General features: G+C 37.2%; 1 protein-coding gene and 1 long non-coding RNA gene across 7 annotated transcripts; both read left to right on the top strand.

Moving 5' to 3' along the window:
• The first annotated feature begins 33 nt into the window (after positions 1 to 33).
• On the top strand, positions 34 to 1,764 carry LOC145060110 (protein FAR1-RELATED SEQUENCE 5-like). The gene is made up of 8 exons (XM_079007834.1): positions 34 to 45; positions 122 to 142; positions 292 to 312; positions 410 to 662; positions 735 to 875; positions 964 to 1,147; positions 1,251 to 1,374; positions 1,663 to 1,764. Exons 1-8 carry the CDS (start codon positions 34 to 36, stop codon positions 1,762 to 1,764), a joined length of 858 nt encoding a protein of 285 aa, XP_078863960.1.
• A 14,086-nt stretch (positions 1,765 to 15,850) lies between these two features.
• LOC145056753 (uncharacterized) lies at positions 15,851 to 17,994 on the top strand. 6 transcript variants are annotated; one of them, XR_013685908.1, is made up of 3 exons: positions 15,851 to 16,175; positions 16,253 to 17,140; positions 17,817 to 17,994. It is a non-coding gene; the product is annotated as an uncharacterized LOC145056753 (long non-coding RNA). The 6 variants fall into 6 exon arrangements; XR_013685909.1 differs by having other exon boundaries at positions 16,253 to 16,379; positions 16,561 to 17,994; XR_013685911.1 differs by having other exon boundaries at positions 16,253 to 16,379; positions 16,565 to 17,994.
• Positions 17,995 to 72,089: the final 54,095 nt, after the last annotated feature.

Below are 72,089 nucleotides of genomic sequence, written 5' to 3' on the forward strand. Positions count from 1 at the left end.
TAAGTTCTTGTTCAGTTTTGCATTCAACTATTAATGAACAATCACGTAAGTATTTTTTTCTTAATATAAATTTCACATTTTCTATGTAATGTAATAAAAAAGATGTTTTTTTCTTTTGCAGTTCATGATCAATCATCTTCAAGTATGAATATTGATCATTGAAATAACAGTAATTCTTGTTCAGATTTGCATTCAACTATTAATGAACAATCACATAGGTATTTTTTCTTAATATAAATTTCACATTTTATATGTAATGTAATAAAATATATGTTTTTATTGCTTTTGCAGTTCATGACTAATCATCTTCAAGTATGAATATTAATCATTCAAATAGTAGTAATTCTCGTTATAGTTTTGATTTTGAGCTCTACAATACTAATTCTTTAAGCTCGTTTGTTATGATAAGTTAATACATAAGAAGACTTTCAAAATATTGTTGTTTGATTCGTTGGACATTGGTCTTGACTTTTACAAGACTTATGGTCAAGAATCTAGTTTTGATGTGCATATGTCAAGTCAAAAAAGATACAATGATGGCAAAATTTGTCTTAGATATTCCACATGTAGTAGCTCTGGTTTCACGGAGTCGTTCAAGAATGAAAATATTAATGTGAAATTTTCAGATGTTAAGAGAAAGAGAACTTCTTCTAAGAAGAATGGTTGACCTTCTATTTCAAAGTTTAAGAATCTCAGATGTTCTTTAATGTTCTACATTTATGTGTTTGTTGAAGATCACAACCATGAACTTGTTACTCAAGATCAGTTGCACTTATTAAGGATTAATAGGACAATCTATTTTCTTGATGAATCTTTTATACATAAGGTTGGTACTTGTAACATTGGTGCTTCAAAAGCTTATAACTTGGTGATTCGTATGAAGGGTGGCTTTGATTCTAGGGGAGGGACTGCAGTCGACTTCAAAATTTTTCATAGAGATTTGAATTCTAATTGGTGTTAAAGATTCTCAAATGGTTGTGGATATATTCACAAATAGAAAATTGTGTTTCTCTAATTTTTCATTTGAGATCCAAAAAGATGTTGATGATCATCTTACTGGACTTTTTTGGTTTGTTGATACTTCGAAAGCCAACTATAAGGAATTTGGAGATGTATTATCTTTTGATGCTACTTCTCAAACAAACAAGTAATTTTGAATCCTTATTTGTTCTTTTTATGGTATTTTTTTCTTTTTAATAATACTTATCAAAAATATTTATGTATTCTATGAGATTTGTTCTTTTTACTAGAGTTGACTACCACAAGCGTTGTGTTACCTTTGCTGCTGGTTTACTAGCTCGTGAGACAACAGATGCATATGTGTGGTTGCTTGAAGAGTTTCATAAAGCATTTGTCAAGCCACCCATGATGATTGTAACAGATTAAGATTCATCAATGAAGAAAGTTGTTAATTTTGTTTTTCATGAATCCAAGCGTAGACTATGCATGTGGCACATCACTCAAAAACTTGAGGAAAAGGTATATTCTTTGTTTCTTGATTCCTATATATGTTTATAACCATCTAGATCATAAAGCACACTGTGAATTCACAATGTAAATTTGCATATGATGAAAGAAACAAATCTAAATCATAAATCACACTGTGAATTCACAATGTGAAAAAATGTTATGTAATGATTCTTATGTGTTTCTTTTTTTCAGATTCCTATCGATGTTTATAACCATCCAAACGTCCAAAAGACATTTTTTATATTATATGGAATCTTCAATGTTCTCCACAAAGACATCATCAATCTTTATTAGATTATCAGTCCATAACTACCCCCCCCCCAAGCTAACGACCGATTTGGCTATTGAAAAGCATGCACCGGGAAATTTATACACATAATATTTGATGGGTTTTAGCCATATGAACATTCCTATGTGAACATGCAAACCCTAATGCTTGGATCTAGGTTTCTCTAATTAAACATGCATTCAATCCAAGACTTCTAATGGCTAATAGACTATAATAACAATATGAAATCAGAATTAGAAGTTTACCTTCAATCACTAGCTTGATCTTCTTGTCCTTGGAGCATTAGAGTCACAATTGTCACTCCTCTAATGGCTTACAAACACCAACTAGCAAGAGGATGATTTGAGAGAGAGAGGAGAAGGAAGTAAAAATCGGCCAGGGTTTCTTTCTAAAGCACAAGTGCCGATTTCCCTTGACCCCTAGGGTCTATTTATACTAATGAGGCTCCTAGGGTTTCACCCTTAAACCCTAATTGGATAACTTAGGCCCTAAGCAATCCAATACCCTAATGATAAGCCTTGGACGAAATCTAAGTCTATCCAAAGCCCTAGAAATCGTCCCCCCTTATCCTTAAGGGATTTATAGCCCAAAGTACAACTATCGATTCTTAATTAATGTATGACTTATATTAATCAAATAACAATATTATTATTCCTTATATTATTCTCATAATATATTAATAATATTTCTTCTCTCATAATAATCATCCTGTCAAGTTGCTATGGTGAAGGCAACCCAAAAGGACCATGCACAACCGGGTCAAATACTTGCCTAATATAGTTGCAACCTTAGACACTATTCCAACAGTCTCCCACTTGGATAAGTCTAGCAACTATATATACAAGTATAATCCGATTAGCAATCATAGCTCTCAAAGACGCTATCAAACTCTGATCTAATCAATCTTGTCCTTTAGATAAGGGATCGTACAGTCCTCTGTTCAAATATCATGCTGACAATTCTATGGAACAATTTGTCTAGCATTTGGTTTCTCGATCTCCGATTCATTTGACATAGAACTTAATCGAACACATCAATTCAGTTCTGACTGGGCCCGGCACATAAGTCAAATCAAATCATCGAGCGGTCGAGATATCGCTTTTACCCTCTTAGGATAAAAGTAACAGATAAACTTCGACTTATATGCATTTACTTATTCATTAATCAACTATACACAACAATACATTTTATAATATCAAGTTACGGATGCGGTTTCGCATTATCAATGTACAACCAATTAACAAATAATAAACCATATATCTTGGTTTTAAGACCATATGATATTATCGTCTTGCGATCACCCTTTTATCACATTCCATAAGGTGATTCCAGCAAACGCGGGTTTGTTCCAATGCTCAAAACTAGTTCATAAGCACTCATGAACGTTGCAGCAAACTTTTGCTATGTATAATACCATTTAGACAATCTACACACCAATTCATGACAATCTTCATTCATACCTACTTCCAATATATGAACGATTGTGGAAAATTTGAATAATTTGATTATTCTTAATAAACTCAATTATTTTGGAAGTCAAGACATGCAAAGTGAAACAATAGTTAAACAATTAACATAAGATAGTAACATTACTCATAAATAATACTCTTTTATTTAATCATAAAATGTTAATTACATTTATCTATTCCACGCTTCCAATACTATCTAATCTATACTAATATCATCCTTCAGCCCAATACTCCTAGCATGCTGCAAGTGCTTAACCCTACTCAGTCCCTTCGTAAGCGGATCTGCTGGGTTATCTTCTGATGATATCCTCTTCACTACGAGTTGTCCTTCTTCTACATGATGCCTAATAAAGTGATATTTTCCGTCGATATGTCGAGATCTACCATGATCCCTCGGTTCCTTGGTCAAGGCAACCGCTCCTTCATTATCACAGAAAATCTCCATGGGCTCCTTTATGGTAGGTACAACTCCAAGATCACCGATGAAGTTCCTCAACCATATTGCCTCCTTCGACGCTTCGCTCGCTGCAATGGAATCTGATTCACACGTTGAATCAACTACGGTTTCCTTCTTGGAACTTTTCCATGTTACTGCTCCTCCATTCAGGGTAAAGACCCAGCCCGACTGCGAACGGTAGTTGTCCCTGTCGGTCTGAAAGCTGGCGTCACTATACCCTCGCATCTTCAAGTCATCACTTCCTCCGAGGACTAAGAACCATTCCTTCGTCCTCCGAAGGTACTTAAGGATATTCTTGACCGCAATCCAATGGGCTCTGCCAGGGTTCCCTTGATATATACTAACCATGCTCATAGCAAAGGCTACATCAGGGCGAGTACAATTCATAGCATACATGATTGAGCCAACTGCGGAAGCGTATGGAACTCGGCTCATTTCAGCTATTTCAGCTTCGGTACTCGGACTTTGAGTCTTATTCAACTTGGCATTACTCTGTATCGGTAATTCTCCCTTCTTCGAGTTTTCCATACTAAAACATTTCAGTACTTTATCTAAGTAAGTGTTCTGACTAAGTCCTATTAGTCTCTTACTTCGTTCTCTCACTATCCTTGTTCCCAAAATATAGGAAGCCTCTCCGAGGTCCTTCATAGCGAAGCACTTCCCGAGCCAGGACTTAACCTCCTGTAGAGTCGGGACGTCGGTTCCTATGAGTAGTATGTCATCGACATACAGAACGAGGAAGCTTACTATACTCCCACTGGCTTTGACTTATACACATGATTCATCTTCTCTTCGTACAAATCCAAACTCTATGACTTTCTCATCGAAGCAAAGATTCCATCTACGAGACGCTTGCTTAAGTTCATAAATGGACTTCTCAAGCTTACACACTCTATTTGGATGCTTCAGATCGAAAAAACCCTCTGGCTGAGCAATGTAAACATCCTTAGCCAACTTTCCATTAAGGAAAGCGGTTTTGACATCCATTTGGCTAATCTCATAATCATGAAATACGGCAATAGCAAGCATCACTCTAATAGACTTTATCTTCGCAACTGGTGAGAAGGTCTCATCATAGTCAACTCCGGGAGTTTGAGTAAAGCCCTTCGCAACCAATCGCGCCTTATATGTGTGTACGTTTCCATCCATGTCGGTCTTCTTCTTGAAGATCCATTTGCACCCAATGATCTTACGTCCAGGCACATTATCAACCAAATTCCAAACTTGGTTGTCATACATGGACTGGATCTCGCTGTCCATTGCCTCTTTCCATTTCACAGACTCTGGGCCTACCATGGCTTCCTTATAGCTATTAGGTTCATCAAGGTTTATTAGTGTACCATCACTAATAAACGTGTCCCCTTCGGTAGTAATATGAAAACGATAAAACTAGGGTTGAACTCTAACTCTTTTGGAACGTCTAAGAGGTAATGACTCGTCAATCGGTTCAACCGGAGTTTCCTCCTCGGGTTGAGTGCCAGCGGTAGAGGTTCCTTCATCTATCGACTCTTGAATTTCTTCAAGCTCAATCTGCCTCCCACTGTCTCCTTGGCTTATGAGTTCTCGCTCTCGGAAAACTCTTCTCCTCGCAACGAAGACAACATTATCCTTCGGTCTATAGAAGAGATATCCAAAGGATTTCTGCGGGTAGCCGATGAAAATACATCGCTCACTACGAGGTTCGAGCTTGTCGTGAGTATCTCGTCTTACGAAAGCCTCGCAACCCGAAACCTTGATATGTGCTAACGAGGGAGCTTTCCCTGTCCACATCTCGTGAGGTGTTTTGGCAACCTTCTTAGTAGGAACTCGATTAAGGATGTGGGCGGCAGTCTCTAAGGCATACCCCAAAAAAGTGATAGGTAGTGAAGCACGACTCATCATAGAGCGAACCATGTCCAACAAGGTTTGATTACGCCTTTCTGCCACACCATTCAACTGTGGTGTCCTAGGTGGCGTCAATTGTGAAACTATTCCACACTCCTTGAGATAGTCGTGGAATTCAAGACTTAGGTACTCTCCTCCTTGATCAGATCGAAGCATCTTGATTTTCCTGCCCAATTGATTCTCCACTTCATTCTTGAATTCTTTGAACTTTTCAAACGTTTCTGAATTTTGCTTGATTATATAGATATACCCATATCTACTATAGTTATCGGTAAAAGTCACATAGAAGCGGTTTCCATCCTTCGTGGTTGATCTAAACGGTCCACATACATCGGTATGTATGAGGTCCAATAGACCCTCACCCCTTTCACATGTGCTAGTGAAGGGTGACTTAGTCATCTTTCCAAGCAAACAAGACTCGCATGTGTCATCTTCCCTAAGGCCGAATGACTCCAACACTCCATCCTTTTGGAGTTGGGCTATGCGCTTCTTGTTGACATGTCCAAGACGACAATGCCACAAGGATGCTTTATCCATACTATTGGAAGAATCCATGCATAAAACATCATTTCCTAAGTTATCTACAATCATAACAGTTTCATAAATTCCATTACACGGTATTGCTTCAAAATATAAGACACCATTTAGATAAGCAAGAATAGAACCATTCTCATTATTAAAAGAAAATCTAAAACCTTGTCTAAACAAACCATGAAATGAAATGATGTTTCTTGCCATTTCTGGCGAATAGCAACAATTGTTCAAATCTAAATATAAACCATTCCTAAGCACTAAAGAATACACTCCAATCTTGGTCACAGGCGACGATCTTCTGTTCCCCATGATTAGATTTATTCTTCCATGCTCCACATCCCTATTTCTTCTTAGTCCCTACAATTCAAAACAAATGTGGTAACCACAACCGGTATCAAGGACCCAAGAAATAGCATGAGATGAATCGTTAGATTTAATTGTGTATATACCTGCGAAAGATGGCTTGATCTTTCCTTCCCTTATGGCTTGCAGGTAGTCTGGGCAGCTTCTCTTCCAATGCCCTATTTTATGGCAATGATGGCACTTTGCCTCTTTTGGGTTAGGGTTAGGCTTAGCGGGATCAACTTTGGTCCCACTAGTAGAGGAACCATCTCGGGACTTTCCCTTGCGGTGGCTCTTAGACGGAGCCTTCCTCTTCTTGCCTCTTCCTTGCCCAATGGCCAAACACAGGAGCAACGGGTGGATTGGGAGTGGGTGCAACAGACTTGTCCATGACCCAAATTAGGGTGACCTTTTCTTTGTTCATGTGGTAGGTCATCCTAAATTGATTGTAACATGGAGGCAAAGAGTGAAGCACCATATCGATCGCCAAGTCTTCCCCAAAGTCAACATTCAACTTGCGAAGGTGATCGACATACCTTTGCATCTTTTGTAGGTGCACGGTTAGAGATTCTCCATGACCCATTTTGGCGGAAATCATGTTAGTAAAAATCTTGTAAGGCTCCTGCCTCGCGTTCTGATGGTATCTCTCCAACAAGTCTTGGTGCATTTCGTACGGATACATGTCCTCATAGGACTTTTGGAATTCGGCGTTCATTGTGGCTATCATGATGCAATGAACCTTCGTTGCATCATGTTCATGAGTCTCAAAAGCAGTCATTTCAGCTGGAGTAGCAATTTCTGGGTTGATCTTCTCGAGCTTCTCATCGAGGACATACTCCTTATCCTCGTAGCGAGCACTCGTGCGAATGTATCTTATCCATTCGCTAAAGTTCGTCCCATCGAAAGTCACCTTTTGGCAAAGGCTCATCAACGCGAATGAACTAGCAGCAACGTTGTTCGCGTTCGACATCTACAAATAGAAAGGACAAAGATAGATTAGAATTTGAATCCCTAATTATCACCCAATAAGAAAAATTAGGGCTAGGATCCAACAATAATATTTACATATTAGAAAAGGGATGCCGTAATCTAACATGCAAACAATTTGAAGGTAAGTGAATGACAATTCACTAATTCTCCATCACGAAAAAATAACTTTAAGTTCTAAATGTATTGAGAATTCCTAGGTTTGGATGAGATTCATTGAAACCTTTCAATGGCATGTTTAAATCTCGATATGCCCCTCTCGTTTGTGACTGGGATACCGAGGATCACAAAGTGGGTGTAAATTACCATGCAAATTTACATGGTGCCTTCATTGTAACGATCACCTATTCGGTGTGCTGGTAAACCACACACGCTCCATCGAACTTTGATAAACAATGAATCACCCTTTGCCACCTTTGCTTAGAACCAATTAGTGTGCCGGTAAACCACACACGCTCCACTAACTTCTTAGCAAGTGTGCAAAGTGTAATTTCATGGGATTGCATCAATTCACTTTTCCTAAAGTAACTAGGATTGGGAAATTTTTGAAAAACATGTAGTTACTTTGTATTTCATATTATACTTTTAATGAAGAGATGAGGTTGCCCTATCCTACCCGTTCGGCTAACGACCCTCCACCGATCAAGCAAGCGGTGGCTGTGAGTGTACACCCATTAAGCGCTATTTTATAGGCAGCAACCTTATACCTACCTTATAGACCGGCTTCGTGAATGAGGCCTACTAACGGTAAGACTAGCATTTTAATTATACATATATATATATATATATATATATATATATATATATATATATATGCATATATATATATATATATATATATATATATATATATTAATCTTGTAATATTATATTAGTATAGGGTTGAATTTTAAACTTCTAAAATTCTAGGGTTTGAAATTTAAATTGTCTAAATTAAACTTTTAATCACAAAACATAAATTTCAAAACTTGAGGGCAAGTTTTAAACTTTTCAAAATATAGGGGATCAAATAACAAATAATCTAAATCAACATTTAATCAAATAATTATCCATATTTGATTTATTTAATAATTTCTTGCAAAACAATTTACCAATTTAATCAAAATAATTAATCAATTATCACATAAGGAAATAAATATTTTATTAATTGATAAATATCTTCAATTAGATCAAGAATATACTCATATATATCATAAAATCGGATTTATATTGATCTAATATGATTAAGGCAAGTGTCTCAAAGATAAACAACAAGAAATCCCGACATTTGCTCTTTCTGACGTTGGGACTCGCCGAGTACCCTAATGGACTCGCCGAGTCGAGCCTACTCGCCGATTCCACTATGGGACTCACCGAGTCCATCAGACGGAAACATAAAATTCGAATTTAACAAGCATCAAACAAGCAAACAATGCATCATTTCAATAGAAACCAATCTAGGCTCTGATACCACTGATGGGTTTTAGCCATATCAACATTCCTATGTGCACATGCAAACCCTAATGCTTGGATCTATGTTTCTCTAATTAAACATGCATTCAATCCAAGACTTCTAATGGCTAATATACTATAATAACAATATGAAATCAGAATTAGAAGTTTACCTTGAATCACTAGCTTGATCTTCTTGTCCTTGGAGCTTTAGAGTCACAATTGTCACTCCTCTAATGGCTTGCAAACACCAACTAGCAAGAGGATGATTTGAGAGAGAGGAGAAGGAAGTAAAACTCGGCCAGGGTTTCTTTCTAAAGCACAAGTGCCAATTTCCCTTGACCCCTAGGGTCTAGTTATACTAATGAGGCTCCTAGGGTTTCACCCTTAAACCCTAATTGGATAACATAGGCCCTAAGCAATCCAATACCCTAATGATAAGCCTTGGACGAAATCTAAGCCTATCCAAAGCCCTAGAAATCGTCCCCCTTATCCTGAAGGGATTTATAGCCCAAAGTACAACTATCAATCAATTGACAGTTTATGCCCCTTTATTCAATTAATCTCTTTAAGTCACCAAATTAATTCTTAATTAATTTATGACTTATATTAATCAAATAACAATATTATTATTCCTTATATTATTCTCATAATATATTAATAATATTTCTTCTCTCATAATAAATCATCCTGTCAAGTTGCTATGATGAAGGCAACCCAAAAGGACCATGGAAAACCGTGTCAAATACTTGCCTAATATAGTTGCAGCCTTAGACACTATTCCAACAATATTTTCTTGGACATTGAGAAAGGGTTATACAAATCCTTTTTTTATTGTGCTCAAGAATCTGTAGTTATTGTAGATGAAAGTGAACTTTATGTTTTGAGAGATAAGAAGAAAAAAAAAAGTTGATTGATAAAAATGTGAATGAGGATGAAGATTATTATGATTTTTATTGAAATAGTCTTCCTTCTCATTGTCCTAATACTCGTTACAAGGTATGTATCTTTGTCCTAATAGAGTTTATTAAATATAAAATATAGTAAAAAATTCACACTGTGAATGCTAGATGTTTTGCCAATTCACAGTGTGAATTCTCATAGAGTTATAAATTGGTTTGTACTTTTCATTAGATTAGTATGGAATATGTATTTTTTTGTGAATTTGATTTGAAGTACATATTTATGTTATAGTATTATGATTTCTAATTCTGATTAATAATGTGAATCAATGTTAATTTGTATAATTTTTATCGAATGGTATGACATAGAATTTCTTATTCACATATTAATTTGTTTATTAATGATAATTTTGTAGGTTGTATTTAGTATAAGGGGTGATAGCCTTAGCATTAGTTGTAGCTGCATACTTTTTGTCTAGGAAGGAGTGTTATGTCGTCATATGTTTTTCATATTAAATATGAAAGAGTATGATGAAATTCCATCAAATTTCATTTTGAGGAGATGGGAAAATATATCATAACTAATGGATTGTTGAGAAAAAAGTACTCGTATCCTCATAAATGCAGTAAAAATGCATGTTTTATTCAAGATGTGTATGCTATTCTTCGTTTGTCCATTAACAAATAATGAGGATGAGTTCATTAAATATATAAAGCAACTTCAGGAGTTTGATAGTGGTATTCCTTTATGTACCTCATCAAGGGCATCTTCGAGTAGAACGATTCACATTGAAAAGATTATTGGAGTTGTAGTACCTGATGTTATCAACATTCATTGTCCATAGGGGATCAGAAACAAGGGATGGCCCAGTGGTAAAAGAATCAAGAGAACTAGAGAAAAAGTGATTGAGACATCTAAAAAGGGTTCTAGGTTGTGCTGTTTATGTCATAAACCAAATCACAATGCTAGGAGTTGCATTTTGAGGTTAAAGAAGTATGATTTAGAATATGAGGTTATAGAAAACTGATTGTTTCTAATTTTTTTTAAGACTACTAAAATAAGATTTGATTTTTGTAATGACCATTCAATGCATAGAAATGTTAAAATATTCATGTTAATTTTGATATTCATTGTTTTAGACTTTATTTGTAATAACAGAATATATATATATATATATATATATATATATTATTTTTTTTTGGTTAAAGATATTTTTTTTAATGTTTTCTAATAAAATTTTCATGTTAATGATTTAATTTTTGTATTTTAATTATCGTTGTTTATCTCACATATGAATTTTTTATGTTAAAGATTGCCTTTATGTAATTTACTACACATCTTGATGTCAAATATTAATTGTTCTAATGATATATATGTACCGTAATTCACATTGTGAATCTCACATATAAAATTTTCACAAGGTTAATGTTACTGTATATATAAACATTTTCACAAGGTTAATGTTACTGTATATATAAACAATGTGAAATTTCTACATCTATTGTATAGTTGATTAATCACATTAACATTTAATCATTTAGACTAAAAGAAGTGGAGTAAATGCATGAAATGATAATGTACTTTCAATTCTTTATTCAAAGTAGAAATATACCCACTCCCCCCCACCCCCACCCCCCCACTCACAGACCAATAGCATATCTTTAATAAAACAGGTAATTGTATAACATACATGTAGACATTCACATGAAAAATATAACATATTTTAAGTATTAGTAAAGTTTGTTATATTTGATATAGAAATTCACATCAAACTGTAACATAACAATCATGTATATGTTCTTAAAGAAATTAAAGTGCATCTAAACTTATACCAATTATGAATAGAAAACTAAATTTTAAGTTTTACACCTCTTTTTCCAACCTTGAAGTACTATATCCTTTCACCCCCTTTTTCCCATACCTTTTTTTAGCAAATCTTGTATTTCTTCATTAGTCTTTTTTGCAGATTTAGTTGTTTCTGCAATGATTCTTGACCTGTATGTGTTTACGTCACTAAATATTATCTTTTTCAAATACTTAATGCGTAAATCGTTTAACACACTTTGTTGTTGTTTGGATTCTTTTGGCAACCCATATTTCTAATTTACTATTTTATCTCCTATATATGTCTCCATAAGACGCATGCAAAAAACTCCACAGTCAACATAATTATCCCTTATCCGCCAGTTCATGTTCACCCATTCTGGTTCAACACCCTCCAAAATTAAAGTTGATTTGTGATTGACACCCACAAAGTACCTACTAAAAAGTATTTTCTGCAAAAAAGAAATTGTCATTTTCTATCATTATTATTTATTCAAATTATCATTCTATAAATATTTATATTTAGAATGTAAATTTACTATTCTTACCAATTTATTAGGTGCATCACAATAAGCTTTTGAAAATTTTGCAACTGAATTCCTATTGTCAATAACATCAACCGCTGGTTCCTCTAAGTTTAGCCAGATGATGTAAAAATGATTTTTTTGATGAACTGGGAAAACCACCTGTTTTAATATTTTAGATTGTTAAACTTTGTTTAAAAGATGCAAGATATTCAACAAAAAGAACAATTTATTACCAAGTGGACTTTTTCAAATGTCAGAAGTTCTTTGTCCTTTTTCATTGCATCTTTGATATTTGACTCAAATTTATCAGATCTTTCAATGAAAGGGATTCTTTTGTCAAATATATACTGTCTCTACAAAAAATTTAAATATACATCAAACTTTAAAGACTGAATTGTTAAATTCACAATAAGGTACATTTTAAATTTAAAATTATTCACATTGTAAATTACAATAGAATTTAATGTGTTAATTTTATTACTTATTTAGAACTATTGAAAATTTTATTTATTATATGATCAACATTATCATGATATATATTTCTTAATTTACTTACTACCATTGATGTATCAAAGAAATACCGATTCACTATAGAATTTGATTTAAGCTTTTCTTCATAGTTCAAAACATCAGTCCAAACATCAATGACATGTGCATGTACCCATAATCTTGCCTGCATGGTTTCAATCATTCCTCTTCCAAGCACATAACCTCTCTTAATTTGAAATACCTTCTCACTTAATTTGTAATCAAATAAAACAAAAAAGCAATTAATAGAAAATTAATTTATATTTGTATTTATTTACTATTGTATTTAAAGAAAAGATAACATAAATTAACATGCTATTACCAGTTCTAGAAAAAATTCTATCTGATACTTTTACTTCATCCGAATCTACAAATTTTGATGCACAAACCTCTTTTTGATTATAAGGAGAAGATACCTTCAGTGATGGATTTTTTAATCTCTTCCCTACATCTCTTCTTCCCCCTTGATCATCTTAAATTCCCAAGATATTAATTTCACATTCTCTTTCGTCTGAATCATAACATTCTTCATCAAGTTTTTCATCTTTTCTTTCTTTCTTCTCTTGGTCATCTTCATTTCTTTCATATCCTTCCTGAAACTCTTGTGTTAGACCAAGACCAAGTCCAAGTGAAAAACTAGGCATTGATGATTTTCTAGTACTTTTTTATCATCTATTATTGTTTTTTTTATTCATTTGATCTATAAAACTTTTTACATTGACAAAATCATCATAATCGTCAAAATTTTAAATACAATGAACAGAATCAGCAATCTCATGCACTATTGGATCATTGTATAAATTTCTTGGTGTTACCATGATTGGTTGATTCTTTTTTTTGCTGGTGTAGTTCTACATCTGCATCTTTATGTATATCACCCTTATTCCCATCCACCTTATTCACATCCCTTTCTCCATCTTCAGGTATTTCATGCTCATTCAAATTCTCATCTCTTTTTTGCTTCATCTTCATTCTCGTCACTTTTTTGCATCATCTTCATTCATCACATTTGTTTCATCTTCATTTTGACTTTTATAAATGAATTCTTGTTCAAAGACTTTCTTCATATCTTTCAACTCATCTCTTTCTATGAATTTTGTTGTTGAAAACTCAATTAACTTTCCAAACTTCATTTTATCATTCACTAGTTTTTTTTATAATTCTTTTTGCTTTTAATACCAATTCCGGCAAAATGAAATAAAAAATGTCATTAACAATGAATTTTTTAAACTTTTTTCTATAATAAATTCAAGTTTCACAATATGAATGTATTGATGAGGTATCACACTTTTAATGCATTTTAATAAATTACATATTCACTATGTGAATTTATTATAGAAAAAGTAATAAAATACACCTTTATATTCACAATGTGAATCACTTTATGAATTCATTTTAACTATAATTTTATAACATATATCTATAATACAGCTTCACAATTTTTGTTAATTATATAGATTATTAACGTACACCGAGTTTCATATCTTCATTTTCATTGGTGTCGGATTCTTCATCATTCTCTATAACATCATCATTTCATTCTAAAGTTCCAAAGTTACCACTCTTTAACTCAGCTTTTCCCCTTTTCACCATCATGTCATAATCCCCAAAATGTAGTGCATGTATTTGTCTTTTTTCACTCATATCATTTCTCATAAACTCCAAATAACCTAGATGTTTATGTAAACAAAATTATGATTAATTAGTTTTGTTATAATAACATAAATAAAAGTGCTAATTATAAGAAATTTGCTTTCCAATAATAGAAGAGGTGGCCCACAATAGTAGTTTCCTCTATCAGTTTCATCCCACGTCGTCTTTGACATTTTCAAGCAATTAGTTCTAAAACTACACCAATCAATTTCTCTCATAGGTGTTTTGCCTAACAAATGTGACAATACTGTTGTTTTACAAGTTCCATGCTTATTCTATTCACATATGGTATTAACAAACTGTAATAGAAAGTTTGTTCTGAAAATAATCCGTGAATATGATGATTCTTTAATCTTCTCTTCAACATCTGATGGTCTCATAGCCTTGAAATTGTATTATTGCTTCCAATCCATTAATTCTTTTCCTTCACATTGATCAGTGTTATATATATATATATATATATATATATATATATATATATATATATCTTTTCCACTTAGAAGAATTCCAAGAAAATCATGAGCAAGAGTTGGTGATATATCTATCTTTGCATTAGGCAGATGCATTTTCATATCTAATGGATTGAATGAATTCACAACAAAACGTGTCAATTTCCCAAAAATTCCATTGGTTTCAATTATCAACAAAGATCCCAACCTCATTTCTCTACTTTTTTTTTTTTTTTTTTTTTTTTTTTTTTTTTTTTAAGATTAAACGATATCATAAAAGTTATTTTGGTTCTTTCTTGTTCTCAAAGATACCCTATTATTTGGATTTATTGGCACTTTTGCCTTTTTTTTCTTTGACTACTTCCAGAGTGTTTGTCTTGACAATCTTCATTTTTATCTCTGCTTCATTTGTTTTTCTTTTTCTTTTATCTGTTAGTCAATAATTTTCGTAAACTTCTCATACTATAACATATATTATAAAATAACTAACAATACAACAAATTCACATGTGAAATTTTTTAAAAAGTTTGTTATTAAAAAGTATCATTCACAAGGTTTTTGTTTTGCAAAAAAAAAAAGAATTAGTTTTGTCATTCACAAAGGGCTAGCGGCGCAGCTTGTTGTCCGTTTGCCTTCCATCGATATATATTGAATTATATTACTCCATTTATGTTAATTATAATATATTACATAAAATAAACATGTAAATTTGTTTATAAATTTATATATTAAACATGTAAATAGTAATAAACAATGCTGTTGATTTTTCATCGGATTCTTTCTTTACACAACTAAAAAGTAAGGTAATATCGACATAATTTTAGCGACGAAAAAAATCCATCGGAAACAAAGACGGAATACCGACAGATTTCCGACAAATTAAAAAAAGTTTATTATATGGATTTTAGTGATGACTTTGCGACGGTTTAGCAACACTCTACATTTGTGTTGGTAATCCGTTATCAACAAATTTTCATTCTGTCAAAAATCCATTAGTAAAATTTGTTTATTTTTTTTTAATTTTTAAATTGTTGGGGCAATTTTGTAAATATACAAGTGTTAAAGGGTGTTCCTAAACAAGTCTGAACTCTGAACTAAAAAAAGAACGTTGTCTACGGATTTTTCCCTACTCTCCCTTTCCCTCTTATCTGACCACTGCCTCCGTCAATGACGTCACCTCCGCCATCAGCGCCGGCATCAAAGCCCTCCAACTCCTCCAAATTCGTCGACGCAACATGCCTTCTCCCTCTCGGTCTGACCTACAACTCACTGCCCCTTAACTAAGTAAAATTTCTCCCATTTATCTCTGTATGAATGACGACCAACATCGTCTCTCTTTCGTCGCCGCCGCCATCGTCAAAATTGTTTCTGTAGCCGGTGGACCTTATCATTGGATGCGATTTCACCTTTTTTTTTCTCCATGTTTTGGTAAAAAAACCTTAACTTATTTTTTATATTAGATTCTTTATGTACATTACTCAAATAGTGTTTGTTTGTTCTCTTAGCACGAGATTTCGAATAAGCAGATAATGACTTCGTCTCCTCGGGACTAGCAACAGGTTTTCTCTATTAAGTTGTTGGGGTGTGCCGGCATCAAATTACACGTATAATTTTCTTGAAATCCACGATTTGGTAAATTTATTGGTGGATTTTTTATTCTGTCAAATTTGGTGGCTTAGCTTTTCGAGATTACAAATATATTTATCCATATCCACAATCAACTCATTAAATTTGTTGATTGCTTTTTTGTTTATGTTCAATCACTCATATTAGTTGTTCAATCACTCATATTAGCATTGTGTGCTTTGCATAGATAGATGCTCTGCAACCACATGAGGAAGAAGATGAGGACATCTCTACCTTTTGAAGTGGCACACTAGCTTCTTGTAAGGTATGGTTTTGGTAATTTTCCTTATTATAGAGCAAGAAAAACTATGATAACAAGTCTCTCAGATTCCTCAAGTCTCATATATATAGGGTGTTAATAGTTGTAAATGAAGCCCACCAAGTGTGGTCATTGATATGCCTAAGTTTTAAGATTATTAATTGTTGTTATATTACCTTTTCACCCATTAAGTTGAAATGGATTGTTTTTTACTTCTTTCCCGAAAGATGATTTGAAATCTTTGGTAAATTACTTAAGGGCTGATGGAAATGTTTCATTAATTGGCCTTTAGGGTCGATCCATGGAAGTTGTAAAAAGGTAATAACCTTTTGCCACCTGTCAAAGTCAACATAATAACCATTGAATGAATCAACTGTAATTATATGCCAATTTAATTTCATTACATGTAGAAGAAAAAATGGGTTATAAAATGTATGAAAATGGAATGAATTGCACAGAGGATTCCATTAATCAACTCCGTTCCAAAAGGCCAACGAGTAGGACTGAGGTCAGTATTTGGCTTTATTTTTCTTTCTTTTCGTTTATTGTTAAATGCAACAAATAGCAATGTACTTTCATTGATTTTTTTAATTATAGCATTCTACTTTTGTTTCTTTTTATTATAGCATTGTACATTGAAAAAATCTACACAGTTATAGTTATAAAGTGCAATTACTTAACAAGATAATGATTGATACTACAATGTTGTAACAGAAATTAATAAATGAAAGTACCTTTGTATTTCTTACATTTACAACCAAATTCTCAATGGAATGGAATCTTGAATCTTGAAAACATGCTTTACCAAAGTTCCCAATTATGGCATCATTCATTATGAAGCAACAATCTACTTTCATATAAGTTGTAATTGGGAATTATGGCAAAAGTACATTGCTATTATGAGTAAAAACATAAAATATGTTGTATAATTGTGAAAAAACTGAAAATGGTTTCTATTATGATTATTTGAAAGTATGCAACTATAATTATGAATTTCATTAAAGTATGTTGCTATTTATAATCATTAACTATTTTTTTTTCAAACTTCACGTGGAGGAATATTGTACTTAAAATCACATTTGTTTTACGCATTATCAAAATTGCTACTTGTTGATTCCCCTTTATGGTCAACATTGGAGGGAATTTATGGTATCGGACAATATATAAATATCTCTCAATGATAGGTATCGAATCCACGAGCTATTGAAGAATGATACTCTCCATCGGTTGTTGAGGTCGTGAGAATTATAGACGAAATTTTGAATTTGATGTTTTTTAAATATCAAATATGGATTAAGATTTATGGATTTAATGTATGTCGAATATGGATTTAACGGATTGAATTTTATGGATTTACTTTTATATTTGTTGGTTTTAAAATATAGATTGATGTATGATTAGAAAATTTATGTGTTTAATATGTAATTATTTTTAATTTTAAATTTTTTCATGAATTTATAATTTTTTTATAATGCCAAAATCTATCGCTAATCTGACAAAAAAATTTGTCGGTAATCCGTTAGGGAGTCATTTTGAGATTTGTTCGGTAATCCGTTACTAATTTATTCCAGATTCTGTTGGTAATCCGTTAGTAAATTGTTCTGTCGGTAATCCCTTGTAAACAAATTCAGTCGGTAATCCGTTGCAAAAAACATTATGTCAGTGTTCCGTTGTTCCGTTACTATTTCTGACGGAAAAATCTGTTGCTAAAAATTAGATGTAGCTGTTGGAAATCTGTTACAAGCAATTAGCGACAAGAATATACTGACAGATTTTGGTATGCTACAATTCTGTCGGTAAAGAGTAGTAGCGACGGATTACCAACGGTTTTGGTCGTCGGTAATGCTCTTTTTTGTAGTAGTGTTACAAGGCTATCATTTGCTTTAATAGGAGTTATAGATTTTTTGTATTAAATTATTTTAAGTCTTGGACTCTGTCTGATTTTTGTTCATATTTTAACAAAATTAATGAGAATTTATTTAATTATATCAAATTCAATTATAATTCTATAAATACTAAACTTAAGTTGTTTTCTTTTTAGGTGTCTTGAAAACAGATTTGTCTTGCTTCATTGACTTTTTCGTTTTCTTTTTTTGAAGTCTTGCACTATGTCTGATTTCTGTTCATTTAAAAAAAATCAATGATAACTGATTTTATATATAAAGGAAATTATAATTTTATAGATACTAACCTTGTGTAATATTCTTTTCAACTGTCATCACAATAGATTCGTCTTGCTACATCAATATTTTTGTTTGCTTTTTTTTTTTTTTTTTTTTTTTTTTTTTTTTTTAATATTATCACTTTCTAAAGTTTTTTTTTCAACATTTTCATCACGAGTCTTTTGATCTTCATTTTTTCTTAATTTATTAACAATTTCCACCATGGTTCTCCTTACGGTGTTTTTGGTATATTTTTTTGAACCTTCAACTACACAATGTGAAATTTTTAACATCAACATCAAAAATATAAGCAATTTTATGAAATACATGTCAAAAAATATAAAATTCAACATGTAATGATCAAATTGCAAAAACTTTGTAGAAATTCACATTGTGAATCTGTGAGAATGTGAGATATACATCGAAGATTCACAATATGAATCTTTACATTTCATACCAAAACAGGTTGAGGTTCACCAAGTGAAGTACACATACACATGGTGAATCTTTTCACTTATTTTGTGTGTAGTGAAAACAAGAGAAAGTGGTAATCAACTCGGAAAACATTTTCAAGAGATTCACATTGGGAATCTGTGAGGCTATGAGTTACATCAAAGATTCATATTGTGAATTTATGCATTTCATACCAAAACAGTTTGAGGTTCACCAAGTGATGTATATATACACATGGTGAATCTTTTCACTTATTTTGTATATAGTGAAAACAAGCGAAAGTGGTAATCAACTTGGAAAACATTTTTAAGAGATTCACATTGTGAATCTTTGAGAATGTGAGATGTACATTGCAGATTCACAATGTGAATTTATGCATTTCATACCAAAACATGTTACGGTTCCCTAAGTGATGTACATATACACATGACGAATATTTTCACTTATTTTGTTCATAGTGAAAACAAGAGAAAGTGGTAATCAACTTGGAAAACATTTTTAAGAGATCCACATTGTGAATCTGTGAGGTAATGTGTTACATCAAAGATTCACATTATGAATTTATGCATTTCATACCAAAACAATTTGAGGTTCACCAAGTGATATACACATACACATGGTGAATCTTTTCACTTATTTTGTGTATAATGAAAACAAGCAAAAGTGGTAATCAAGTTGCAATTTTTTAAGAGATTCACATTGTGAATCTGTGAGAATGTGAGATATACATCAAAGATTCACAATGTGAATAATTACATTTCATACCAAAATAGGTTGAGTTTTATCAAGTGATGTACACATACACATGGTGAATCTTTTCACTTATTTTGTGCGTAGTGAAAACAAGCGAAAGTGGTAATCAATTTGGAAAACATTTTTAAGAGATTTACATTGTGAATATTTGAGAATGTGAGATGTACATCGAAGATTAACAATGTGAATCTTTACATTTCATACCAAAACAATTTGAGGTTCACCAGGTGATGTACACATACATATTGTGAATCTTTTCACTTATTTTGTTCATAGTGAAAACTAGCGAAAGTGGTAATCAACTTGGAAAGCATTTTTAAGAGATTCACATTGTGAATGTTTGAGAATGTGAGATGTACATCGAAGATTCACAATGCGAATCTCTACATTTCATACAAAAACAGTTTGAGGTTCACCAAGTGATGTACACATACACATGGTGAATCTTTTAACTTATTTTGTGCATAGTGAAAACAAGAAAATCGTAATCAACTTGGAAAACATTTTTAAGAGATTAACATTGTGAATCTGTGAGGCTATGAGTTACATCAAAGATTCACATTGTGAATTTAAGCATTTCATACGAAAACAGGTTGAGGTTCACCAAGTGATGTACATATACACATGGTGAATCTTTTCAATTATTTTGTGCATAGTGAAAATAAACGAAAGTGGTAATCAACATGCAATTTTTTTTAAAGAGATTAACATTATGAATCTATGAGAATATAAGATATACATCGAAGATTCACATTGTGAATTTATGCATTTCATACCAAAACAGTTTGAGGTTCACAAAGTGATATACACATACACATGGTGAATCTTTTCACTTATTTTGTACATAGTGAAAACAAGCAAAAGTGGTAAGTGATGGGTTCTGAGCATTCTAACACTTCCTAAGTGTACATGCAACCCTAATAACCTTGGATCTATGTTTGTCTAATTATCATGCAAAGTTAAATTCCAAGGTTATATTCCTATCTAGCATACATGGGGAACAATTTTTAACTTGAATGAAAGATAGAATAACTTACCTTGTTGTTGCTTATGATCCTTGAAACCTTGTGAGCCTAGCCCTCTTGTTTCATATGTGTCGCCGATTTTGGTGGAGAATGGGTTTCTTATATAGTGTTGACACATCTAGGGTTACACCATGTAAACCCTAATGTGTCAGATTCTTCATTTCCATGACCCATGGGTTTGTAACTCCCATGGAGCATCCATGGAGCATCCTATGGGTGGAAGCGAAGTTGATAATCCATGGAGCCTCTTAGCCCACTATACAGGTTATGGATGATTTACATAATCAACCAATATATATTTAATTAGTTATCTTTTGATCACTTAATTAATTCTAAATTAATTCTTGATCAAACTAATTAAATAATATTATTAATATATTAGAACTTATAATATATTAATAATTCCCAAGTTTTATTTCTCTCATTTAGTCTATCCAATTGCATGGTGCCATGCAACCCAAATGGACCATGTCGGGTCGGGTCAAGTACTTACCAGAAATAGTTATGGACTTAGACACCTTATCCAACAGTAAGCAACTTGGAAAACATTTTTAAGAGATTCACATTGTGAATCTTTGAGAATGTGAGATGTACATCGAAGATTCACACTGTGAATATCTACATTTCAAACCAAAAAAGGTTGAGGTTCACCAAGTGATGTACACATACATATGGTAAAGCTTTTCACTTATTTTCTTCATAGTGAAAACAAGAAAAAGTCGTAATCAACTTGGAAAACATTTTTAAGAGATTAACATTGTGAATCTGTGAGGCTATGAGTTACATCAAAGATTCACATTGTGAATTTATGCATTTCATACCAAAACAAGTTGAGTTTCACCAAGTGATGTACACATACACATGGGGAATCTTTTCACTATAAACATAAATAAGCCTTACATACACTAATGAATTACATCTCCTTTAATCTTAGTGTAATATATCTTCCGTATAGTTACATGTGATACAACAAACCGAGTGGGTCAGGTTTGGAAACCTGGTGAGTACATAGGGTTTTCATCCCATAATAATATAATTATTGTGTTTTAATTATCAAACTATTAACCCAATTTCCTATCCCTATTATCTTCTTTATTCTTAAGGATCTACCCTAAGAATCATCTATTCTTTCGTTTTATATATTCCAAGGGACTGTCGTAAGGAATAGGCATGAAGTCCATCGAGTCCAGGGTTTATCTAATAGGCACTAAGTCCATAGATGTCGATGTTATCTATTAGGCACTAAGTTTATAGCTGCCAATGTTCATCTATATGGCACTAAATCCATAGCTACCAATGTCTATTCATAAGGTACTAAGTCCATTGCTGTCAGGGTTTTTAGAGTACATCTAGTGGACATATCATTCAGAAACACCTATAGGTTGTGAGCCTGCTAACGTTCCACTGGACTTTCTAGAATAGTCCGTGGTCGTCATCTATACTCTGCTAGATGACTGGATCATGGTTTAAGTCAAGGCTTCTCATCATCTTTCCCCTCTCATCATTTATTTAATCTTTCATCTCTCATCATCCATATCATATTTCATCTACCCATCTTTACCCAATTTATTTATAGGTATAAAAATACACATAAAGTTTAAATCACGTAAAGCATGTATAAATCATTCATTTAGCATATATATATATATATATATATATATATATATATATATATATATATATCAGGAACACAGATAATAAGCACAAATAGTATGTAATAGTATTAAATAATTATGTAACACCTAGTTCATGGTACATATTTGTTGGATAAGGTGTCTAAGTCCATAACTATATTTGGTATGTACTTGACCCAACCCGGCATGGTCCATTTGGGTTGCATGGCATCATGCATTTGGATAGATTTAATGAGAGAAATAACGCTTGTGGTTTATTAATATATTATAAGTTCAAATATATTAATAGTATTATTTAATTAGTATTGATCAAGAATTAATTTGGAATTAATTAAGTGATCAAAAGATAACTAATTAAATATATGGATTCATTATGTAAATCATCCATAACTTGTATAGTAGGCTCAAAGGCTCCATGGATTATCAACTTGGGTTAAACCCATAGGATTCTCCATGGGAGTTACAAACCCATGGGTCATGGAAATGAAGAGTCATGTCACATTAGGGTTTACATGGTATAACCCTAGATGCGACACACTATATAAGGAACATAATACTCAACAAAATTGGCTACATTAAGAACAAGAGAGGGCAAGCTGATTTTTGCAAGTGTTATACATACTATAAAGTCATTGAAAAGCATTTGCTGTTGTGTGAAGCATTTGAGGCATCACACTTGGGGTGCTAGGCTCTCAAGGTTTTCAAGGAATCAAATCAACTACAAGGTATGTAATTCTAGCCATCTTTTAGAATAAAAGTTCCCCATGTATGCTAGATAGGATTATGAACCCTGGAAATCATATTGTGCATGTATTTTAGACAAACATAGATCCAAGGTTTTCTATGGTTGCATGTACACTTAGGAGTGTTAGAATGCTCAAAACCCATCAGTGGTATCAAATCTTAGGCTTGTTTGCTAATACTTGATGCAAAATGGTGGAAAAAAAATCGAATTTTGAGCTGTCTGCACAGGGGACTCGATGAGTCCAAGTGAAAATGCAACCAACTCGGCGAGTCAGTTCGTGCACTCGACGAGTTGGCCAGGCAGGGTGCAGAATTTCGATTTTTGTTGTTGGAAATGGACTAGAAACATTACCCTAAACTATTTTGGTGTTGTAAAACTTGTTTTAGATGGTGTAATGGTTGTTCTAATCCATTTAGAATGGCTAATATGAATTTTTCATGATCTTATGTGTTCATTTGTTCTTGAAACTCTGATATGAATATTCATGTTCTTATGAGTTTTTGATATATCATAGGAATTACTTATTTAAATGTTTATTTCATGATCTTTATGTGTTTTAATGGAGTCCATAACTTGTTCCCAACTTATGGATAACCAAAAGTCTCTTTGTGTTAAAAACCATTAAAAGAACACATAAGTTATAAAATGAAGAGTCTTCATTTTAATAACTCATAAGTTATGAATTGAAGAGTTTTGTTAAGTTACAAAACTTGCCCTCAAGTTTTTGGAACATGTAAAGTCATCTAATAAACTTTAGTTCCAACCCCTAGATTTTTATAAGTTAAAAATCAACCCTTATACTTTATAATATTATTAGTTAATAATATATATATATATATATATATATATATATATATATATATATATATAAGTATAAGAGCAAGTCGTCTTACCATTAGTAGGCCTCATTCACAAAGCTAGTCTATAAGGGGGGGGGGGTATAAGGTTGCAGCCTATAAAATGGCAGCTTAATGGGTGTCCACTCTCACCCACTGCTTCCTTGATCAGTGGAGGGTCATTAGCCGAACAGGTAGGACAAGGACTTATAGATTCTCATTAAAAGTATGATGAATATTATAAAGTAACTAAATGTTTTATTAAATTCCCAATCTTAGTTACTTTAGGAAAATGTGAATAAGGTGCTAATCCATGAAATTACACTTTACACTTTGATTAAGTCGTTAGTGGAGCGTGTGTGGTTAACCGGCACACTAACCTGGATTTAACAAGGTAGGTAAAGGGTGAATTAAAGTTTATTATAGGTCGGTGGAGCGCGTGCGGTTAACCGACACATCGATTGAGTGATAAACTTTAAGGGTACCAAGTGATTTTCATGGTTACTTCCCACCTCGTTTTGTAATACTCGGTATCCCAGTCACAAAACTTGGAGGGCACACTCGAGATTGAAACATGACTTTGAAAAGTTCATTGAATCTCAAAAGAATCTAGGAATTTCTAAGGACCCATTAAAACCTAATAATTAATATTTCAGTTTTTGGTTGAAATTGGTGAGTCGTCATTCACCTACCTTTCAAATATGCTATAGCTTAGATTACGACATACCTCTTCTAAGTTATGACATATTGTGATTGGATCCTAACCTTAATATTACATTTGGGTGTTTTATTAAGGATTATCTTGATATCTAAACTAAAATTGTTCTCTTCTTTTTTCAGATGTCTTCCAACAACACTACTTCTGGCTCAAACCCTACTGGCTCCTTTTCCCTCATGAACCTATGTGGGAGGGTCATCTTTGATGGTTCCAACTTTATGGATATCATCTGGAACATCAGGATGGTGACTGGTTACGAGGACAAGGAATATGTCCTCGATAAGGAGCTAAAGGATATCGATGAGTCCACAGCTACTCCCCAGGAGATCGCTGGCTTCCGGACTCATGAAAGAGATGCCACCAAAGTGGCATGCATCATGATGGGCACCATGACAGCTGAACTCCAGAAGTCCTATAAGGACTACTACCCTTTTGAGATGCACCAAGATATGATGGAAAGATACCATCAGAGTGCTCGTCAAGAGTGGTATGAAATAATCTCCTACATGATAACAATCAGGATGAAGGACGGAGAATCTGTCACGAGCCACATGCAGAAAATGCAAAGGTATGTGGATCGTTTGCTGAAGCTTAATGTGAACTTCCCACGAGGAGCTTGCAATAGATATTATTTTTCACTCCTTACACTCGTGTTATGATCAATTCCGCATGACATACCACATGAATAAGGAAGAAGTCACAGTCAGCAAACTTCAAGGACTCCTAAAGACTGCAGAAACATGTCTTAAAGGTAATTCGGTTGTTAACACTCCTACTCCTACTCCAAACTCCGCCCCTGTCTTGGTAATCGAGAAAGGTAGAGGGAAGAAAAGGAAGAGCTCTTTGAAGGGTACCAAGGCTAGGACCCTTGATGGCTCTTCATCAAGTGGAACCGTTCGTCGCTCCTTCTTCTGACCCAAAAGAGGCTGAATGCTTCTATTGCCATGAAAAGTCGCATTAGAAGCAGAACTTCCCAAAGTACCAGCAAGATGTGAAGGATGGGAAAGTTAAACCCAACCATGCATGTATTTACACTATTCTATCTAATAACTCGCCCTATTCTAACTCTTGGGTCCTTGATGCCGGTTGTGTATTCATATATGTTCTGATTTGCAGGGACTAAGAAGAAGTGAGAATGTGGAGCATGGAAAGATAAACTTGATCATGGGGAATAGGAAAACTTTACCTGTCACCAAGATTGGAGTTTATTCTTTGTTGCTAAGTAGTGGGTTTACTTTAGATTTGAATAAATGTTGTTATTCGCCAGAAATGGCAAGAAATACTATTTCCTTTCATGCTTTGTACAAACAAGGGTTTACCTTTTCTTTTGATAATGAAAATGGTGGGATAAATGCTTTCTTTAATAATGTTCTTTATTTTAATGCATTACCTGGTGATGGTGTGTATGAAGTTGTATCTGTTGAAGATAATCTAGGGAATAATGTGTTGTGTATTGATTCTTCGAGTAATAATAACTTGGATAAAGCATAATTATGGCATTATCCTCTTGGACATGTGAGCAAGAAACGCATAGGCCAACTCCAAAAGGATGGAGTCTTGGAGTCATTTGAGCAAAAGTCAGATGATAGTTGTGAATCATGATTACTTGGAAAAATGACAAAGTCACCCTTCACTGGTTCTTGTGCTAGGGGTGAAGGTTTGTTGGATCTAGTACACACAGATGTGTGTGGACCCTTCAAATCTGCTACAAGGGATGCTAATCGTTATTATCTGACTTTTACTGATGATTATAGTAGATATGGATATGTCTATTTAATCAAGCATAAGTCAGAGACTTTTGAAAGGTTTAAAGAGTTTAAATAGGAAGTCAAGAATCAATTCGGCAGGAACATTAAGATGCTTCGATCCGATCGTGGTGATGAGTATCTTAGTACAAAGTTCCTCGACTATCTTAAGGAATGTGGGATTATCTCACAATTGACACCTCCCAGGACACCACAGTTGAATGGTGTGGCTGAGAGGCTCAATTGAACCTTGTTGGATATGGTTCGTTCCATGATGAGTCGAGCTTCGCTACCAATCTCATTTTGGGGGTATGCCTTAGAGACTGCCGCCCATCCTTAATCTAGTCCCTACAAAGAAAATTGCCAAAACTCCTCATGAGATGTGGACCAGTAAAGTTCCCAAACTAGACCACATCAAGATTTGGGGTTATGAGGCTTTTGTGAGGCGCGAGACTCATGATAAACTCGAACCTCGAAGTGAGAGGTGTATTTTCATCGTCTACCCACATAAATCCTTTGGTTACCTCTTCTACAGACCTAGTGACAATGTGGACTTTATAGAGAGGAGGGGTGTCTTTCGAGAGAGAGATTTCATAACCCAAGGAAACAGTGGGAGGCAAATTGACCTTGAAGAAACTCAAGATTCAAGTGGTGAAGGAACTTCAAACCCTAGCACTCAACCTGAGGAGGAAACTCCTGTTGAGCCAATTGACAAGTCTGTACCTCTGAGGCGTTCCACACGGTTTAGGAATGCACCTGAGCATTATTATGGTTTCCATATTACTACAGAAGGTGAGACACTTCTAAGTGATGAGACATTGGTAAGTCTGGATGAACCTAACAATTACGCGGAAGCCATGGTAGGCCCCGATTATGCCAAATTGAAAGAGGAAATGGACAGCGAGATACAGTCCATGTATGACAATCAAGTTTGGAACTTGGTTGACAATGTACAATGTCATAAGACAGTTGGGTGCAAGTGGATCTTCAAGAAGAAGACCGACATGGATGGTAATGTACACACATATAAGGCACGATTGGTTGCAAAGGGCTTTTCTCAAACTCTAGGAGTTGATTATGATGAGACCTTTTCACCAGTTGCAAAGATTAAGTCCATTAGGGTTCTGTTATTCATCGTTGTATTTCATGATTATGAAATATGGCAAATGGATGTCAAAACCGCCTTCCTTAATGGAAGTTTGGCTGAAGATGTTTACATGATTCAGCCAGAGGGTTTTGTTAGTATAGAATACCCTAATAGAGTGTGTAAGCTTGAGAAATCCATTTATGGATTGAAACAGGAACCTTGCAGATGGAATCTTTTCTTTGATGATAAAGTCAAAGAATTTGGCTTTTCGAGGAGTGAGAATGAATCTTGTGTCTATGTCAAGGCTAGTGGGAGTATAGTCAGTGTTTTAGTACTATATGTGGATGACATACTACTAATAGGAAATGACATCCCAACCCTACCGGAAGTGAAGTCCTGGCTTGGGAAGTGTTTCACTATGAAAGACCTAGGAGAAGCTGCCTATATTCAGGGGATAAGGATTCTGAGAGACCGGAGTAAAAGACTGATTGGACTTAGTTAGAGTACCTACATGGAAAAGGTGCTGAAGAGGTTCAGCATGCAAGACTCCAAGAATAGAGAGTTACCCATCCAGAGTAACGCTAGACTGAGTAAAACTCAAAGCCCGAGTACTGAGGCGGAGATAGCAGAAATGAGTCGAGTACCTTATGCTTCTGCAGTAGGTTTGATCATGTATGCTATGACCTGCACTCGACCTGATGTAGCCTTTGCTTTAAGCATGGTTTGTAGATATTAGAGGGACCCTAGCAAGGCACACTAGACTACGGTAAAGAATATCCTCAAGTACCTGTGGAGGACTAAGGACTGGGTCCTTACCCTCGATGGGAGTGATGACTTGAGAGCTGTAGGGTATAGTGATGCTACATTTCAGACTGATAGGGATAATTTCCACTCTCAGTCAGGCTGGGTCTTTACCTTAAACGGAGGAGCAATCACTTGGAAGAGTTCCAAGCAAGAGACAGTGGCTGATTCAACTTGAAAATCAGAGTATATAGCAGCAAGCGAGGCAGTGAAGGAGGCGATATGGCTGAACAACTTCATTGGAGACATTAGAGTTGTACCAGCTATAAAGGAGCCTATGGAAATTTTCTGTGATAGTGAAAGTGCAGTTGCCTTAGCCAAGGTACCAAGGGATCAGGGGAGATCTAGACACATCGACAGAATATAACATTTCATCAGACATTGAATAGAAGAAGGACTCCTCGTGGCAAAGAGGGTATCATCCGATGAGAATCCAGTAGATCCCCTCACGAAGGGACTGAGTCGGGTTAAGCATCTCCAGCATGCTCAGAGCATAGAGCTGAAGGATGATATTAGTTTTAGTAGTTAGATAATTTTGAAATTTCTAAAGTGTAATTGACATTTGATGATGAATAAAAGTTGTGTTTATTTATGAGTAAAGTGTTGCTATCTTTTGTCAATCGTTTACTATATTTCCTTTGCATGTTTTGACTTCTAGAATAATTATGTTTGGTATATCATATTATTCGAATCTCCACAGTCGGTCATATGTTGGAAGTAGGTGTGAATCAAGACTGTCATGAGCTGGTTGCAGAGGTCTAAGTTGTTGGACATGGCTACAACACTCATGAGTGCTCATAAGTTATGAGCATTGGATTCAACCTATGCTCACTGGTATCACTTCATGAAATTTATCTCGAGTGACTGTGAGATGGTAATAACATATAAGTGTTCAAACCTAGAGATATGACTTGTTTCCTATGAGTTGGTTGTGCATTGATCATACGAAACCGCATTGGTAACTCGATGTTATAAAACGTACTTTTATGTGTGATTCAACAAGTAGTAGAACAAGCATATGAGTTGAAGTTTATCTGTTCCTTCTTGGATTAGAAGTGATATTTGGGCCCCTCGATGATTTTATTTTGACCTATGTACCGGGCCCGGTCAGAACCGAATTGATCTGTTCAATGTAGTTCTATGTCAAACAAATCGGAAATCGGGAAACAAACTGCTGGACAATAAGTAAGACATTGTTCCATGTATTTATCCGGCTGATATCTAGAATAGAGGATTATATATATCTAAATGGCTTATCATCATCTTCTTAGTTCCGAGAGACCTTGAAAGAGCTATGATTGCTGATCGGTTCCTGAAGTCATACTTACAGATATAGTTATTAGACTTATCCAAGTAGGAGACTATTGGATAAGGTGTCTAAGTCCATAACTATATTTGGTATGTACTTGACCCGAGCTGACATGGTCCATTTGGGTTGCATGGCATCATGTATTTGGATAGACTTAATGAGTGAAATAAGAGTTGTGGTTTATTAATATATTATAAGTTCTAATATATTAATAATATTATTTAATTAGTATTGATCAAGAATTAATTTGGAATTAATTAGGTGATCAGAAGATAACTAATTAAATATATGGGATGATTATGTAAGTCATCCATAACTTCTACAGTGAGCTAAAAGGCTCCATATATTATCAAGTTGGGTTAAACCCATATGATGCTCCATGGGTCATGGAAATGAAGAGTGGTGTCACATTAAGGTTTACATGGTGTAACCCTAGATGTGACACACTATATAAGGAACATAATACTCACCAAAATTGGCTACACTAAGAACAAGAGAGGGCAAGTCGATTTTTACAAGTGTTATACATACTTTAAAGTCATTCCAAAGCATTTGGTGTTCTATGAAGCATTTGAGGAATCACACATAGGGTGCTAGGCTCTCAAGGATTTCAAGGAATCAAATCAACTACAAGGTATGTAATTCTAACCATCTTTAAGAATAAAAGTTCCCCATGTATACTAGATAGGATTATGAGCCTTAGAAATCATATTTTGCATGTATTTTAGACAAACAGAGATCCAAGGTTTTCTAGGGTTGCATGTACACTTAGGAGTGTTAGAATGCTGAAAACCCATCAATATTAAACTTACATTTATTCCATTTTATAGAGCAACTCGACGTGTTGGGAGCCTCAAACTCGTCGAGTAGAGATCATAAGGGCCGCGTAATCTAAGTAACCTACTTGTCGATGATGGGTTTGAGCCATAAGAACATTCCTATGTGCACATACAAACCCTAATGCTTGGATCTAGGCTTCTCTAATTGAACATGCATAGTATCCAAGACTTTGATCAATAGATCTAGTATAATAACATAAGAAAACAGATCTAGATGATTACCTTGAGTTGCTAGCTTGAATCTTCTTGTCCTTGGACCTTAGAGTCACAATTATCACTCCTCTAATGGCTTACAAACAGCAACTAGCAAGAGGATGATTAGAGAGAGATAGAGAGGATAGGGGAGGAAGTTGGCCAAGGTTCCTTTAAAAGCAAGAGTACCGATTTCCCTTGACCCCTAGGGTCTATTTATACTAGTGAGGCTCCTTGGGTTTCACCCTTAAACCCTAATTGGATATCTTAGGCCCTAAGCAATCCAATCTCCCTAATGATAAGCCTTGGATGAATTCTAGGTCCTTCCAAGCCCCCAAAACCGTCCACCCCTTATCCATAAGGGATTATAGCCCAAAGTACAACTATCATACAATTGACAGTTTATGCCCCTTTATTCAATTAATCTCTTTAAGTCATCAAATTAATTCCTAATTAATTTATGACTAATATTAATCAAATAACAATATTATTATTGCTTATATTATACTCATAATATATTAATAATATTTCTTCTCTCATTATAAATCATCCTGTCAAGTTGCTATGGGGAAGGCAACCCAAAAGGACCATGCACAATCGGGTCAAATACTTGCCTAATATAGTTGCAGCCTTAGACACTATTCCAACAGTCTCCCATTTGGATAAGTCTAGTAACTATATACACAAGTATAATCCGATTAGCAATCGTAGCTCTCAAAGACGCTGTCAAACTCTGATCTCATCAGTCCTGTCCTATAGATAATGGATCGTACAGTCCTCTGTTTAGATATCATGCGGACAATTCTATGGAGTCATTCGTCCAGCAGTTGGTTTCTTGATCTCAGATTTATTCGACATAGAACTTAATTGAACACATCAATTTAGTTCTGACCGGGCCTGGCACATAAGTCAAATCAAATCATCGAGCGGCCGAGATATCGCTTTTACCCTCTTAGGATAAAAGTAACAGATAAACTTCAACTTATATGCATTTACTTATTCATTAATCAACTATACACAACAATGCGTTTTATAACATCAAGTTATTGATGCGGTTTCGCATTATCAATGTACAACCAATTAACAAATAACAAACCATATATCTAGGTTTTAAGACCATATGATATTATCGTCTTGCGATCAACCTTTTCGTTACATTCCATAAGGTGATTCCAGTAAGCGCGGGTTTGTTCCAATGCTCAAAACTAGTTCGTAAGCACTCATAAACGTTGCAGCAAACTTTTGCTATGTCTAATACGATTCAGACAATCTACACACCAATTCATGACAATCTTCATTCATACCTACTTCCAACATATGAACGATTGTGGACAATTTGGATAATTCGATTATTCTTAATAAACTCAATTATTCAGGAAGTCAAAACATGCAAAGTTAAACAATTAACATAAGACAGTAACATTACTCATAAATAATACTCCTTTATTTAATCATCAAATGTGAATTACATTTATCTATTACACGTTTCTAATACTATCTAATCTAAACTAATATCATCCTTCAGCCCAATACTCCTAGCATGCTGCAAGTGTTTAACCCTGCTCAGTCCCTTCATAAGCGGATCTGCTGGGTTATCTTCTGATGATATCCTCTTAACCACGAGTTGTCCTTCTTCTACTTGATGTCTAATGAAATGATATTTTCTGTCGATATGTCGAGATCTACCATGATCCCTTGGTTCCTTGGTTAAGGCAACCACTCCTTCATTATCACAGAAAATTTCCATAGGCTCCTTTATGGCAGGCACAACTCCAAGATCACCAATGAAGTTCTTCAACCATATTGCCTCCTTCGACGCTTTGCTCGCTGCAATGTACTCTGATTTGCACGTTGAATCAGCTACGGTTTCCTGCTTGGAACTATTCCAAGTTACTGCTCCTCTATTTAGGGTAAAGACCCAGCCGGACCGCGAACGGTAGTTGTCCCTGTCGGTCTGAAAGCTGGCGTCACTATACCCTCGCATCTTCAAGTCATCACTTCCTCCGAGGACTAAGAACCATTCCTTCGTCCTCCGAAGGTACTTAAGGATATTCTTGACCGCAATCCAATGGGCTCTGCCAGGGTTCCCTTGATATATACTAACCATGCTCATAGCAAAGGCTACATCAGGGCGAGTACAAGTCATAGCATACATGATTGAGCCAACTGCGGAAGCGTATGGAACTCGGCTCATTTCAGCTATTTCAGCTTCGGTACTCGGACTTTGAGTCTTACTCAACTTGGCATTACTCTGTATCGGTAATTCTCCCTTTTTCGAGTTTTCCATACTAAAACGTTTCAGTACTTTATCTAAGTAAGTGTTCTGACTAAGTCCTATTAGTCTCTTACTTCGTTCTCTCACTATCCTTATTCCCAAAATATAGGTAGCCTCTCCGAGGTCCTTCATAGAAAAGCACTTCCCGAGCCAGGGCTTAACCTCCTGCAGTGTTGGGACGTCGTTTCCTATGAGTAGTATGTCATCGACATACAGAACGAGGAAGCTAACTATACTCCCACTGGCTTTGACATATACACATGATTCATCCTCGCTTCATACAAATCCAAACTCTTTGACTTTCTCATCGAAACAAAGATTCCATCTGCGAGACGCTTGCTTAAGTCCATAAATGGACTTCTCAAGCTTACACACTCTATTCAGATGTTTCGTATCAACAAACCCCTCTGGCTGAGCCATGTAAACATCCTTAGCCAATTTTCCATTGAGGAAAGCGGTCTTGACATCCATCTGCCATATCTCATAATCATGAAATGCAGCAATGGCTAGCATCACCCTAATAGACTTTATTTTCGCAACCGGTGAGAAGGTCTCATCATAGTCAACTCCGGGAGTTTGAGTAAAGCCCTTCGCAACCAATCGCACCTTATATGTGTGTACCTTTCCATCCACGTCGGTCTTCTTCTTGAAGATCCATTTGCACCCAACGGTCTTACTTCTGGGCACATTATCAACCAAATTCCAAACTTGGTTGTCATACATGGATTGGATCTCGCTGTCCATAACCTCCTTCCACTTTGCAGACTCCGGGTCTGCCATGGCTTCCTTATAGCTATTAGGTTATCTAGATTTATTAGTGTACCATCGCTAATATACGTATCCCTTTCGGTAGTAATATGAAAATCATAAAACTGGGGTTGAACTCTAACTCTTTCGGAACGTCTAAGAGGTAAGGACTCGTCAATCGGTTCAACCGGAGTTTCCTCCTCAGGTTGAGCGCCAGCGGTAGAGGTTCCTTCATCAATCAACTCTTGAATTTCTTCAAGCTCGATTTGCCTCCCACTGTCTCTTTGGCTGATGAGTTCTCGCTCTTGGAAAACTCCTCTCCTCGCAACAAAGACAACATTGTCCTTCGGTCTATAGAAGAGATATCCAAAGGATTTCTGTGGGTAGCCGATGAAAATACATCGCTCACTATGAGGTTCGAGCTTGTCGTGATTATCTCGTCTTACGAAAACCTCGCAACTAACGAGGGAGCTTTCCCTGTCCACATCTCATGAGGTGTTTTGGCAACCTTCTTAGCAGGGACTCGGTTAAGGATATGGGTGGCAGTCTCTAAGACATACCCCTAGAATGAGATAGGTAGTAAGCACGACTCATCATAGAGCGGACCATGTCTAACAAGGTTCGATTACGCCTTTCTGCCACACCATTCAACTGCGGAGTCCTAGGTGGCGTCAATTGTGAAACTATTCCACACTCCTTGAGATAGTCGTGGAATTCAAGACTTAGGTACTCTCCTCCTCGATCGGATCGAAGCATCTTGATTTTCCTTCCCAATTGATTCCCTACTTCATTCTTGAAATCTTTGAACTTTTCAAACATTTCTGAATTTTGCTTGATTAAGTAGATATACCCATATGTACTATAGTCATCGGTAAAATTCACATAGAAGCGGTTCCCATCCTTTGTGGTTGATCTAAAGGGTCCACATACATCGGTATGTATGAGGTCCAATAAACCCTCACCCCTTTCACATGTGCTAGTGAAGGGTGACTTGGTCATCTTTCAAAGTAAACAAGATTCGCATGTGTCATCTTCCCTAAGGTCGAATGACTCCAACACTCCATCCTTTTAGAGTTGGGCTATGCGCTTCTTGCTGACATGTCCAAGACGACAATGCCACAAGGATGCTCTATCCATACTATTGGAAGAATCCATGCATAGAACATCATTTCGTAGGTTGTCTACAATCATAACAGTTTCATAAATTCCATTACATGGCATTGCTTCAAAATATAAGACACCATTTAGATAAGCATAAATTGAACCATTCTCATTATTAAAAGAAAATCTAAATCCTTGTCTATACAAACCATGAAACGAAATGATGTTTCTTGCCATTTCTGGCAAGTAGCAACAATTATTCAAATCTGAACACAATCCATTACTAAGCACTAAAGAATACACTCCAATCTTGGTCACAGGCAACGATCTTCTGTTCCCCATGATTAGATTTATTCTTCCACACTCCACATCCCTATTTCTTCTTAGTCCCTGTAATTCAGAACAAATGTGGTAACCATACCCGGTATTTAGGACCCAAGAAATAGCATGAAATGAATCATTAGATTTAATTGTATATATACCTGCGAAAGATGGCTTGATCTTTCCTTCCCTGATGGCTTGCAGGTATTCTGGGCAGCTTCTCTTCCAATGCCCTATTTTATGGCAATGATGGCACTCTGCCTCCTTTGGGTTAGGGTTAGGCTTTGCAGGATCAACTTTGGTCCCAGTAGAAGAGGAACCATCTTGGGACTTTCCCTTGCGGTGGCTTTTAGATGGAGTCTTCCTCTTCTTACCCCTTCCTTGCCCAATTGCCAAAACAGGAGCAGCTAGTGGATTGGGAGTTGGTGCAACAGACTTGTCCTTGAGGTTTCTCTCAGCAACCCTTAGGAGACCTTGGAGCTTACTTAGGGTAGCCTCTTCTTTGTTCATGTGGTAGGTCATCCTAAATTGATTGTAACATGGAGGTAAGGAATGAAGCACCATGTCGATAGCCAAATCTTCCCCAAAGTTGACATTCAACTTGCGAAGACGATCGACATACCTTTGCATCTTTTGCAGGTGCATGGTTAGAGATTCTCCATGTCCCATTTTAGCGGAGATCATGTTAGTGAAGATATCGTAACGTTCCTGCCTCACGTTTTGATGATATCCCTCTAATAAGTCTTGGTGCATTTCGTATGGATACATGTCCTCATAGGACTTTTGGAATTCGGCGTTCATTGTGGCTGTCATGATGCAATGAACCTTCGTCGCATCACGTTCATGAGTCTCAAAAGCAGTCATTTCAGCTGGAGTAGCGATTTCTGGATTGATCTTCTCGAGCTTCTCATCAAGGACATACTCCTTGTCCTCGTAGCGAGCAATCGTGCGAATGTATCTTATCCATTCGCTAAAGTTCGTTCCATCGAAAGTCACCTTTTGGCAAAGGCTCATCAATGTGAATGAACTAGCAGCAGCATTGTTTGTGTTCGATATCTAGAAATAGAAAGGACAAAGATAGATTAGAATTTGAATCCCTAATTATCACCCAATAAGAAAAATTAGGGCTAGGATCCAACAACAATATTTACATATTAGAAAAGGGATGCCGTAATGCAACATGCAAACAAATTGAAGGTAAGTGAATGACGATTCACTAATTCTCCACCATGAAAACCTAACTTTAAGTTCTAAATGTATTGAGAATTCCTAGGTTTCGATGAGATTCATTGAACTTTTCAATGGCATGTTTAAATCTCGATATGCCCCTCTCGTTTGTGACTGGGATGCCGAGGATCACAAAGTGGGTGTGAATAACCATGCAAATCTACACGGTGCCTTCATTGTAACAATCACCTATTCGATGTGCCGATAAACCACACACGCTCCACCGAACTATGATAAACAATGAATCACCCTTTGCCACCTATTCTTAGAACCAATTAGTGTGCCGGTAAACCACACACGCTCCACTAACTTCTTAGCAAGGGTGCAAAGTGTAATTTCATGGGATTGCATCAATTCACTTTTCCTAAAGTAACTAGGATTGGGAATTTTTTGAAAACATGTAGTTACTTTGTATTTCAATATTATACTTTTAATGAGAAGATGAGGTTGCCCTATCCTACCCGTTCGACTAACGACCCTCAACCGATCAAGCAAGCGGTGGGTGTGAGTGTACACCCATTAAGCGCCATTTTATAGGCCGCAACCTTATACCCACCCTATAGACCGGCTTCGTGAATGAGGCCTACTAACGGTACGACTAGCATTTTAATTATATATATATATATATATATATATATATATATATATATTAAGCTTGTAATCATATAGAGTATAGGGTTGAATTTTAAACTTGTAAAATTCTAGGGTTTGAAATTTAAATTGTCTAAATTAAACTTTTAATCACAAAACATAAATTTCAAAACTTGAGGACAAGTTTTAAACTTTTCAAAACATAAGGGATCAAATAACAAATAATCCAAATTAACCATTTAATCTCATAATTATCTATATTTGATTTACTTAAAAGTTTCTTGCAAAACAATTTACCAATTTAATTAAAATAATCAGTCAATTATCATATAAGGAAATTATTATTCAATTAAATGATAAATATCTTTAATTAGGTCAAGAATATACTCAAATATATGTTAAAATCGGATTTATATTGACCCATTAAGATAAAGGCAAGATTCCATAAGATAAACAACAAGAAATCCCGAAACTAGCTCTTTCTGATGCTCGAACTCGCTGAGTACCACAATGGAATCGTCGAGTTGAGGCCTACTCGCCGAGTCCACTATGGAACTCGCCGATTTCATCAGGCAGAAGGACAAAAATCGAATTTTGCAATCAACAGTCAAGGAACCAATGCATCAATTCAATAGAAACCAATCAAGGCTCTGATACCACTGATGGGTTTGAGCCATAAAAACATTCCTATGTGCACATACAAACCCTAATGCTTGGATCTAGGCTTCTCTAATTGAACATGCATTGTATCCAAGACTTTGATAAATAGATCTAGTATAATAACATAAGAAAACAGATCTAGAAGATTACCTTGAGTTGCTAGCTTGAATCTTCTTGTCCTTGGAGCTTAGAGTCACAATTGTCACTCCTCTAATGGCTTACAAACACCAACTAGAAAGAGGATGATTAAAGAGAGAGAGAGAGGAGAGGGGAGGAAGTCAGCCAGGGTTTCTTTAAAAGCAAGAGTATCGATTTCCCTTGACCCCTAGGGTCTATTTATACTACTGAGGCTCCTAGGGTCTTACCCTTAAACCCTAATTGGATATCTTAGGCCCTAAGCAATCCAATCTCCTTAATGATAAGCCTTGGATGAATTCTAGGTCCTTCCAAGCCCCCAAAACCGTCCACCCCTTATCCATAAGGGATTACAACCCAAAGTACAACTATCATACAATTGACAGTTTATGCCCTTTATTCAATTAATCTCTTTAAGTCACCAAATTAATTCCTAATTAATTTATGACTTATATTAATCAAATAACAATATTATTATTCCTTATATTATACTCATAATATATTAATAATATTTCTTCTCTCATTATAAATCATCCTGTCAAGTTGTTATGGTGAAGGAAACCCAAAAGGACCATGCACAATCGGGTCAAATACTTGCCTAATATAGTTGCAGCCTTAGACACTATTCCAACAGTCGAGTTGGGAGGCCTCAACTTGACGAGTAGGCCCACAGGGATGAAACCCTAATTTCCGGGGTTTGCACCCTATTTAAGCACCTTAAACCTTTCATGTTGGCCTCATTTCCAGCCTCCAAGTCCCAAACCCTAAATCTCGAAACCTAAATGCTATTGTGAGTGTTTGTGAACTATTTCAAGTAATTTAGTGTGTGTTTTGAAGCCATTGGAAGAAGGAGAAACTTGAGGACACAAGAAGGAGTTTATAGATCCAGAACTCTTGCTTCATCCACGCCATTTTGCTGGTATAAAGCTTAAACCTTGCTTTGTGGTCATTTAGATCTCCACTTTTGAAGTTCCTTGCTTATTTGGTCTAAATGATATGATTCATGGGATTTAGACGTCCCAAGTGGAGAACACTTCAGATCTAGGGCCTTAAGGGGGTTTCATGGCATAAGGGTGCCAACATTATGGCAATGGAAGTCTCATGCAACCTTTAGACCATCATTTTGGTCTTTTTAAACTTCTATGGCTATGCATGTGGATAAAGTTTAAGACTTTACGTGATTATTTAGTCCTTAGAGTACAGATCTATGATTTCAAGGTCTACCTTTTAGTTTTGATGGTGTTTGGATTAAGACCTTGGCCTTTTTAGGTTAGGGTTTGAGCTTAATCCATTTACGAAAGGTAGTAATGGGTAAAGTTGGAAGCTTTACCCTTCCAGAGGCATTTCTAGTATATATCTGGAATATAGGACTTAGACTTGAAGGATAAGGGCTTAATACATTAAGAAGGATTGACAAACTGATGAACTCGACGAGTCCATAAGGGAACTCGGCGAGTTGTTTTGGAATATTCCCGACTATATTGAAAAAGAAGGAACTTGACGAGTACACAAGGGAACTCGACGAGTTGTACTGGGAAAGTCCCGATTCTGTTAAGAAGGAGGAACTCGGTGAGTTGGAGGAAGACTCGATGAGTTGGATCGCGATTTGACGAATCTGTGATTTATGGGAACTCGGCGAGTTAGGGAGTAAATTCGACGAGATGAGTAAACTTGGAGCATTGACTTTGACTTTGACCATAGTTGAACCTAAAGGGTTGTGAGCATGAAATGATATTTAAGGGGTTGCTTTGGTTCAGGGAGTGAGTATAGCTGATTCCAGACACAGACTTTTCAACTATCATCCGACATTTGAGGTGAGTTTCCTCCTGTATGAACATGTCGAAGGCACTAATGTTTGCCGGATAATAATGATATCAAGTTCCGGACTAAGGTCCAATGCATGGCAGCGCCCGATATAGGTTTATATGTTTTTCAGATTTCGATCCGATGCAGGGCGGTGCCCGAGGAATGTTTGTACGCTTGATGTCTTGGAGATTCTTGCATGTGTCTGTATTGTATGTTGTGGATTACGGTCTGATGTTGGGTAATGCCCGAGGAATGTTTGTATACTTCTGGATTTCGGTCCAATGTCGGGTGGGGCCCGAGGAATGTTTATATGTTTATGTTATGTGATCATCTATGTGTATATGTTGATATGTTTATATGTATACCGAGCTTTGCTCGATGCCGGGCGGGGCCCGATGCCAGACTATGTCCGATGTCGGGCGGGTCCCAATGCCGGACATTGTCCGATGTCAGGCGGGGCCCGATGAAGGGGGTAGGGCCCACGATATGTTATTATGTTATTATGTGATTATGTGTATGGTATGTGGTAGTTTGGGGAGACTCACTGAGCGTCATGCTTATAATTTTCAGTTTTGGTTTCAGTTCTTCCGGTAGCAAAGAGAAGAGATCGGGATGACTGTATTGCACACACCATGATGTATTTAGCCTAGGGTGGTTACTCTAATATATTTTACAGATGTTTTGATATGGGATACTATTACTTATGTTTTGATGAGATGATTTTGATAACTATGGTTTTATTGGATAATTAAAAATGAAATTTTTGGTCATGATTTTTGGGATGTTTCAAATTTATATCTATGTGTAAGATGAAAGTAACTATGCACTCACTAGTTAAAGTGACGACTCATAATTCGAGCAGTGCTTCACTTCTAACAATTATCTTTTCCTTTGATGTTACCTAGTATTATTATTGCTAAGTTTTAGTCTAATATTTATTGTGAGTAATTATTAGTCTAGCTTCATCATTAACTCAAAGTATACTTTCAAGATCTTTCAAGTAAGGAAGAACCAGGTAGGATCATATCGGAGGTAGGGTCCATTTGGTATACGAAGTATACTGTTTGGCAATCCCACTTTAAATAAATCACTAAATCACAGCTTAGACATCATCCCGACAAGTAGATCAATCAGTATAACGACTTAAAATCACTGAAAAATCTTGTTTATAGGTTCATAATAATGATAATGAACTTAAACATAAGTTATACTTAAAGTATGGTAAGCATAACTCACTTACAAGGGGGTTTAGTGAGGAACCAGGCTCTGCGCGAGTAGAACTTCTAAGCCAAAAGCTCTTCTTCTCGAGGCCTTCTGGCGCTCCAGGGCTCACTACTAACACCTAGGAGGTTCTAGGGAAAGGCTTAGATGGTTTGGGGTGTTTGAGAGAGAATGGGTTAGAAAGGTGTGAGGAATGGAGTGATTTGCGCCTTCTATTTATAGGCTGGAGGAGCCACGAATCCAGGGTGTTCAAGAGCTGAACGTTAGGCGTTTGCATGCCACATGTCACGTTCTCGTTCCAAGCCGTAGGGAAGAAGGTGTGGTCCAGGTCGCAACACATGTTACTCACTGGTTAATCCAAAAATTGATTATCTTCTAAAATCTGTAACTTTTGCATACGACCTCCAGTTTTTGAGGTTCTTTATATCCACATGTAGGTATCGATGATATCTATAACTTTTATTTACACTCCGTCGGCTAATTCTAAATTTATTTTTAAAGTTATATTTTAACAGGCTTAGATAGTTAAAGTCCGTTAAAAATTTATAACTTTGTTATCCGACGTCTGTTTTTTACTGTCTTTATATCTTTGAGGTCCTATTAACGAGATCTTCAATTCTCATTTAGGTTGTGTCGGCTAAAAATTGATCGATCTAAAATATGATTTCTAGGTTGTATATTGTTATGCAAAGTCTTAGAAAAATCATAACTTCCACAAATGAAGTCGGATTTGGACGTTCTCTATATGCACGATCTCGGTTTAACATATACTATGAATTATGTTTAGATTTCTAAGGCTAAATATTTCATCAAAATTTCACTTTTTACATTATGCGGAGCCGTGCCGGTTTTGTCGCAAAACTTCGACGGGTCATAACTTCTTTGTTTTAAGTTGATTTTCAACGTTCTTTATATGTACGAAATCCTTGTGACATATACTATAACCTTATTTAAGATTATTTATTCTAAATAATTTTCTATCAAAAAGTATTTTTAACGCTTATTATCTCTATCTATCCCGAATCTGCAGGCGTTATAATTATCTTCCCCTTAGGGTGATTACGTCCCGGAATAATCAACAAAACAGGTATTGTATAATGACTCCATATGTTATATTTTCATCCTAGGTAATAACTATCATTCTTATGTCCTTTCAAATGAGTATGTAACTCTTTGACTTCTTGATTGCTGACAGTGCACAATCTTGCACCCGCTCCTCATACTATGTTAGACTTTCAATTGTAGCCTTCAAGTTACAAACTTGATCCTTATTGTAGACTCCTGATCCTTCATAAATAGATTTAAATTAAAATAAGTTCTTTACTTCGATTATTGTAACAGATCATTGGTTCATGTTCTAATGACCTTTTATCGTATGATGCAATGCCTTATACTTAGGTCTTTTTTGAGTCAGATTTCAGAATGGAAGATACCCTCCTTCATGTTCTAATGTGATATATTCACATTCTAGCATGTAGCACTTCTAGCTACAAGGATCATACCTTAATTGCGATTGCAATGCTTCTATTGATCGCTTCGATTATCTTTCACTTCAACCTTCAGGCTTAAGTCAGATGCTACATCGATCTTGGTTCCCTGACCACTTAACATACTTATCTTAGTCGACTCGATTTGATATGACCACTAGGGGCGGAATAACAATAATTTTCTTATTCATTACCGAAACGATGGTAACGACAGACATGAACAAAACAAAATCAATTACTAGCTCTTTGGTAACCTTGTGACTTTCGCTGATCCAAGTTCGAGTCTTGTGCTTCCGGTAGTATAGGCCTCTACTATCTTTCACCCCTACTCATACTCGTCCCATGTATTGTCTCTAAGTTCTGCAAGTCATTATCACAAAAACAATTTTAACATACACAAATTTGTCCAAACAATAATAAAATTTTCCCCTCTCTGAACTCTCTTGAATCAGTCTTGAACAGAACCCTTGCAACATCCCGAAATTCAGGTAAAGCTATTTAGCCCTTCTCCTTTCCCAGGGTGTCAAGTTAAGTCCTTTATGTATGTGTTAGACTTGTGAGTATGCTAGGCGTACTAAGGAGTACGCTGCGCGTACTCGCGCGCTTATTTTGGATGCGAACTTGCCTGGGTACGCTGAGTGTACCCAAGTTACGCCGAGCGTAATGTGTCCAGATGTAAACCCTATTTTGGGGCTTGAGCACTATAAAAGGAATGCTATGGCTACAACCTCAGCCTCCATTCCAGAGAGAAAAACCCTAATGGAGAGAGTCCCTTCGTTTTTAGCAAGTGTGTTGGTGTTCTAAGCTTCTTGTGTCATTTCAAGGTGGTGGAAGGAAAGAAGAGGTCATTTTGGAGGATAGAAGCTTGTAAGAAAGAGTAGATCTGAGCTTCTCAGAGGTTGGAGGTTCTTCTTGAGGTAAAAAGCTCAAACCTTGCTTTGTTATTTGAGTTATGTGCTTCTTGGACCAATTTCTAGGGTTTTTGGTCCCAAGATGGAGACTTTATGAGAAAATGGTCTCCATTGCCCTCGATCTATCATATTTATGGTCTATAAGTGTTGTACGTTCATAAAAATGCAAACTTGGATGTAAAGATGGAGACATGCATGAGATCTAGACCTTTGGAGGGAAATAGGAAAGAGGTTTGAGGGTGTAGGGACCTTTAAAGCCATGCAAAGTCTTAAAGGTTTCGACTTTATGGAATAAGAGGTTGTAAGATAGTAAGATCTGGAAGTTGAAGGAGTGTCTTAATCGTTTAAGACCAAAATCTAAGGAATGGCTGAACTGGGACTTACGTTGGGCGTAACTCCCAGTACGCGTATCATAAGGGGTTGAAGCCCCGATTGTGGTTCGCTGGCGTACGCCTCGAGTATAGAGAGGGTACGCGCCGCGTACTGCCTTCTGTTGACTTTAGTTGACTTTTAGGGTTTTGGTCAACCTTTGGACTTTTGGTTCAGGGAGGGGTAAAATGGTCTTTTACATTTCTGTGGAAATTATGGAGTGGATTTAATCTAGCCTTTGAGATCCATTATTTATTTGAGAGTATTGTTATGTGTTTAGGCGGGGGCTAGACCAGTGTGATCGAGTACGAGACTATCTGAGATACCGAGGTGAATCTTCTCACTATACTGTACCTAGAAGTGTACCTATGTGTGACCGGAAGGTCGTGTATGGTATGAGATGTATGTGTTATATGTTATGTGATATGTATGTGCTATGTATGTTATGTATGGTATGGACCGGAAGGTCAAGATGATATGGACCGGAAGGTCAAGAGGTTACGGACCGGAAGGTCGATACGGGTAGGACCGGAAGGTCTACTAGAGTTCGGGATGGAAGTCCCCTGAGACACTCAGATCGGAAGATCCCATAGAGTTATGTCCTGGAAAGGCGTATGTGTGGTATGTGGTATTTTGGGGAACTCACTAAGCATTTATGCTTACAGTGTTGTGTGATGTGTTTCTTGTACTAGTGACGATCGCGGGAAGGCGCCGGCATGATCAGTACATACACGAGGAATTTTACATGTTATGATCTTGGGATGTAATGTTAAGGGTTGTTATGTGATACAATGACATTTTTATAACTATTATGAATGAAAGTATGTTTTTAAAATGTGAAAAATTGTTTCGAAAATTTATGTCGTTACAACCCTAAGGTCAACGAAAGTCAACGGTCAAACTTTGACCCGACTCGTCGAGTGCACATGGGCGACTCGGCGAGTCAATGCGGGTCCTCTGAATCCTTCTAGCCTCTCTTGTCTCATCGAGTCATCCTTCCACTCGACAGGTTCCTCCTGCAACGAATCGCCGGGCAACCTCGACTCGACTCGTCGAGTCCACTTATGAACTCGGCGAGTTGCTTCCATGTTCACACTCAAATGACCTTCTAAGGTCAGATCTACTTCTCTAATCTATAGATCTGACCTTACCAAGCATGATAATCACGTAAAGGTCAAATCTTGGTACACATGCAACACACCCAAAGCTTCTTTTGGTGAAATAACCTCTAAAATGGCCTCCTAGGCTCATAACTCAAAAGGTATGGCATAAAGTAGAGTGGTAAGGACTCTCTGGAACTCTTAAGGTCTAGATCTATGAACCAACTCGCCTTGGGACCTCACATACTCCAGATTCAACTAAAAGCGGCATAACAAAAACCCTAGATTTCACTAGAATCATAATAAATGTGAGAATGGCACAAATTGTTACCTCCAACAGCTTCCTCTGATCAAATAGAAGTGGATCTAAGCTCCTCAACCCACCTAGCTTGTTCTACCTCCTTCCTCCTTGCTAAAACAAACAAGAAATGGTGAATTAGCCTTCCTCTTGCACCACAAACTATATATCTGCTCTTTAGGGTTTCTCAACGGTGAAGTGGCCGCAAATGGAGGCCATAAAGGCCTTTTAATAGGGCATAAACCCCGAGAATAAGGGTTTCAATTCACAGCTCGGATTCGTCGAGTCCACCCTTTCCGACTCGTCAAGTCTGTTCATTAATCCAGCCCGCAATCGTGGTCCTACTCAACGAGTCTACACTTCAACTCGTCGACTCCCTCTCTTTTACTCAAAAATAAATGATCAAACATAATACATGGAAATCCGGATGTTACAATTCTCCCCCATTAGAATCAGACTTTGCTATCGAAGTCTTGCTTCACAAACAACTCTGGATGTTGCTCCCGCATCTCCAATTTCGGCTCCCAAGTCAACTCGAACCCTCTCCAATGTTGCCACTGGACCTGAACCAGGGAGACCTCCTTGTTCCTCAGAAACTTGATCCTCTGATCCCGGATCGCGATTGGCCTCTAAGCATAATTCAGGCTCGCATCCACCTGAATATCCTCCAGCAGTACCACCGCCAACTCGTCGGCTATTAACTTCCTCAACTGAGACACGTGGATGGTATCATGAATCTGGCTCAACTCCGTAGGTAGCTCCAACCGATATGCTACCCTGCCCACCCTCGCGGTCACCCTGAACGGCCCGATATACCGGGGCCCCAACTTGCCCCTCTTCTTGAATCAAATCACTCCTTTCCAAGGAGACACTTTCAGGAGTACGAAGTCTCCCACCTGGAACTCAAGCTCGGATCGTCGCCTGTCCGCATAACTCTTATGGAGACTCTAAGCTGTCAACAACCTCTGTCTAAGCTGATGTACCTGCTCGGTCATCTGAAGCACTATCTCAGTGCTGCCCATAACGCGCTGCCCTACCTCTGCCCAACAAATGGGAGTCCGACATCTCCTCCCGTACAACAACTCGAAGGGAGGCATATCAATACTTGAATTGTGGTTATTGTTATAAGAAAACTCAGCCAACGACAGATACATGTCCCAACTTCCCCTGAAGTTCAACACACATGCTCGGATCATGTCCCGAGCGTCTGAATCGTCCGCTCACTCTGTCTGTCCATCTGTGGGTGGTAAAAGGTACTTAAATACAACCTCGTTCCTAACTCCTCATGGAATTTCTTCTAGAATTTGGAAGTGAAAAGAACATCTCGATCTGACACAATCTAGATTGGTACTCCATGCCGCGATACCACCTCCCTCACATACAACTCTGCCAATCTCTCTGCAGAAGAGGTCTCACTGATAGCAAGGAAGTGAGTGCTCTTCTTCAGCCGGTCGACAATCACCCAAATCGCATTGACACCCCTCATGGTCCTTGGCACTTTGGTGATAAAATCCATGGAAATCCGTTCCCACTTCCACTGGGAACCTCAAGTGGTTGCAACTTGTCGTGCGGACGCTGGTGCTCAGCCTTAATCCTACGACAGGTCGAGCACCTCTCAACAAACCATGCTACATCCCATTTCATACAAGGCCACCAATAATCTTTCTTCAGATCAAAATACATGTTAGTGGCCCTGGGATGGATCGAGAACCTCGATCGATGCGCCTCCTCCATCAAAGTGGTGCGCGCCCCTCCTGCATATGGCACCCAAATCCTGCTTTGAAGGGTCATAAGCCCGCGGCTATCGGTAACGAACTCAGGTACGTGCCTAATCACCCTCCCTCTCTTGCGTTTCTCCGGTCTCATGGGCTCTGCCTAGGCCTCCCGAATGGTGTCCACCACCGGAGTCATCACTGTCAGTCGCATACAAATGTCTCGAATCGGGGCACTCTCCGCCCTACGGCTCAGGGCATCAACTACAACATTAGCTTTGCCCGGGTGGTACAGGATCTCACAATCGTAATCCTTTTCCACATCCAACCATCTCCTCTGGTGCATATTCAGATTGGTCTAATCCATCAAATACTTCAAGCTCTTGTGGTCTGTGTATATGGTACACCGAACCCCATACAAATAGTGACGCCATATCTTGAGGGCGAACACCACTGCCCCCAACTGTAGATCATGGGTGGGATACCTCGTCTCATGAGTCTTCAGCTACCTCGATGCATACGCTATCACATGCCCCCTTTGCATAAGTACTGCACCCAACCCCGATATCGATGCGTCACAATACACCACAAAATCCTCCATCCTTTCCGGGAGGGCTAACACCGGGGCTTCGCATAATCTCTGGCGAAGTGTCTCAAACGAGGTCTGCTGCTCCGGACCCCATGAAAAAGCAACACCCTATCGGGTCAATCTGGTGAGAGGCACGACGATCTTGGAGAAATCCCTGATAAATCTCCGATAATAGCCGGCCAATTTTAGAAAACTCTTGATCTTAGTGGGTGATCTTGGCACCTCCCACCTCATAACCACCTCGATCTTGGCCGCATCGACCAAAATCCCATTCTGGTTGACGAGATGCCCCAAGAACTGGACCTTCCGTAACCAGAACTCGCACTTGGAGAATTTGGCATAAAGCCTCTCTGACCTCAATACCCCGAGAATCTCTCTCAGATGCTCCTCGTGCTGCTCTCTAGATCTCGAATACACCAAAATATCATCAATGAACACGATCACCTAACGATCCAACATCGGCTTACACACCCTGTTCATGAGATCCATGAACGCTGCCGGTACATTGGTGATCCCGAAAGGCATCACCACGAACTCGTAATGCCCATAACGAGTCCTGAACGCCTTCTTCTGGATATACTCTTCACGCACTCTCATCTGATGATATCCAAACCTCAGATCAATCTTGGAGAACCAAGACGCTCCCTGCAACTGATCACACAAATCGTCGCTCCTCGATAATGGGTAACGGTTCTTGACCGTCAACTTGTTCAACTCCCGCTAATCAATGCACATCAGGTGTGAACCATCCTTTTTCTTGACAAAAAGGATCGACGCTCCCCAAGGAGAACAACTCGGTCTAATAAACCCCTTTCCCAGCAGCTCTGATGCTGCGAGGATAACTCCTACATTTCTGGTGGCGCAAGGTGATAAGGCGCCTTGGCGATAGGCGCTGCCCTCGGAACCAAATCGATGCGGAACTCTACCTGCCTCTCGGCAGGCACACCCAAAAACTCCTCGGGAAAAACATCCGGGAACTCACGCACTATCGGAACTTCATCAATCGAACTTGGCCTCCCAGCGGCCACTCGTGTGTCCATCACATAGGCTAGAAACCCGCTGCAACCCTGCTGTAAACTCTATCTCGCTCTGGCAGCTGAACAAAACCGTGGCCCACATCGGGTACCCTCTCCGTACAACGTAAGTACTGTTTGGTTTTGAGCATTCTAACACTCCTAAGTGTACATGCAACCCTAAATACCTTGGATCTATGTTTTCTCTATTATACATGCAAATATGAACATCCAAGGTATTATCCTAATCTAAGCTATAAAACAATGAATATAACAAGATAGAATACATACCTCTTTGATGTTGAAAGTCTTCATGAAGCTTGAGTGCCAAGTGCCTCAAGTTTGACACTTCAAATGGTTCACACAACACTAAATACAGTTGGAATAACTTGAGAGAATTCTACACTTCATGAAAATCGGCTAGCCCTTCTATTACACACACTAGTGCCGACTTTGGTGAATAATATGATGCTTATATAGTCTGTTACAATTAGGGTTACACCATGTAAACCCTAATTGTCATGACCCCTTCATTTCCATGACCCATGGGTTATGTAACCTCCATGGAGCATCCATGGAGCATCCTATGGGTTTAACCCAACTTGATTATCCATGGAGCTTTGGCCCACTATATAAGTTATGGATGATTTGCACAATCAACCCATATATTTAATTAGTCTTCTTTTGATCACATAATTAATTCTAAATTAATTCTTGATCAATACTAATTAAATATTATTATTCTCATTATTAATATACTAGAACTTATAATATATTAATAACCATAAGTGTCTTATTTCTCTCATTTAGTCTATCCAAGTGCATGATGCCATGCAACCCAAATGGACCATGTCGGGTCGGGTCAAGTCTTACCAATTATAGTTATGGACTTAGACATTAATCCAACAGTCTCCGTCTTGGATAAGTCTAAAACTATTATTGCGTATGACTTCAAGAACCGACTAGCAATCGTAGCTCTCAAAAGCTTCTGTCGAACTATGACCTTGTAGATGAACTCTGACCTTTGTCAATGACTTGTCCATTAGATAAGGGATCATATATTCCTCCATTCTAGATATCATATGGACTGAGACATGTATTATAATCATTCTCTCTGTCCATTTGTTGTTTCCCGATATCCGATTTATGACGACTGACTAATTGAACAAATCAAATCAGTTCTGGCCCGGCCGAGCACTTCCATTTATCGTCATCAAATCATCGAGGGGCCCACAGATATCGCTTTTATCCCGAAGGTAAAAGGAATGGATAAACTTCGACTCATATGGCTTGTTCTACTACTTGTTGAATCATACACAAAGACACGTTTTATAACACCGAGTTACCAAATGCGTTTTCGTGCAATCAATGTACAACCAACTCATAGTAACAACTCATATCTCTAGGTTTGAAGAATATAAGATATTATCATCTCATGATCACTCGTGATAAAATCCATGAAGTGATTCCAATGAGCGCGGGTTGAATCCAATACTCAGAACTTATGAGCACTCATGAGTGTTGTATCCCTTTGTCCAACATCTTAGACCTCTACAAGCCAACCTATGATAGTCTTAATTCATATCTACTTCCAACATATGACCGATTGTGGATGGTTTGAATAACTTAGTCATTCAGAACAATGACCTAGTATCAAAACCTATGAAAACCTATGAACTTTATTCTTGAATTTAAAACAATAGTTGAATCCAATATGGTATCAAAACCTATGAACATAAATAAAACACCTTTTATTTATCACCATATGATTACACATTATTCATTGTATACTGTTTCAGCTATGAACTTTATTCTTGAATTTAAAACAATAGTTGTCCCATGCTCCAAGGATGTACACTATGTTTTTCTAAACACTAGTCATGCCATACACAAAGTATGCATACTATGTTTGTCTATGATCTTTACTTTGTGAAATAGATCAATTGAACATAACTCCAATGATCCTCTTTTCATAGTCCCAAATCCTTATGGCAAATGCAAGAATTCCAAATTCATGTGATTTACTGAAATCTGTTAGATTCTAAACTTATATGCATTGATCCTCTTGTAATGATTATGCACAAAGTCACAAGGACTTGACAACAAACATTACAAAGTATTCCAAAGGAGATCAACTCCTTGGGAGCATCCTTCTTGCATTAAGTTTCCTTAATCTTACACAGATTGAAATTTCTAACTTTGCAACCTTTCCAGATTCATTTTGACTATCACTTTTGAACAAGAGTTGCCTCCTTACAGATTATGTCAATATGGTCCTTCCAGAATTATCACTATACTTCCAACTGTCCTTGAGCAACCAATCTTTGGTAAACCTTAGATTGTCCTCGACAATTGTTTAATCCTTTTAGTCATATCCAATTCTATACCTTTTCCCTTCTTAATGCCCTAAGCATTTTGAAAATTTTAGAAAAGATAAATACAGCACATGTAATCGATCCTATATCCGAAGCATATGGGACACGATTCATTATGTCTCACATAAAGACTAAACCAATCTTTTTCTATAATATTTCCATTTCTATTTGCCAAGTTCTCATAATTCAGACTATGAAAAGGGATGCCGTAATCATAATCGAATTTTAGAACGCAAATAATGAACCCATATATAAAATTTCCTTATGTTGAGCCATTCTAACATGAAATTCATACATATCATTAACTAAATTTGATTAACATCTCAATCTAAGCTTTTAGAATTGAAATGAAGTATAATTTCGTCTCCCTTAATTATGGAAAAACAACTTTTTCCCAATTGAAACTTTTGTTTTCTATAATTAACATTGCTAACTTGCAACCTTTATCATAATTATCATGCTCCCACTAACATGATGATTATTAGCATAACATTTATGCTCCCACTAGCTTTGATATGTACTCAGAAATCAACTGACTTTCTTACCAAAGTTCAGATTTCTGATACTAGATAGTTTTAATAAAACTTTATGAAAATCATACACCTTATCTTAGATAGCTCACAAGTGTGTCTAAACAATTTTAAGAACTATGAAAAGGGATGTCGTAATCATAGTCTCAATTGTTTAGACCTTTGCCACTTCTCACAAGTCCATGTTAGTGTGCCGGTTAACCACACAGCTCCACTAACGACTTTGAGAATGCAAATATCACAATTGCTATCTAGCTAAAATCTACTTAGTGAAAGTGTTTCCTCACCATCATTTTCATGAATCGGAGAGAAACCTTATGACACTTAGATTTAATGGTGTATGTGTTCTTATCCATGTGAATTGTCAAAACCATAATCACAAGACTAGGTTAGTGATAAATCCAAACTCATATGGACTGAACTTAATCTAATTTCTTGCCACCTGGCAGCTCAAAGGGCCTGCCATTGCTTCGAAGTTGTTGTGCTACCAATTGAGAACTCTAAGAACTCATATGCAAAGTCAACTTTAATTGGAATGGGCACATAATATGTCAACACGATAGGTTATGAACCTCAAGTCGTGTGCTAGTGAAGAACTTCAGGATTTATTCTTGATAAGTTCTTGAGACTTTCAAGACCTTTAAGACTCCCACTGTCCTCTTGACATATAAGAATTTCTTGTCAAATATTCAAGAGATAGTGTGGATTCTAATCAAGAAAAATACTTCACACAATCGGCCTTAGTTGGTCTTTGTTTTATCCAAAACATCACAACTTACCAATTTCAAATGTACAAGAGTAGAAAACTTTACTCTTACATTTGATAAGTGTTTTAAACCTTCTTTAAGACATGTCACTCAAGTTACAATCTTAGAGTATAACTCTAAGCATTGTTTTTAGAAAGAAGTATGAATCATCTTCTTGATTTAACCACTTCAACAATTCATAACCCCTCTTCTTAACTATCATAATGCACTTAGAGGGTGAATTGTGATAAGGTCTCTAAATCATTAAGATGATCATATAACATGATACTAAAGTACTCTCCCATCTTTTCAGATTTGAGAAACTTTTGTCCTTCTGCCTGATTTGATTCTTCTTATTCGCTCTGCCATACATCGGAACCTTTTCCAATGTCTCAGAGTTACACTTAAGCTTGTAAGTATAATCATATTTACTGAGCTTTAGTAAACTATGACGAATAGTCTTATCGATCTTTGTGGTGGACTTGACCAGTGCATAAGAATGTGTACTCGATCCCTTAGTCCTTCACTTGACTCACACATCCATGTGAACAAGTAGTTAGTCTTAATTTTTCCAATGCTTGAAAGTTCTCATTCATCATGCTATACAACTTGCTTGATTCCAAGTTTCTATCCAACTGAAACTTGGGTGATGAGAATCTTTCCTTATTTGGTAAATTTAGACACTACCACAAATGAAAGAATCAAATTCATATTTCCACTCTTGCTCTTAATGAAATCTTATAAGCAACAAAAATTTCCACATATGCCATTGTAAGGATATTTTAAAATAAATAAAATCAAAATTTTCCTTTTATTTTAAAAACTTTGCAGAAGAACTTGTCCTTACAATCCATATGAAAACTTGTTGTTATCTATTCCTAAGAAATATCTCATAACTCCTAAGAAGTAGCTCAAGAATCCAATCTTCAAACTATGCGATAGAAATCCATCCACGCGATCAGATTCAACATATTCTTTCTATAAGTTTCTTCACTTTTCTTTGATTCTTAAAACATCACCATGTGACCTAGTCACATCATGTATCAAGAATCTCAAAATAGAAACTTAGCAGAGTTAGATAGTGGACTTTACCTGAAGTAGAGTCAAACTTATTGACTTTAACATCCTTAGGTAAATTTGGCAGCTTCGCAACTAATGCCCCTTCCTTTGGCAATATAAACATATGGATCCTTTGGTAATGGTACACGGTACTATCACAGACTTAGCTTTTCTCTTTACCATTTGGTCAACCGAGTTGACTATGGCCGATCCCTTTCCACTGGGAAGAGAAAGCTTTACTGGATATCCAATGTCATCATTGTCAATGTCCATAAACTTTTAGGAAGTTGATCTTAGCAAATAGATAAGATCATTAAGGGTCTTGTCATAGTCAATTTCATAGGTGTCCCAAAGGAACTCACTATGTGACTTAAAAAGTGATTGAGCCACCACCTTTCTCAAGACTTTGACACCCAACTCTCCCGGCTTGTCAATATGTGACTACATCTCCAAGATGTGACCACACATAGACCTTTACTTGCCAATAGGGCTTGAGTGACCTTAAACTTTTCAAGAACTTGTGGGTTAGGGAGAATAATTAGAGGAGGTGAATGAAGTATGATTTCCATGGGACATCATCTTTATTTAGGGAGGCTTGTTTCAAGACATTTTGGAAGATCATAGATGTCTAAACCAGACATCTTTTGGGAGATATTCAAGATAGTTGATCTAAATTCCTTAATATGACACCCAATATGAAATATTAAGGCTAGGACCCAACAAACTAATTTATAACTTAGAAGAGGGATGCCGTAATCCAAGCTATAAAAGATTTGAAGGTAGGTGAATGATGATTCACCAATTTCCACCAAGATAAACGAAATGTATTATTAGGTTTTAATTGGTTTTGAAACTCCTAGATCTTTGAGATTCATTGAACTGTTCAATGGCATGTTTCAATCTCGACTGTGCCCTTCAGGTTTTGTGACTGGGATGCCGAGGATCACAAAACAAGGTGTGAAGTAACCATGCAAATTACTTGGTACCCTTAAGTGTTTACCCCTCAATCGATGTGCCGGTTAACCACACACGCTCCATCGATACTATGATAAACATTAATTTACCCTTTGCCTACCTTGTTAAATACGAGTTAGTGTGCCGGTTAACCACACACGCTCCACCAACCGATTTAAACAAAGTGCAAAGTGCAATTTCATGGACTAGCACCTTATTCACATTTTTCCTAAGTAACTAAGATTGGGTATTATTAAGAGTTTAGTTACTTAGTATTTATCATTAATACTTTTAATGAAGGGAGAATTATAGTCCTTGTCCTACTTGTTCGGCTAACGACCCTCCACTAGTCAAGGAAGCGGTGGGTAAGAGTGGACACCCATTAAACTGCCATTTTATAGACAGTAACCTTACACCCCCCTTATAGTCTGGCTTTGTGAATGAGGCCTACTAATGGTAAGACTGACTTTACTCTTATACATATATATATAAATATTATTAACTTATAATATTATAAAGTATAAGGGTTGAATTTTAACTTTTAAAATTCTAAGGGCTAACATGGAATTAAAGTATTCATAAGTGAAAACTTTTCAAATTCAATAACTTGAGGGCAAGTTTTGAAACTATTCAAAACTAATTAATTCCATAACTTATGTGTTTAAAGTAGTTTTAATTAAAAAACTCTTCAAGTTCCATAACTTGAGGACAAGTTATGGAAGACTTTAAATTATTAAAGAATGTAACTTTTTCTTTATTTTGTAACTTTAGGATTTAATTAAGGTTACATATTTTATTACTTAATGAAGTGACTCTTGAACCTCCATAACTTGAGGACAAGACTCCTCATCTTTTGTAAGCATTGCCAACTTTTATGAGTTTTATGAAACTTAAATGTGACTTTTCATATAACTTGAGGACAAGTTACAAAAACACATTTTAGAATCAACTCTTAGATTAATTTAGATTGAAAACAACAATTTCACATAACTTCCTATTAATCTAAGCAACTCATAAGAACAAGATAATTCAAAACAAACTTTTTCATGTAATTAACCTAATCACTAAACTAATTCAAAACATGAATCTATTGACAATTATCTTTGAAATTGGATTAGCATGAACATTACCACATCAAAAACAAGTTTAGAAGTCCAAAAACATCTTAGGGTAATGTTCCTAGTCCAATTCCAACCAAAAAACTCGAAAATATGCTGTCTGGGGCTCCAACTCGTCGAGTGCACGAACCAACTCGGCGAGTTGGATGCATTTTGCCTTGGACTCGGCAAGTCCATTCATGGACTCGGCAATTCTGCTGAGCAGACAACATCAAAACTCGATTTTTCAGCTACTTTTGCAAGTATAACAAGAAAACAAACCAGTCTCTGATACTACTGTTGGGTTTTGAGCATTCTAACACTCTTAAGTGTACATGCAACCCTAGATACCTTGGAACTATTTTTTCTCTATTATACATGCAAATATGAACATCCAAGGTATTATCCTAATCTAAGCTATAAAACAATGAATATAACAAGATAGAATACATACCTCTTTGATGTAGAAAGTCTTCATGAAGCTTGAGTGCCAAGTGCCTCAAGTGTGACACCTCAAATGGTTAACATAACACCAAATACACTTGGAATAACTTGAGAGAATTCTACACTTCATGAAAATCGGCTAGCCCTTCTATTACACACACTAGTGCCGACTTTGGTGAATAATATGATGCTTATATAGTGTGTTACAATTAGGGTTACACCATGTAAACCCTAATTGTCATGACCTTTCATTTTCATGACCCATGGGTTATGTAACCTCCATGGAGCATCCATAGAGCATCCTATGGGTTTAACCCAACTTGATTATCCATGGAGCTTTGGCCCACTATATAAGTTATGGATGATTTGCACAATCAACCCATATATTTAATTAGTCTTCTTTTGATCACATAATTAATTCTAAATTAATTCTTGATCAATACTAATTAAATATTATTATTCTCATTATTAATATACTAGAACTTATAATATATTAATAACCATAAGTGTCTTATTTCTCTCATTTAGTCTATCCAAGTGCATGATGCCATGCAACCCAAATGGACCATGCCGGGTCGGGTCAAGTCTTACCAATTATAGTTGTGGACTTAGACATTAATCCAACAAGTACTACCCCACTAGTGCCTCGTATCGTCACCAACTGTCTCTTGCAGTCTATAACAGCCCCAAATTGGCTCAACCAATCCATGCCCACTATGACACATACGTCCCCCATTGCAATCGGGACTAGATCTATCAGGAACTCAAAACCGAAGATCTCGAGTACACATCCTCGAACCATATCCGTAGCATACACCGCTCGCTCGTCAGTTATAGAAACTCGCAGAGGTCAACTCAACGAATCTCGTCGGTTATTGATGTGCTGACTAAACACTAAGGAAACAAATGACCGACTCGCACCCGAGTCAAATAAGACCAAAGCAGGTACAGAATTCACAAGAAAAGTACCTACGCATATCATAATATAAGCATAGCACCTCAAACTCAGCATAAATAAATGAAAGAATACATACCAGCCACGACATCGGACGCTGTGCAGACCTCCTCCGCTGTCAACTAGAAGGCTCTCCCGCGGGCCTTCGGTTCCTTGGCTTTCACCGGCCGAACCTCAGTAGCTCGTACGGCAGCAGGGGCAGATCCCTGCGGTGCTCCCTGTGCTGTCCCATGCAGCTGCGGACACTTGGCCTTCTGATGGCCCGTTTGGTTGCAATGAAAGCAAACAATGAACCCCTTGGGGAAATCCTTGGCTATATGCCCCTCCTTGCCATATTTGTAGCAAGGACCCAATCGACAAACCCCGTCATGTCCCTTGCCGCACTTTCCGCAAGTGTGACCTTTCTGGCCTCCGGATCTCGAATCGGCAGGCTTTGCCCGCTTGGCTGCCGGCTGAGACTGTGCTGGCCGCCGATCCATCCCCTGAGACTCGACCTCCTCCCTGGCCTGAGTCTCCAAATCAATCTCCCTCTTCCGGGCATTTTCCTGGAGCTCAGCAAATGTCTGGTAAGTCGAGTTCGACACGAACTCCCGAATATCCCTCCTCAAAACGCCCAAATACCGGCTCATGTGTGCTTGCTCAGTAGACACCTGCTCAGGGCAGAACATCGCTCTTTCATGAAACTTCCTGGTAACCATAGTAACAGAATCAGTACTTTGCTTGAGGGTCAAGAACTCCTGAGCCAGTCGTTCCCTTTCCACCAGGGGAACATACTCGTCTCTGAACATGGTGGTGAACCTCTCCCAGGTCACCTATGAAATCTATACAAGAGTGAAGCTCGTCATCACGAACTTCCACCAGTCCTTCGCTCCCAAGAGAAGCTGGTTCAGCATGAACCATACCCTCAGATGCTCCGGACATGAACACATGTAGAAGCATCCCTCAATATCAGAAATTCATCTCATGGCAGTGATCAGATCCTGCGTCCCGTCAAACTCTGGTGGTTTCGTGTTGCTGAACTCCCGAAACAACAACGAATCACCTCCCTAAGGCCTGGCAGCAGCCACAGCTGCAATAGCTGCAGCAGCCGCTGCCTCAGTCACCGCTACGTACCGCTCATCAAAAATTGTTGGGTCAAAAATATGGTTTATACTTTACTTTTCTTGAAAAATGTATTTTTGTGTCTTGGACCGTAAACAACTTGGTGTTTACGGTTGTATACGTGTTTACGGCCGTAAACAAGTTTACGAATGTAAACCCATTTACGACCCATGTTCACCAAGCCCATATTCCCTTGTATATATATAGGTGTTAGTAGAGATTGATGAAACAAGAAGGAGTGTACAACCAGAGTGAGAGAAAGGAGCGTATGTGTGTAACTGTGTGAATCTTGTGTAAAGGAACTTCATTCTAATCAATTCAAACAAGATTCATATTATTCTTCTTCTTCTTCTCTTCTATTTGATCTGACATCATCCATTTGATTCGGATTCCGCACCATCAAACGAATCTGATTGATACACAGGCAAATTAGGGACTTACAATTGGTATCAGAGCGTGGTTGTATCAGTTAATTTTGTCAGATTTGGAGCATTATTTGATCTTATTTTCGAAAGATTTTTGCGTTTTTGGATAGATCTCTGAAAAATAAGGGGGGTTTGTTCTTCGTGTTTTTCATAAAAATGGGTTTTTGATTGAGTTTTGGAGCAAAAAAGGGCAAAATTCGGTGTTTTTAGTCGAAACCTGCGAGGGTGTGGCGGAGTTTGCGGCCGGCAGCTAGGGTTTCGGAGTTCACGGCCCGAGGTTCACGGTCCGGAGTTTGTGGCCCGAGGTTCACAACCTCGGTTTGCGGCTCGGTCTAGCTCGTATCCGGTTCGCACCTCGCAATAAGCATCCTCGCTCAGCAAGCCACACACTCAGCAGCCCCGCATCAGTGAAAAGGAACCAAATTTTGAGGGTGCTAGGGATCGAACCCGCAACCTCCAACTCAACAGATCAGCGCCTCATCCAACTCGGCTACCTGATCCCTTGTTATTTCCCTTCTGAATTTAATTCATAAAGCGTCTTTCTCGATTCTAGCTTTCGAATTTTGACACTTTTAACCCAAAAACTCAATTTCCTTTAGTTTTAAATTCCTTTTTCATCTAAAAAAACAAAACAAAATTTAGAAAATTTTTAAAAAAATCCAAAAACATTATAAAATCAGAAAATCAAAATATGGTGTTAATGGAATGTGCTTGCGGGAGATGTTTTGGGAAGTGAAATTACCAAGTGATAACGGGCAATCTGAATCTACGTAACGTACCTAGTTGAATCGTCTACGCTCTATTCTCGATGTGCCAGTAGGCATGAAATTTTTTAAATGGACTTGACTAGGGAGAGTTGAACTTAATGAATTTAAGGACTTGACAAACTTTGACCTAGTTAGATCCGTTTAGCCTGACATCACGACGCTCGGATAGGTTGAGCAGGGAGATATACATGGGAATCTACTGGTCACACTAAAGAACTCGTATCTATAACTATGGATTCACTTTTCCTCGATGTGCGGACTTTGTCCTTAATTCCGGTTGGATGCGGTGACTGCGGAATTCCGATAAACTAGGTCTTTAGAAGGTTATGATCTTTCTTTCTGTCTGTTAGTCATATGTTGCCTCCTCTGCGTGATCGAGAGATCCGACCTGGACTGTAACATATGCAAGTTTATTTCTCTGCATCTTCTATCTATGCAATTCTTTCTATCTGTTAGCCATATAATGTCTCCTCTGCGTGACTCAAAATCCGACCTAGTACACAGTATATGCACCATTCTCTTCTCAATCCCTCTAAAACTTCAGTTAGTCATATGTTTCATCCTTTGCGTGATTAGAAGAGATCCGACCTGGATGTACAACATATGCATTCTAAATCTATCTTCTCTCTTAATAATTGTCTGATCACCCGGTGTAAGGAGTATTTTGGAAGTCCTTGTTGGCTGGAGCATGCCAGGAAGTGGGAAACACGTTCTGGTACAATTAAAATTGAACACATACAGATTGTCTGTAGATCTCGCTGCTCAATTTAGGTGGACTACAATATCTTTGGTCGTCGTCAGCTGAATGGTCCTTTAGGAATATTATCTAGGAACTTAGGATCACATTGTCTTGTCACTTATAGTATTTCCTAATTTTGTCACAATCTCTCGTGTTTAAGTGGACCACAATACCGGTGATTGACCAGATCTATTCATGAAGGGAGAAGTACTGATAAACGGATAAAGGTTGTCTACAAACTTTGATCCCAAATCACTCTTAAAGTTAACTATTATTTTTGTTTTTCTTAAGTTTGCTCATAGTGTTCTTCTAATTTAAATATAAGGGGGAGAATTAAAAATAAAAAATTAATTAAAAAAAAACAAACAAACAAACGAAAATCATAAAATTCAAAATCAAAAATAATGTTATTTCTGTTTTATTTCTTGTTCAGAAAAATCAAAAAAAAAATCCAAACATATTTTTGTTTATGTTTTAATTTGTGTGCTAAGTTTTCTTTTAGTTTTGTTTTTTTCTTGAAAAGTGAATTCAGGTGAAGATGAAACTCATGGAGTTTGTGTCGAAGATTTCTGAGCCAAGGCTTCGTCCGTGAGGATCCAAGAATTCTCATTCGAAGGAGCAAGAAATGAAGATTATTCTTTCAACATTCAATCCTTCAACCCAAGAAGCAAGGTGAAGCTGTTCTTGAAGATTATGTGACAGATTGCATTGAAGCCTCCTCAATTAGTCTGCTACTATCGTTGTACCTGCTGAAGTGATCCAGAAGATTTGTTCTCTCTGATGTTCTCTCTGAAGATTCTCAAGCTGAATGCGCCATCTTTCAAGAATCAGTACAAGAAGCCTCCTCACCCAATGTGCGTTCAGAGTCAAATCTTGAAGAAAAGCTCAAGTGCTCAAGATGAAGTCATTCATTGAAGATTCATCAAGTACATCTTGAAGTTGTGAAGAATTTGAAGATAAATGCTAAAGCTAATCTCCCAATGAAGATTAACAAGAAAATCCAGCTACTTTTTAGGGGAGCTTGTTGGGTCATTTAAGAAAAGAAAGCTATAAACCAAGGGGGAGATTGTTGGGTCAAAAATATGGTTTATACTTTACTTTTCTAGAAAAATGTATTTTTGTGTCTTGGACCATAAACAACTTGGTGTTTACGGCCGTATACGTGTTTACGGTTGTAAACCCATTTACGACCCATGTTCACCAAGCCCATATTCCCTTGTATATATATAGGTGTTAGGGTGAGGAGTAGAGATTGATGAAACAAGAAGGAGTGGACGGCCAGAGAGAGAGAGAGAAAGGAGCGTATGTGTGTAACTGTGTGAAGCTTGTGTAAAGGAACTTCATTCTAATCAATTCAAACAAGATTCATATTATTATTCTTCTTCTTCTCTTCTATTTGATCTGACATCATCCGTTTGATTGGGATTCCGCAGCATCAAACGGATCTGATTGATACACAGGAAAATTTGGGACTTACAAAAATCTTAATCAATGTGGTCTTGATAGACCCAAACATCTCTGAAATCTCGGATTGAATTGTCGTTGCCACCTCATCGTGGATCATCTAGCGAAGCTCCTCGTCACTCACACCGCTCTTCTCAGGTCCATGGCATGTCCCAACCATGATGTATTTGAAATACAACATAATAATATCAGATACTTGCTCGAGCATACTCGCACTCGATAACTCAACCATACTTGTTCCCTAGTACCCCAAGGATTCTTACTTGAACTGTGTGCTGCTCCGGTGTCTTTAGTAGTACGGGCCCTATACTACCGTCCACACCGCATTAACACTCACCCCAAGTCCTCCTCTCCGGCTCCCAGATCACAAGTACTCTACGTCTCATTAGCATAGTCTACCCCTCGGTAAACCTCTCATGGCTCCTCACTGCTACCTACTCGCTCTCAAGCATCTCATAGCAGTAGAAATCTTCCTAGGCTAATGCATCACAAATCAGGCCACTCTAGTCCTAATATGAGTACCTAGCCTACTCTAGCATGCATAACATATCACATAATATCTCGTAACACATAATGTAAGGGTATTTTGGGAAATCACCATTCGGGCGCTGGCTGATCGTACACACTGCTCTATTCTGCCTTTCTCAAAATCTTTTACTCTCTTAGAAAAATTGTTTATTTTATGAAAAACTTTCTCAAATCCTCAGTTTGAGTTCAGATACATCCGAAGATGCACCCGACTCTCTCAAACCAAGGCTCTGATACCAACTTGTAACAACGTAAATTTTCAAAACAATTTTTCATTTTAAAATCATATTTTCAATCATCAAAACAATATCAAACAAACTGTATCCAATGTCATCATAACAAAAAAATCCCAAAATCTCAAAACATAATCTCTATGAGTGTGTACGGATCATGCAGGCACCTTCCCACAATCCTCGCTGGTACCTGAAACACATAACACAGCAAGTGTAAGCATAACTGCTTAGCGAGTTCCCCAAAATACCACATACAACAAATACGCTTTTCCTGGCCATATCTCTATGGGATCTTCCGATCCAAGTGTCTCAGGGGACTTCTGTCCCGAATCCCAGTAGACCTTCCTGTCCTGCCCGTACCGACCTTCCGGTCCGTAACCTCTTGACCTTCCGGTCAATATCGTCTTGACCTGTCGGTCCTTATCATACATAACATACATATCACATAACATACATATCACATAACAACATAAAACTCATACATCTCATAGCATATAATACCTTTCAGTCACACATAGGTACCCTTCCAGGTACAGTGTATTGAGAAGACTCACCTCAATGAAGTTTGATAAACTCTCATGCTCAACGTCCTGACCTAGCCTCCTCCTATCATTCAAATAACATCCCTGATCAATATTCTCTCGTAGTCTCGTATCTAAAGATTGGGTAGAAGGCCATTCTACACCTCTCTGAACTCTCTTAAATCAGTCTTCACTTGAACCCTAAGGTCAACGAAAGTCAACGGTCAAACATTGACCCGACTCGTCGAGTGCACATGGGAGACTCGGCGAGTCCATGCGGGTCCTCTGAATCCTTCTAGTCTCTCTTGGCTCGTTGAGTCATCCTTCCACTCGACGGGTTCCTCCTGTCACGAATCGCGGGGCAACCCCGACTCGACTCGTCGAGTTCACTTAAGAACTCGGCGAGTTGCTTCCATGTTCATACTCAAATGACCTTCTAAGGTCAGATCTGCTTCTCTAATCTATAGATGTGACCTTCCCAGGCATGATAATCACGTAAAGGTCAAATCTTGGCACACATGCAACACACCCAAAGCTTCTTTTGGTGAAATAACCTCTAAAATGGCCTCCTGGGCTCATAACTCAAAAGGTATGGCATAAAGCAGAGTGGTAAGGACTCTCTGGACCTCTTCAGGTCCAGATATATGAACCAACTCGCTTTGGGACCTCACATACTCCAGATTGAACTAGAAAAGGCATACATAAAACCCTAGATTTCACTAGAATCATAATAAAAATGAGAATGGCACAGATTGTTACCTCCAACAACTTCCTCTGATCAAATAGAACTGGATCCAAGCTCCTCAACCCGCCTAGCTTGTTCTACCTCCTTCCTCCTTGCTAAAACACACAAGAAATGGTGAATTAGCCTTCCTCTTGCACCACAAACAATATCTCTGCTCTCTAGGGTTTCTCAGGGGTGAAGTGGCCGCAAATGGAGGCCATAAAGGCCTTTAAATAGGGCACAGACCCCGAGAATTAGGGTTTCAATTCATAGCGTGGACTCGTCGAGTCCACCCTTTCCGACTCGACGAGTACATTTATTAATCCAGTCAGCAATCACGGTCCTACTCGACGAGTCTACGCCTCAACTCGTCGAGTCCCTCTCTTTTACTCAAAAATAAATGATCAAACATAATACCTGGAAATTCGGATGTTACAATAATAGACACACTCCTCACGATCATCGCTTAGCATTTCTAATTTTAAGTCTACAAAATTTCCTAAAATTTTTAATTCACTTAAACTAATGCTCTGATACCAACTGTGACATCCTGAATTTCACAGTCATTTTAAAAAATTATTTATGCTTATTTTAAAATCAAAGTATCCTTTTTGAAGAATATTATTGTGGAATTGGTCTCCAAAAATATGATAAATAAATAATCAAAGCATTTCCGAAGAAATGTATTTTATTTATATTAAAACAATGACATGTCATCATCAATACATAAACATAAGCATAAACAGACCTTACATTCATTTACACTAATGAATTACATCTCCTTTAATCTCTCAGTGCAATGTATCTTCCATATAGCTACCTGTAATACAATAAACTGAGTTGGTCAGGTTGGAAAACCTGGTGAATATATAGGATTTTCAATGGACAATAATATAATTATTATTTTTTAATCATTAAACAATTAACCCAATTTCCCATCCCCATTATCTTCTTTATTCTTAAGGATCTACCCTAAGAATTAACAATTGTTCATTTATTTATTCCTAAGGATTGTCCTAAGAATAGACATGAAGTCCACCGCTGCCATGGTTTATCTAACAGGCACTAAGTCCATAATTGTCGATGTTATCTATTAGACACTAATTCCATAGCTGCCAATGTTTGTCTATAGGGAACTAAATCCATAACTGCCAACATCCATTCATAAGGAACTAAGTCAATAGCTGCCAGGGTTTTTAGAGTACATCTGGTGAAAATGTCGTTCACAAACACCTATAGGTTACGAGCCTGCTAGCGTTCCAATGTATTGTCTAGAATAGTCTATGGTCATCATCTCTACCTTGCTAGATGACTAGATCATCGTTTAAGTGAAGGCTTCTCATCGTCTTTCTCCTCTCATCATGTATTTCATCTTTCATCTATCAATATCCATATCATATTTCATCTACCCATCTTTACCTAATATATTTATAGGTATAAAAATACATATATAGTTTAAATCACGTAAACATGTAAAAAATTGTTCATCTAGCATATATATCAGGAACATAGATAATAAGCACATTTATCATGTATTAATATTAAATACTTCATATCTATGTGGAAGATGAAAGTAACTATTCACTCACTTGTTAAAATGACGACTCCTAATTCGGGATGCGCTTTACTTCTAACATTTGTCTTTTCCTTTCACATAACCTAGTATTATTATCGTTAAATTTTAGTCTAATATTTATTGCGACTAATTATTAGTCTAGACTCATCATTAACTCAAAGTCTACTTTCAAGATCTATCTAGGAAGGAACAACCAGGTAGGATCATATCAGATGTAGGGTCTGTTTGGTATACGAAGTGTGTTGTTTGGAAATCTCACTTTAAACACCTCACTAAATCATAGCCTAGATAGCATACCTGTAAGGATATTAATTAGTATAACGACTTCGAATCACTGATAAATCTTGTTTATAGGTTCATAATAACGATAATGAACTTAAACATAAGTTATACTTAAAGTATGGTAAGCATAACTCACTTACAAGGGGGTTTAGGGAGGAATCGGGCTTTGTGCGGGTAGAACTTATGAGCTGAAAGCTCTTCTTCTCAGGGCCTTCGGCACTCCGAGACTCTCTACTAACACCTAGGAGGTACTAGGTAAAGGCTTAAAGGGTTTGGGTTTGTTTGAGAGAGAATATGCTAGAAAGGTGTGAGGAATGAAGTGATTTCCACCTTCTATTTATAGGTTGGAGGAGCCACGAACATGGGGCATTCAAGAGCTAAATGTTGCGCGTTCACATGCCACGTGTCACCATCTCATTCCAAGTCGTGGGGAAGAAGGTGCGACCCAGATCGCGCCACATGTCAGTCATTGGTTACTCCAAAAACTAATTATCCTCTAAAATCCGTAACTTTCGCATACAAGCTCTATTTTTTGATGTTCTTTATATCCACGCGTAGGTAGCAACGTGATCTACAACTTTCGTCTAGAATCTATCGGCTAATTTTAACTTTATTTTTAAAGTTATATTTTAACAGGCTTAGATAGTTAAAGTCCCGTAAAAATTCATAACTTTGTCATCCGATGTCCGTTTTCGACTATCTTTATATCATTGAGATCCAGTTAACGAGATCTCCAATTCTATTTTAGGCTGCATCGGCAAAAAATTGATCAATCTAAAATTCGATTTTTGGACTTTATATTGCTTTGCAAAATCTTAGAAAAATAATAACTTCCTCAAACGAAGTCAGATTTGGACATTCTCTATATGCACGAGCTCGGTTTAACATATAATATGACTTTTGTTTAGATTTCTAAAGCTAAAAAGTATTTCATCAAAAATTCATTTTTTATGTTACGCGGAGCTGTGTAAGTTTTGTCGCAGAACTTCGACAGGTCATAACTTCTTCGTTTTAAGTCGGATTTCAATGTTCTTTATATGTGCGGAATCCATGTGACATATACAATAACTTTGGTTAAAATTATTTATTCTAAATAATCTTCTATGAAATGTTATTTTTAACGCTTCTAATCTCTAAATTGGCTAGCTCGAATCTGCGGGCATTACATAGCAGATCATGAGTCAGCATTGGTACCTTCCACCCGCTAAACACAATGAGGAAACTCACCTCGAACTGTTGAATCACACAAATAAATCTCTTACTGCTGGTCCGACAAATGCTCGAGTTATCAATACCAAATAACATCCAATTAATAACTGGATTCGAATCCATAACCATCAGTACAAAAATTAGGGTAAAAGACCATTTTACCCCTTACTTAGTTTGGTCCAAGACTAAGGCCTAACCTACATTCCAAAAGGCCTAATTACCAATATAGTCTTCCAAGGCCCAATCATGGCCCAAATTTCCAAATCACATTTAGTATCCTAGTATCACAGATCATGAGTCGGCATTGGTGCCTTCGACCTGTTAAAGACAATGACAAAACTCACCTCGAACTGTTGAATCACACAAATGAATATTTGGCTGTTCATCCGACAAATCCCCGACTATCATTACCAAATAACATCCAATTAATAACTAGATTCTAATCCAAAACCATCAGTACAAAAATTAAGGAAAAAATACCATTTTACCCCTTACTTAGTTAGGCCTAAGATTAAGGCCCAACCTACAATCAAAAAGGACGAATTACCAAAGTAATCATCCAAGGCCCAACTAGATAGTACGCTAAGCCCTAGGGACTTAAGGAGTTTATATAGGGTGCAACACCCCAAAATTAGGGTTTCATTAACTCGTCGTACGGCCAGCGTACAAGGCCTCGGTCTCGCGATCGATCCCACTTATTACGCTAAGTGTACCATGTGGTACGCCCTGCGTACTTACTCCAAGGACCAACATACAATAATTAAATACAAAGGAGAAAATAAGGAACATACCCAAATCCAAGTGTTACAACTCTCCCCTACTTGAATCAGACTTTTCCCTCGAAGTCCGCTTCCCCGAACAACTCCAAATAGTGCTCCCTCATCTCATCTTCCAGCTTCCAAGTCACTTTGAACCCTTCTGGTGTTGCCATTGCACCTTCACCAATGCTACAACCTTGTTCCTCAAGCTTTTCGTCTTTCGATCCGAAATCGCCACTGGTCTCTCAACATAATTCAAGCAATCATCCACCGGAATATCCTCCAATGGTACCACTGCAGAATTATCCACTAAGCACTTCTGCAGATGAGAGACATAGAACGTGCTATTAATCTGACTAAGCTCATTTAGATGATCCAAGCGATAAGCAACCCTGCCCACCCGAGCCAAAACCCTGAATGGACCAGTATATTTGGGGACTAGCCTGACCCGTTTCCTGAACCAGATTATTCCTTCTTAAGGTCACACCTTAAAGAGAACCATATCTCCCATCTAGAACTCTAAAGTTGGCCGGCGCCTATCGGCATAACTCTTCTGCCGACTCTCAGCTGTCTGGAGCCTACACCGAACCTGCTGAATCAGCTTAGTGGTCTTGAGTACCACTTCGGTACTCCGCATAACCCACTGACCAACCTTGCCCTAACAAATTGAGGTCCAACACTTCCTCTCGTAGAGCATCTCGAAAGGAGGTCGATCAATGATGGCCTGAAAACTGTTGTTATACAAAAATTCTGCTAACAAAATATACATATCCCAAATCCTACCGAAATCCAGAACACACGCCTGCAACATATCCTCTATGGTCTGAATAGTCCGCTCACTCTGACCATCGGTCTGTGGATGGAATGTTGTTCTGAAATGGAGACGAGTGCGAAAATCGTCATGAAAACTCTTCCATAATTGGGAAGTAAACCGGACATCTCCATCGTAATATCTTCCTATTTCCATATGGGAATCTCTAACGGCTGCATCTTGTCATGAGGTCGCTGATGATCGGCCTTGACTTTCCTGCAAGTCAAGCACCGGTCCACATACCAGGCCACATCCCGCTTCATGTAGGGACACCAAGAATTAGGACGAAGATCCCTAAACATCTTTGTCGCCCTGGGATGAATGAAGAACCTAGACTTGTGCTCCTCTATCAGAACCTCACGCACACTGCCCCAATATGGAACACAAACCCGCCGATGCAGAGTCAACAATCCACAACTCTCATAATCGAAGGATGCCACCTAATCCACAATACACTCACTCTTTCGGTGCTCTTTCTTCATAGCCTCAAACTGAGCCTCACGAATCCGCTCAAACAACAGAGTAAGCACGGTCATCCTCAAACATATGTATCTGATCGGAGTCGCGACCGCCTTACGGCTGAGAGCATCGGCCACACAGACATCTAGTATCCTAGCATAACAGATCATGGACCGACGTCGGTGCCTTCGACCCACTAAACACAATGAGAAAACTCACCTCGAACCGCTGAATCACACGAATAAATATCTGGCTGCTAGTCTGACAAATCCCTAAGCCATCAATACTAAATAACATTCAATTAATCTTTGGATTCTAATCTATAACCACTAGTCCAAAATTAGGGTAAAAATACCATTTTACCCCTTACTTAGTTTGGTTCAAGACTAAGGCCCAACCTACAATCCAAAAGACCCAGTTACCAAAATAATCATCCAGGGCCCAATTATGGCCCAATTTTCCAAATTGGGCCCACATCCCTTTCATGGGCCTTAATCCAAGGTCCAAAAATATTCCTAGCCTAAAACAACTGAATTCTGATAGCCGAACAAGGCCCTAATCATCTAAGCCCAAAATATTGTCCAAATCGAAGACCCAAGATTCTGATTCCCAACCTGCTGAGTATGCGGGGCGTACTCAGCTTTTTCATGCAGCGTACTCATCTTAGTGCTTGTATGCTAAGCGTACCTGCTTGTAGACCCAACGTTCTCCCTCATTCAACAAACTTTCATTTTCAGCTCTTAATCTGTTAAGACTTTACTCCAAAACTTAGATTTGACTCCCTTGAGATGGTTTATCACGTAAAGTTGCTAAATTTACGTGCATGCAAAGCTTAATAAAGCTCTTAGAGTTCAAAATGACTTAATATATGACTTAATGGACGCATGAGACCATAAATTCGATAAAGTTTGCACCTTTAAGCATACTAAACCCTCCAAACATCCAGATCTACATGATTTAGCTTCTAAAACGGCCTTAACCCATCAAGACCAACCAAAAGGAGACAAAGACACATAAAATCACAGCATAAAGAGATCTAAGCAAGGAGAAAACAAGGTATGAACTTGATACCTCAAAAGACTTGGAAAAAGGGTGATGATTTTGGATCTCTAAACTTCACACTAAGCAATACACCTTCAATCTTCTTCAATCCCTTCAAAATGAGCAAAATAAGAACCAACTTATTCTCAAGAGCTCAAACACGCAACAATTGAGGCCAAGGGTCGAAATTTAGGGTTTATAAGGTATGGAGGCTGGTAAAAAGGTCAGCCCTAGGGACATAAGGAGTTTATATAGAGTGCAAATCCCTAAAATTAGGGTTTCATTAATCCCTCATACGCCCAACATAATCCTCGTACGCCCAACGTACGAGGTCTCGGTCCCACTATCAATCTCACTTAGTATGCTAAGCATACCATATGTTACACCCCGCGTACTAGCTTCTCACCTAGTGCGCTAAGCGTACCTAATGGTACGCCCCACGGACTAACTGCAAGGACCAACATACAATATTTAAATATAAAGGGGCTAAGAGGAACATACCCAAATCCAAGTGTTACATGCAGTAAGTCTAATTTGGTAATTGTTAGTTTATGAAAGTACAATGCTATAACGGTATTTTGTAGTTTGGTAATTGTTAGTTATATTACAATGCTATATTTTGTACTTTGCTTGTATGTGGAATGTATATTTTGTATACAGAATATAAAAATGTCGTTTTGACTTATAAGACTATCTTGTTTTCTTTGTAGTTGGACATGCTTCAAACAATGTTAAAATATCCGATAGGTAGTGCCGCACTTGATTATTGGTTTTGTTCATTATCACAACGAAATGAAACCGGATGAAACGAGGAGACCGATGATGACGAGTAGCTAATTCTAGGATTTTTGTAACATTTTGTTTGTGTAAGTATTTTAGACTAGTATTTTGGATATTTTGCATTATTTCAAATTGGATAAGTATTTTGAACGGATATTGGATTAATATTTTGGAATGGAAGAATGCAGGATTAGATTAATTAATATCATAGCAGTTTTTATACATTCTATACAGTTTTTTTTCAATTTTCATATGAAATACAAAAAAAAAAAAAAAAAACCACTACCGGCGACACCTTTAGTGGCAACAAATGATTACTAGTGGCAACAATACTTTAACGGCGACGTCCGCTTATTAGTGGCGACAGACCTTTAGCGGCGACATTTGGAGTATTAGCTACAAAGCATTAGCGACAGACTTTTAGCGACGACATGTCGTTGCTAATAGTATTAGCGGTGCCAAACGCCACTTTTAGCAGCGACACTTTGGAGTATTGGCAACAAAGCATCAGCGACAGACTTTTAACGACGACATGACGCTGCTAATAGTATAAGCAGTGCCAAACGCCACTTTTAACGACGACATCTATTGTTGATAATACTCTAATTTCTTGTAGTGAATAAAGAGTTATAAAAGTTCAAAGGTATAAACAACTTCAAAATTATACTTGAAAGAGTATGTAATTTTTGAATATAATATTTTAAACAACTTCAAAAGTTTAATTTACAAGTTTGGTTTTTATTCTGAATTTGTCTAATATTAATATAATTTTAATAAAAATTTTAAATATAGAAATAAATTAACTTTCTTCAACTCCCTTCTCCATATTTGTATTAATCAATAACATGACTTGTTTTTTTTTTTTATTTTTTATCATATAAAGTTCTTATCCTTTTAGTTTCTTTTAATTTTATAAGACATATAATACATTTGAATTAGAGAGAGAGAGAGTTATGTCAATTAGTTCACAAAGAAAATCGTGAATAGGATTGCAAAATTATTCTAGCGGTATTAGTTGTTGAGTTTCCTTCTTAAGATTGATGATACGTCTATGTAAAACAATAGACTACTAGGTGTGGACAATAAATTATTACATGTTACCCCACCCAAAAGGTGCCACGTCAGCATCCTACTCCTACGTGGATGTTATGACATCCAAGGTGGAAATGAACAACATTTAATAACATGTGATTACACCAATTATTTTATATTTTATTTTTTAATTTGTTTTTGATGTTTTACTTTTCTATATTTCGAATTTGTTTTTTTATTTACTTATATCATAATAATTATATTTATCATATAAATTAAATCTTAAATTAAAAACAACATTAAAAAAATTACAACAAAAGACAAAAACATTTAATAACCTAAAAAACAAAAAAAAAAGTTGATAAAACCTACATTTTTGACCTAAAACTATTCATCTTCGTCTTCATGACCAACATAGATGTAATCCGCCAAGTCTTCAAAGACTTGCTTGTGTTTTCTCTGATCTTGAATATCAACCACTCTATGTAAATATTCCGATGTCCCTAGTTGAAATTGCACATGTCTAGGTTCTGTAGGCGAATACGTTGCAATCGTGTGTCCTTTATCTTCGACAACCATGTTATGCATTATGATACATGCATACATGATATCTCGTAGAGTATCTAACTCATAAGGTCTCGCTGCATGTTCAACTATGTGCAATATTGATTTTAAAACCCAAAAGCACGTTCAACGTCCTTACGTGCTCCTTCTTTTCGTCTCCTGACATATTTGTCTCTTGGGTCTATTTGGTGTCGAAACGCCTTCACAAACGTGGAATATGGTGGATATATTTAATCTGTAAGGTAATACCCAAACTTATATTCATTTCCATTCACTATGAAAGGAGCACTCAGGGCTTTTCCTGACAAAAGATCATCAAATATTGGTGGTTGATCGAGAATGTTGACGTCGTTGTTAGAACCCGCAACCCCGAAAAAAGCACGTCATCCATAAATCTTGTGAAGCAACAACCTCTAATACC

Source organism: Lactuca serriola, chromosome 6 (genome assembly GCF_051521515.1).
Source record: "Lactuca serriola cultivar US96UC23 chromosome 6, Lser_US96UC23_V15, whole genome shotgun sequence".
In the NCBI taxonomy this organism is placed as follows: domain Eukaryota; kingdom Viridiplantae; phylum Streptophyta; class Magnoliopsida; order Asterales; family Asteraceae; genus Lactuca; species Lactuca serriola.

Coding starts and splice junctions, on each gene's coding strand:
- LOC145060110 (XM_079007834.1), top strand. Junction 313..409: donor TCATGACTAATCATCTTCAA/GTATGAATATTA, acceptor TGTTATGATAAG/TTAATACATAAGAAGACTTT. Junction 1,375..1,662: donor TCAAGCCACCCATGATGATT/GTAACAGATTAA, acceptor TCTTTTTTTCAG/ATTCCTATCGATGTTTATAA.